General features: G+C 38.2%; 1 protein-coding gene across 2 annotated transcripts; it reads left to right on the plus strand.

The window, feature by feature from the left end:
- Positions 1-30,460: 30,460 nt before the first annotated feature.
- Positions 30,461-49,322, plus strand: LOC149843453 (uncharacterized). 2 transcript variants are annotated; one of them, XM_089999817.1, is made up of 6 exons: positions 30,461-31,611; positions 42,071-42,731; positions 46,601-47,097; positions 47,227-48,137; positions 48,436-48,519; positions 48,791-49,322. In XM_089999817.1, exons 1-6 carry the CDS (start codon positions 30,894-30,896, stop codon positions 49,277-49,279), a joined length of 3,360 nt encoding a protein of 1,119 aa, XP_089855943.1. In that variant the 5' UTR covers positions 30,461-30,893; the 3' UTR covers positions 49,280-49,322. The 2 variants fall into 2 exon arrangements, with proteins under 2 accessions (XP_089855943.1, XP_089855942.1); XM_089999816.1 differs by having other exon boundaries at positions 46,601-48,137.
- The last annotated feature ends 22,767 nt before the right edge of the window (positions 49,323-72,089 follow it).

Consider the following 72,089-nt stretch of genomic DNA (forward strand, 5'->3'; position numbering starts at 1 on the left):
CCTCACTTTGTTGGACGGGTGGGGGTAAAGAAGTTAGTCCAAGACCATAAAATTAGGTTAGCCACTTGGAACATAGGGTCTTTAACTGGTAAATTGGTAGAGTTAGTAGATGTTATGTGTAGGAGAAAGATTGATATTTTATGTCTTAAAGAGACCAAATGGGTAGGTGAGAAAGCTAAAGTGATAGAACCTTGGGGATATAAGATTTGGTATACAGGAATAAATAGGAATAGGAATGGAGTAGGGATTGTTATGAGTCGTCAGTTTATAGATAATGTAGTTGAGGTCCGTAGGAAGGGTGATAGAATTTTACTTATTAAATTAGTATTAGGTACGGATATTATTAATATTATTAGTGTTTATGCACCTCAAGTAGGTTTAGATGATTCCATTAAGCATCAATTTTGGGAAGATTTAGATGGAGTAGTACAAGAGACATCTTATGGAGAAAAGCTTTTCATCGGCGGTGACCTTAATGGACATGTAGGCATTAGTAGGGATGGATTTGAGAATATCCATGGAGGCTATGGTATAGGAGAAAGAAATGAAAGTGGAGAAAGGATTTTAGATTTTTGTTTGTCCTATGATATGATCTTAGCAAACACTTGGTTTAGGAAGAGGGAGTCTCACCTAGTAACATTTAAAAGTGGGGTTAATACGAGTCAAATAGATTTTTTCCTACTTAGAAAGAGAGATAGGGGTTGTTGCATCGATTGTAAGGTTATACCAGGAGAAAGTGTAGCTACACAACATAGAGTCTTAATTTTAGATCTTAGAATTAGACAATGCCGCAAAAGGGATAGACATAGGATAGATCCTAGAATTAAGTGGTGGGCACTGAAAGGAGCTAAACAAGGAATGTTTGTAGAGCAGGTAGTTAAGGAAGTTGATTGGTGTCTCGAGGAGGATTCAGAATCAATGTGGAATAAGATAGCGGGTGGTATGAGAAAAGTAGCTAAGGAGGTATTGGGTGAATCTAAAGGCGGTGCACCACTAGGTAAGGATACATCATGGTGGAACGAGGATGTCAAATTAGCTATTAAGGTTAAAAGAGAGTGTTATAGAAATCTAAGTAAGAGTCGTGATAATGAGAATTTGGAGAAGTATATGATAGCAAAGAAGGAAGCTAAAAAAGTTGTTCGAAACGCGAGGGCTAAGGTATATAAGGAGGTTTATGACAAGTTGGATACCAAAGAAGGCGAGAAGGATATTTATAGGCTTGCAAAGATGAGAGATAGGAAATCGAAGGATTTGGGTATGGTTAGATGTATCAAAGATGAAACGCAAAGGGTTTTAGTCAAAGATGAGGAGATTAAGGAGAGATGGAAAGATTATTTTGATAAGCTATTTAATGATAGTCATGCTCAAGATCTTGGAGACTTCTCCATTCCTTTTCATGAGATAAATCGTGACTTCATGCGCAAGATTCAAAAGAAAAAAATTGCAGAGGCTTTGAAGAAAATGAAATCAAGAAGGGCAGTTGGCCCAGATGGTATACCTATCGAGGCTTGGAAATGCTTGGGAGAGAAAGGTTTAGAATGGTTGACAAATCTTTTTAACTTGATTTGGCGAACAAATAAGATGCCTAATGAGTGGAGGAAGAGTACTTTGGTGCCTTTATATAAGAATAAGGGTGATATACAAGATTGCACAAACTATCGTGGTATAAAACTCATGAGTCATACTATGAAACTTTGGGAGAGGGTGATTGAGTCTAGGTTGAGGAAGGTTGTCATGATATCGGAGAATCAATTTGGTTTTATGCCTGGAAGATCAACTATGGAAGCTATACATCTTCTTAGACAACTTATTGAAAGATATAGAGAGATGAACAAAGATTTGCATATGGTTTTTATTGATTTAGAGAAGGCATACGATAGAGTACCTAGGGACGCTCTATGGTGGACAATGATGAAGAAAGGTGTTTCTCTCAAGTACATTAGTATAATTAAAGCTATGTATGAAGGAGCAGTAACCAATGTCCGCACTTGTGGAGGGGTGACAACCAATTTTCCGATAACGGTTGGGTTACATCAAGGATCTGCTTTAAGCCCTTTCCTATTTGCGATAGTGATGGATGAACTTACGAGATCAATTCAAGAAAATGTACCGTGGTGTATGTTGTTTGCTGATGATATTGTTTTGATTGATGAGTCTAGAGCTGGGGTTAATGCTAAGTTAGAATTATGGAGACAGACATTGGAAGCTAGAGGTTTTAAGTTGAGTAAGAGTAAGACTGAATATATGGAATGTCGGTTTAGTAAGCAACGAAGTAGTGATGGGAGTGTAGTAAAGCTTGGTGAGCAAGATATACCGGTGAATGATTATTTCAAATATTTGGGATCCATCATTCAAAAGTATGGAGAAATTGATGGAGATGTAAATCATAGGATAAAGGTTGGATGGATGAAATGGAAAAGTGCTACTGGAGTGTTGTGCGATCGTAGAATGCCATTGCGGTTGAAGGGAAAGTTTTATAGGACGACTATTAGACCCGCTTTACTATATGGTACGGAATGTTGGGCTGCCAAGAGACATCATATTCAAAAAATGAGTGTAGCTGAGATGCGGATGCTTAGATGGATGTGTGGAAATACAATAAAAGATAAGATTCGGAACGAAGAGATACGTAAGAAGGTAGGTGTTGCACCCATTGAAAATAAGATGCGAGAGAATCGTTTACGGTGGTTTGGACATATTCGGCGAAGGCCTAATGATGCTCCAGTTAGAAGGTTGGAGAAATGGGAAAATATATTAGTTAAAAGAGGTCGGGGTAGGCCTAGGAAGACTTGGATGGAGATGATAGGAAAGGATATGAATGCTTTGAACCTCACCGAGGACATGGCGTTGGATAGAAATGATTGGAGGAAAATGATTCATGTGGAAGACCCAAAATGAATTTCTTTTTGGTTCATATCGCTGACCCCAATTGTTTTGGGATGAAGGCGTAGTTGTTGTTGTTGTTGTAATGAAACATTATTTGTTACTTAGATTTAATTAACACTTAGCTATTAACCAGATTTAATTAACATGTAATGGTTAAGCACATTTTAATTGGCATATGGTTGTGCAATTAATAAATTTAGCAATATAACGACATTTAAGAAATTAATTAACCTATTTGTAAGGGCTTGGATACCCAACGTGGATCAATTGGATTTGGATCCCATGTTGGACACAAGTTGGGGTCGATTTTCTTAGGAGAACCCTATATAGAAGACTATAAGCGGGGGACATGGTAGTGACCAAGTGGACCAAGAAGGGGTGGAATATGCCAAGAATATTCCCTCCACTACCCCCCTTGGTCGACCTCCCCTCTTTCCTCCTTGAGTCTTCTAGATGGTTATAGAAGATTCTTTCTTCCACTAGCCTCTCTCTCTCTCTCCACGAGTTTTGGAGGGAGGCCCTCCCTCCTCCCAAGTTTCATCCCTAACTTGGTTCTTGCTAGGAAGCCTTCACCCTCCCTCATCTCCATTGCTCACCCCTCCCTCAAGCCTCTCTCCATCTCTCTATCACGGTAGTGGAGCATTCACCCACATGAATTTTGGAAGGAGGAAACACCCTTGCTCACCTTGGTTTTTGGAAGAGGATCTCTATTCTCTTGGATTTTGAGAATCCTCCCTAGGGTTTTTGGGGGATTCAACTTCAAAAAAAAAGGTAGGGGACACCATAACCTGGCAATAGTTGTAGAAGTTAGAGCATGCTTGTTGATTTTTAGTATGCATGCTTGTTGATTTTTAGTATGATGATATGCATGCTTATGATTTTATAAAATCTAAAATTTATTACATGCATGCTTATGATTTTATAAAATCTAGAATGATGATATGCATGCTTATGATTTTATAAAATTTAGATTGATGATATGCATGTTTATGTTTTTATAAAATCTAAAATGATGATATGCATGCTTATGTTTTTATTAAAGCAAGAATGATTATATGCATGCTTATGATTTTATAAAATCTGAAATGATGATATGCATGCTTATGATTTTATAAAATCGGGAATTAATTATATGCATGCTTAAGATTTTATAAAATCTGGAATGATGATATGCATGCTTATGATTTTATAAACTTATATGCAAGATTATGATTTTATAAAATTGAGCATTGATTATATGCATGCTTAAGATTTTACAAATCTGAAATTGATTATATGCGTGCTTACGATTTTATAAAATCTGGAATGATTATATGCACGCTTATGATTTTACAAGTCATGTGGCCTAATCCAAGTTCATTACTCCAAACCATAACTTTGAGATTGTCAAAGCCTTGAGTATCCACACTATCATATGGTACTCATCTAGGGAGCTACAAAACAAATGACAATTTGACATACAATATTCCATTAATTCTCTTTGAAAATGGTAAATGAGGCAGTCTGATTCAGTATTTAAGCTATGTTTGGGAATCGGGAGTTTATGGATTTGGAAAAGGGAAAACCATCAATTTTTGGAATGAGCAGCTACGAAATCGAGAAGGTGGTAGCTACCAATTATGGGTTTGAGTGCAAAGAAGAGGCCATCTCACCACCTTTCTCGTTTCTGTAAACCACCTTCTCAACATCATTCTCCCAAAAGGCCCAAAGAAACACCACCCAGACAGTTTTACCAAATCCAAACCGCTATCTTCAACTCCCATTTCAGCTACCAAAGAAAGCCTTGATGTCAAAATTTTGGGGTGAACAAGCGGGAAAAGAAGAAGAAGAAGATACTTATATGATTACTTATTTTTGCAAAGATAATATTAGAGTTCAAACTCCATGTTTCTATGATTACACTCATTTCTCTTAACCTTTCAAGCGCTTCCTTTTCTCCTACTCTAGTCTTCCTCATCATCTTAAGGCTGGAATTTCTCGTTAAGGAAACACTTAGAAGCCTTCCAATTAAAATAGGCAATAAAAATATTTAAAAAAATGTGTTTAGTAAAAGATGAAGAGGCATCAAAATGGACTAAAATGTAAACCCAATACCCAACAACATTTGTGACATAAAATGGCCTAACCATCACGCTATGTTGGGGTCCAACATCCAAATAAACACAGTTCTCTTTGGCAAAATTTTCATCAGAAGGATAAAAAAATTCCTCCAAAATCTAGGCATAAACACACTCTTTTCTCTTTAGTGTGAAAACACGCATCTTTACTCAATGAATGAATACTTCTAAACCCTTCTAAAATTTGCACACAACAACGTTGTAAAATGCAAATTGCAAACGGGGTCCGAAAGAAAGACAAATGACCAACTTATTTGGCGAATGTAACATCAATAAAAAACCCAGAAACTCTCTCTCTCAAGAAAAATACAACAGCCAAGAAGATCATTTAGTCCATTGGGCATCCTTTACGCGAAAAGAGTGAGGTATAGGTCAAATGCATCCCAGTAGCAAAATGAAGCAAAAAAATAAAACAAGATGCAAAATAAAATCCTTCAAAAGCCTCAGAAGGAACACTGTGCAGTTCGGAAAGACAAAGAGATCACACACGAAATCCAAACAGGCATCAAAATGAAGCCCAAACAAAACACAGAACGACCATGATACCTTTTGAATTCCTAATTGACCCCTTATATTTACAGAAAAAAAAACCGAGAACTAACGGAGAAAAAGATCCGATGCTCCAGTTTTCGCAAAGAACGAAGAAACGCATACTCGACCCCCCTAATGGTGTAAATCATCAAAGGCAACAAAAAGATGTCCTAGGTGAAACAGAAAAAAAAGGCGTGTATAAGTCGAAATCAAAGGAAAAACCTTCAGAAGACTCGCTTGAGAAGATGATCAAGCTCTGAAATGCAGAAAGAAGCGTCCTTGTGCTAAAGCGGCTCTGCACATTTGCGGACTCGTCCTAGTTTGCTTCCTCCGATCTTAGAAAGAAGAAAAAATAGAGGAAATGTGATTAAATCCGACTGATCAGGCATATGAGCAAAACGAGCCCGGCTCGGGTCGTAAATGAGTCGAGCTTGTACTAGATTTGAGGCTCGGATCGTGCAAACTAGCCGAGCTTGATCAGACTACTGAGCTCCATAAGCTCGGTACGCCCAATAAAGCTCGGCCTGTTTTAGGGGCATTTCAAATCCGCTCAGCCTCAACTCGACCTGCCCCTTTTCCCCTTCTTGAGCCCCCATCCTTCTTTACCCCATCTCAACTCTCGAGTCCTCGACGCTCGATCTTGACCTTCTCCTGGAGCCCTCTCTCTCTCTCTCACACACACACACCGGAAAACAGGATATTTTTCGGCCGATGTGTTGCAATTTTCGATGATAAGATGTTGGAGTCGATCTCGGCCATTTAGGTGTTGATGCACTGTTGGTTCACCCCATCGTCCTCCTCAACCTGATCGCTTGGTGGAGAAGAGGAGCTGGTGGGCAAAGTCAGTGAGGATTGGTCAGAGGGTGGAGGAATCTGTCAAGGACTCTGAAGGGGACAAGGTGGACGCGAAGGCTGACAACTTCATCAACCGACCCTCTTTCGATCCGTCAAAGCTTTTGTGTCATAGTCGCACATCACCTGACCCTCTCTCGATCACTTCTACAAATGTGGTAGATTTCGCAGTGGTGGTGGCAACGACAACAACGGTGGCTACGGCAAGAGGGTTGGTCGTGGAAGTTATGGCGGTGGAGGTGGTTGTTGCAATGATGGTGGAAGCGCTCCAGGCCCTTTCTGAACTGCGGGCCTGGGCTGCTGCTCTTCAGGTTAGCAGCAACTCATCTCTCTTTGCTTGTTGAGTCTGGACCGCGCACGGGTCTGTTCGGTTTGTTGTGCTCATAAGTGTGAAATACTGACCCGGACTTGGCTTGAGCTTGGCATGGTTAAGGCTCGGCTAGGTTCAAGCTCGAGGCAAGCTAGAACCAAGCTTGTACATTTGATTTTTTTGGCAAGCCGAGCTTGTACATACTAAGCCCAGCTCGAGTCTGGCCCATGCGCATCCCTACTCACGGAAACTCTTGTACTGCGAGAGAGCGGTGAGTAAGTGTGGCGGTTCGGGGTAAGGACGCAAGTGGGTCGGAGCTCCAACCAGGTTCCAAACTTGAGGTTCAAATTTTCTGATAATAGCTCTCGAGGGAATTGACGATACTAACGGAAACTCTGTTAGGTACTATGTCAACAATATTGTCAGTGTTTTAAAACCCTCATGGAAAACCAGGTCAAAATTGTCATGATTTCTTGAAAGGCCAATATAATATTGAAAAGTGATATTTTTTCTAAACAATGTTTTGTTTTATCTATGAATTGTAGGATTTTAAATTCATAGAAAATTAAAAGAATCGTAATAAATGTTTTCGCTAAATTGTTGAAATCAAAACTGAAACATAACTTGATGCGGAAGCGTACCTGAATCAATAAGTGTTCTGGTAGATGATTGACGAGCATGATCTTCCAAAACCGATATACGTGGTCATATTTCTTTGTCTAAACCTTATGAGAGGGACTGCTTTCTCTTGATGGATATATGGGAAGCCTCAAAGAGAGGGCCATTATATAAGGTTCGAGGATCGTAACCTAATCTGTTTTCAATTAGGAGCCTATCTCGAATTCAGCCCATTACAGAATTTTAGACAGAACAAGTCTATTCACGTAGTGTATCATACCATATGAGACATCATATGGCCCAACTAGATTAGATCATATAAACCGAGCATGAACCTAAGATAATCTATAATGTGTGGTTCAACGTATGTAAGCTTACACAATTTTTATAATAATCTCTCATTTAGGCTACATACGTAACCTTATAATCACACATTATAACCTTATGAGCTCAAAAATAGTGTTTTACTAATTGATGTCTCTATCAATCCGATCTATTGATCATGTAAACATAGAACCAAAGTGGTCTTTATTACAAATAACATAATTGGGCTCATCAATGATCAGATATATTGACATAACCAAATGGCATGGATCAATATACATGTGAAGCATGAAAATTACATGCAATGTGATCAAATATGTCTATTTTCAACTAGTCTTTCTTTAGACTTTAGTGAGATCACAACAAAATGAGTACAAAATAAAAACTGAAACTTTAACTTTATATTGAAGAACTTTATTATATCATAGAACGTCTAAATACAAACTCCCACTAAACCAGCATATCATAAATTGATAAGACACCCATTCGACTAGTATGCTCATGAAAGACCTTGGGTGGTAAGCCTTTAGTAAGCGGATACACAATCATGGAGTTTGTGTCAATATGTTGTATCGATATCTGATCATTCTGCATTATTTCTTTAACAACAAGTAACTTAATGTCAATATGCTTTGACTTCGATGAGTTCCTGTTATTATTGAAATATGGCACTGCTGAATTAATGTCACAAAAATAACTTTATCGGTTTCTTAATATTATTCATAATTCACAACCATGTGATAAAATTACGCAGTCATATCCTATGGTTGGATACCTCATAACAAACTACGAATTATGTTGTCATTATAGAATAAGCAATGAGTGTCTGCTTGGCACTCCTCCAAGAAATAGATCCCCCAGCCAACATAAAAACATAATCTGACGTGGATCTGCGACTATCTTTGTAATATCCCATATTTTCACACTTAGTTATTTTGAGTTTTTTCAAAACTTTGCTAAGTATAAAAGAAAAATCCATAGATTCTTGATTCTAGGCTGATGCTTTTGAGTATGGGCTTGGCTCAGGTCTCATCGACAAGGCCTAAACGAGCCACTTAAAATGTGAGAAAAAAATTTATTTTCAACCTTTAAATTCAAGCAAATTTAAACAAAATTTAGGTTGTTTTCGGACAAATTTCAGAAGCAAAATTCGAGTTATATATCGTTAGATGAGTCTCAAAATTCTGAGCGTAACAATATTTTACTTTTTTAAATTCGGACTACGGATGACCCGAAAATCATATTTTTTTAAAAAAAGGACCGCCTCGACGGGCCAAGTTCGGATTTAGATCAAACTAGATCCAATGCAGATAATGCAAATTAATATGGATCTGGACTCTATTCAAGGTTCATATTAATCTAGAATTGATATAGCCCAGTGTGAAAATGTCTACTGAAAATGTCTATAAAGAGACAATACGTATACAAGAACAAATACTTTACAAAAGATGCGCACGAAGGCACTCACACAATACTTGAACAACTACGCACAAATGCACAAAAATAGCAAACATGCACTAAGGCATGTGATTCAATAAAAAAAAAAAGAATGCATAAGACTCTCAAGCTTGTCAAATTACAAAGGGAGAACACCCCTATTTATACAAGCAAAAGGGATCACATGGGGGGCTCCAAAAGGAGTCATTGGGGAGCCCCCAATGGTCACATTTGTGACCGTTGGGAGCCCCCAACGACTCTATTGGGAGGCCCCCAAATTGATACGACACTTAAAAAAAAGGAAATAAAAATAGAAAAAAATAAAAAGAATAGAAAATAAAATAAAGAAGAAATTACAAGCAATATTCCAAGTGGAATATGCGTAAAGAGTGAAATTATAGAAATACCCTTTTGGATAATATGGATATATATATATACTTACAATGTTGGTTTGCAATTACATTTTAACACCTCCCCTCAAACTTACGGTGCGATAACTGAAAGTTTGCCAAGAAGGAAGTGAAATCTAAGCAAGCAAAGAGCCTTAGTGAAGAAGTCTGCCAGTTTATACTCAGACGTCACGTACGGGAGATCAATGACCTTCTTCAAGTATTCTTTCCTCACATAGTGGCAGTCCATTTCTATATGCTTTGTTCGCTTATGAAAAGTGTGATTCTTGGCAATATAAATTGCATTGTTATTGTCGCAGCATAACTTGGTTGGTTCTTTAATAAAAACTCCCGTATTTTCTAAAAGACACTGAATCCATATAATTTCAATGATGCTGGATGTCATGGCTCTATATTCTGCTTGAGTGGAGGATAGAGAAACCTTCTGTTGCTTTTTACATCACCAAGAAATCAGAGACTCTCCTAAGAAGATACAAAAACCAGTGGTGGAGTGACGATTATTAGGGTCACCTCCCCAATCTGAGTCAATATAAGCAATTAACTTTAATTCAGAAGAAGAAGACAAAAATACTCCCTTATTTACAGATCCCTTTAAATATCTGATGCTGCGAAGCACAACACTCATGTGAACGATTGTGGGAGCATGCTGGAATTGACTGGCAATGTGAATTGCATGAGACAAATTAGGCTTAGTGATGCTAAGGTACATCAACGAGCCTACCAATTGTCGGTAATGAGTAGGATCGATAGGAAGGATCCTGTCATCGATTTTCATTTTTTAGCCAACTATTTCAAGAGTTTCGCAAACTTTGTCATTGAAAATTCCTGACATGTCAATAATCTCACAGACAAGTTTAGATTGAGATAAAAAAATAACCACGTTGAGAATAAGAAACCTCAATTCCAAGAAAGTATGTTAGAAAACCTAAATTTGACATCTCAAATTTCGAAGTCAAGACAGACTTAATACCCTTGACTTCTTGCACATCATCACCTATAATTAACATATCATCAACATATAGAGCAATAATATCACAATCCCTGCATCAGATTTTCTAGTAAATAATGCAGTATCAGTATAACAAGAAGAAAATCTATTTTGTACCATTACACTGTTAAATCTATCATACCAGGCTTTGGGAGCCTGTTTCAAACCATAGAGGGTTTTTCGAAGGCGAAGAACTTTATCTTTAGGAATCTTCATACCTGGTGGGGCATCTAACAATCACCATTTAAAAAAGCATTTTTCACATCCATTTGAAAAATATTCCAGTTTTTTATAGACACAATAGTAATAAGACATCTAATTGTAATCATTCAAGCTATAGGAGCAAAAGTTTCTTCATAATCAATATGATATTCTTGGCCATACCCTTTTGCGACTAAGCGAGCTTTGTATCTCTCTAGAGATTCATCGCTCTTAGTCTTAACCTTAAATACCCAATGACAACCTATAGTTTTCTTTCCAATAGGTAGAGTTTGGAATTTCCATGTCTCAACTTTCCTAAGAGCATTGAGTTCATTTTGCATAGCTTCTTGCCATTCTATACATTTTTTTAGCTTCTTTAAAATTTCTTGGTTCAAAGTAAGAATGAATAGCACTAAGACAAGCCCTATATCTGGGTGAAAATGAATCAAAAGAGACAAATCGAGTTGGAAATCTCCTATTTCTTTCAGATCTTCTGTGATCAGGAGTGAGAATAGACTCACTATATTGATCAATAGCACTTCTGAATGTATCTCGATTTCTACAAGAATAGGTTATTGGGTCTCTTGAAATTCTGCCTTCTTGGATATTAGGTGAGTTAAGATCATCAATATCTACTCCATTTTTCCCATCATGATTTTATGATACTTCATCATCACTAGACATGTCATCATTATTAAATAATAAGTCAAATAAGAAATATATATATATATATATATATATTTAATATATACACATAGAGATACATATACATACATATATAGTATATATGTATATGTATCTCTCTCTCTCTCTCTCTCTCTCTATATATATATATATATATACTTACAATGTTGGTTTGCAATTACATTTTAACACACAGGACCCAATTTGATTTTGGATATGGATTTGGATCTTGAATTCAAATCTAGATTCAAAACTCATGCCCAACAAAAATTCATCTTTAAATTCACTTTTAATATTTAAATTGAGGTTATTTAGAGTTGAAAAGACTCCTAGAGGGATAGAGTAGCCTTTGAAAGTTTATAGATATTTAATTATTTAATTTTGAATTTCAATTTTTGGTTATTAGTTGGGACTCTTTAGGAGAGTCCTTATATAGGTGTATTAGGCTTAAGAAGGTTTGAGAAAGTTTAATAGAATTATGAAAGAAGTTTTAAAAAGTCATCTTTAGAGTTTTAGAAAAAATTGAAAAGCTAGTAAAGTGAGAGTCCCAAAAGGGAAAGTCCTCTCTCTAGCCCACATTAGAAGAGGCTGGAAGGATAAGGGCTTATTCCTCTATAAAAAAGTAGAAGGAAAGAGAAAGAGGGAAAAATAGAGGAAGAGAGGAAAAAAGGAAGGAGGAAGAACAAGCTTGGATATCTATTCATCTTCAACTGTCTGGTGTTTTCTACCCATCCATCCTTAGCTTCTTTTCGATCTACGGTTAAGGTATGGGTTTTTCTCTTGTTTCGAATGAAAAAAAGAACATGAATTTGTATTCCATGCAAGATTTTAGTGAAAATCCATGAGAATAAAGTAAATTTGAATATTTACTCTAAGATCCATGGTTGAAATTAATGTATTTTTACCCTTTCAAAATTTATTTTGGATCATAAAGAAATATGTATGTATAAATAAATAAAAAAGTATATATATATATATATATATATATATATATATATATATATATATATATATATCACCGATTTAGGGTGCTAATGTTTTAAAAAGAAAGCATGTATTGTGATTTGTGTATTGATAGAACAATTTCGGTGCAAGTTATTTTCTTGTTAAACCAAAAATTGTGTTCTTGATTTGTATTAAACAGTGTATTAAGTTGTATGTTTATCCTCTTTTGAGGTCCATGTAAAAAACTGAATGCAAAGACCTGTATAAGCATGTTTGAGATATGAAGTTATAAATGCATGCATACGTGATTTTAGGTTGGCATACACATGCGTATTTAACCTATATTTTTGTTGTGTTTGGTGGTGGGACTGGCTCGGCTGAGCAGACCCATCCTGTCGGCTGGTAAGTGTAGCAAACCTTGTCATGCCCAGTTCTTGTATTTCTTACAAAGAAAAAAAAGAGATAGTTAAAAAGGGAAAAAATAGAAGAGTTTATTGGCTTGCAGGTTGCAGCTGGGCTGCCTGGCAGCCCAGTCCAGTAGAGTTTGACTGGGCCGGTCTCGGCCTTGCCAGACCCAGCCAGTCGACTGGGCTAGAGCAGGCCTAACAGCTCCTACCAAGCCCATGTTATGGTCTTTACAAAAAAAATATTTTGAAACAAAAATAAAAAAATAAAATATTTTTGGGTCATTGGATGGGTTGGCAAGCCCAGCAGAATCGAGTTCTGCCAAGTCCTGCCAGACCCAGCAGGACCGAGCCCGGCTGGCCAAGTTTGCCAGGCCTGCTTGGCAGGTCATTGCATGTTAAAAAAAGATGTAACTATTTTATTAAAAAAGGTTTTTGGTATGGTCTGGTCAGCAGACCAGTCGAGCTTGGTTCGACTGGTCAGGCCTGACCACACGCTGACAGGCCCGTTAGGGCGAGCTGAACTGAGTTCAACTGGCCTGGTCTACCAGGCCTGTCGAGCCTGCTAGGCCCAGTTTTTTTGAAAAAAAAAATTGTTAAAAAAATAAAAGTGAATGTTATTCTTAATTATCATTACATGCCTAGATTTTTTACTAGATACATGCAGATTTAATACATGATGATTTCTCTTAGTTTATGCATATTGCTTATGCCTAATTGAGCTTGAATGAAAACTCAGATTTGCATGTTCATTCTCTTTCTTAGATTCAAGTAAAATTCTTAATGCAAAAAAAAAAGAAAATATGTTTACACATGCATATTTCAATGAAGATTTGTATAAGCATGTACATTAATTTATAGATCTGTGCATACCTGAATGCAAGCTTACTCATACCTAAGCATAAAATGACACATGCAAGCATATTTGAGTGTGAATATGCATATGAATGCATACTTGAAATATGAACTAGTGCATGCATGCAAAACTAAGTGAAATCATGTATATAGATGCATACTAGAAAGATGAAATTTGCATATACATGCAACTTGAATATGAATACGCAAATGCATGCATAATCGAAAATAAGTATGTGTATTTTTGCATATTCAAAATATGTTTTACTTACGCCTTTACTGGACTGACTGGCAACTCAACTGGTCTCCGCTAGGTTGGCCAAGCCCCAATCAACCTACTGATAGCTGGGCAACAGGCCCTAACAGAGCCAAGTCAATTGGGTTGGCTAGGCAAGGAAACTGACCCAGCTAACTGAATCAGCAAAGTGAGTTCAGCAGGCCCAGACCCAACCGACTGGGTTGGCTGAGTTGTGTGCTTTAAAAAAAAAAGATAAATATTTTAATAAAAAGTTTTCAAACCCAACACATATGTTTGGGCCAGCTGGCAGCCCAGCCGAACCCAGTTTTGGCTGGCCTGCCAGGCCCCGATGATCTTGCACAGCGGGCACTTGTCGACTGGGCATGGTATTCAAAAAAAAAATTTATATATATGGTCATGGTTTTTTAATAGAATCTTTGCATTGTTTGAGTGAAAACACTCAGATTTCAAAGATGGCTATATGCTAAGTTTATGCATAAATGAGGGTTAACTTAGAATATGTAAATTTTTAGTTTATGCTTACTCTATGTGCTTATGTGAATCTGGAATAAAAATTCAGTTGTGCATGTTAATTTTCAGAATTGTTTTCTTGTATTAAACTAGCCTTATGCATGCTAAAGAATAAAATTGTTCACATGCTTAAACTTAATATATTATGATGGATTAAGGTAATGTTGCAAGGTTGCTTTCATGTGCATGTGCATACATAAAATTGATATGTTTTGGCATGTGCATCATGGCATGAGTATTCACTTGTTTACTTTGAGAAAGTTCATGAATTGAAGCATGTAATTGGCATGATTATGTGAACACATGCATATAAGTATTGTTGTTTATGCACATCTCTAAATTAGCATATATGATTGTGCATCAAAAAGCATGTGAAAAGAATGCATAAGTGGCATGTTCTTTATTATTTTTGCATATGGATGCATCAATGATAAAAAATGGATCATCGTGGGTCGTGTGAGCCTTGAGCATGTGTTGCTCCTTGTTTAATTGTTTATGCATGGCAAAAATCAAACTTGTTATTATTGTTCTAGTTGCACTTTTCTATATTACCATGGGTTATGGTCCCGTAAATAGTTTCTCATATTGATGTGTGAACCTATGTTATTAATTCTACATGTTGAATTGCAAATTAAAGAAAATAAATTAATAACAAGATAAAAGAAAAGAAAAAAATAGTATAATCTACATTTCATCAATATCTCTTCTATAGTATGGGAATCCTGTATATTGCAGTTTTGGAGAACCGTGAGGATATTAAGACTTTGTGTGCATTTTTGTGCCCCTGAACCTGATATGAAGGTTTATCTTCCGAACACAGTTTTAGGTAGATTCTGCCACTTTGCCTGAAGGTGGTGTGTAGACACAACTGTTGTTTTGGTATACCAAGAAAAGTGACATTAGTGAATGTTGATTTTCATAATGTCCCGACATTAGATGTCGATTTCTAATATTCCGATGGATGGTGTTGATTTCTGATATCGGTCGATGACTGAGTGTAGAACCTAGTAATAAAATACAAATTATGCGTTAAGCAATAACTGGAGAACCACTTGACCTCAAAAAATTTTACCTGTTTTGATTGTTCGCGGGCAGCAGTAATAAAAAGAGGAACTAAAGTTTGTGTGCATTTAATAGGGACATGCATATAAAAGAAAACTCTCATAAAGGATAATAATTTATTCATGCATGTGTACTGAAATCATGCATATTTCTGTTATGCATTAGATCATCATATTTAATTGTTTTCTTACTTGTGCTAAATTAATGGTTGCATGATATTTTTTCTCTACTACATGATATATGTTTCTTATTGCTTAATCGATGTTCCCTATTGATAATAATTGTTCTCACTTGTTTAACAATTGTTCCGTATTGCTTAAATGATTATTTGCATTGTGAATTTGTCATAATTGCATACATTTAAAATGTTGCATGATTCTTATTTGTGTTCTTTTTGCTTATTTGTTTCATTAGAGGGATCTGTACACATGATCTTTGATTCTGACACCCCTACTTTGGTGTTTTTACAGTCTCTGAGGCCCAGTGAATGATCATTCCAAGAAGCTGTAAGGAAGGGTCCACAAATATCTGTATGGATTAGTTTTAAGACGTATGTTCTCCTTTCGACACCTAATTTTTTTGTGTATGTTTGTTTCTCTTTTATACACTCAATACAAACCTGAAAGTCCGTATAATATAGAGAATAAAAAATCTCACTCGACAAAAGCCTTTCAATTCTTTGTTTAGAAATATGACCTAAGCATTTATGTCATAATAAAGCGAAATTCTCATTTGTTAATTTTCGTTTTGTACCACAAGAACTTAAATGCAAGGTTTCATTAAATGAGGTAACAATATCAAGCAAATAAAGGTTATCAACCATAGATAAAGAATCAGTCATAATAAGATTTCAATCAAAAAACAATTTAAATTTATTATTTCTAAATAAACAAGAATAACCATATTTGTTTAAAATGAAAATAGAAACCAAATTTTGCCTAAAAGACGACATAATAAATATTTTTTTCAAATCTAAATAATTTTTAGTTTTTAAAAATAACCTAAAGGTCCCTATTGCCTCAACTTCAACTATTTTGCCATCACCCACATAGATGAATCTTTCAGCATCAATTGGCGTTCACCAACTTAAGCAACCCTGTATAGACACACTTATGTGAGTGGTAGCACCAGAATCAATCCACCAAGTGTATTCAGGCATAGAAGTTAAATTAACTTCAGAACAAACCAAAGTAAATAGTGTATATTTCTTCTCACGCGAGACATGATACTTAGTACAATCCTTCTTCATGTGACCCTTCCCTTTACAAAAGAAACAACTAGACTTTAGGTCCTGATGTTTTTCTATTTCTTCTACGTTTGAGGGTCAACTGCAACTTTCTTAGTCCTTTTCTTTTTCTTAAACTGTCCTTAGAGGATATTGCCAAATGGGCACTTTCAGTCTTCTCTTGCTTCATCCTATCATCTTCTTGAACACAGTATAAAATGAGCTCATTAAAAGTCCATTTCTCCTTTTGAAAGTTATAACTGACCTAAACTTATTGTATTGTGCAGAAAGGGATATCAAAACCAAGTGCAAGAGTAAGTCCTCGAACAACTCTAACTTAAGTGCCTTTAGTTTCGAAGCAAGATGGAACATTTCCATAATGTACTCCCTAATGTTCCCTTTTCCTTTATACCTCATAGAAATAAGACTCGAAAGAAGAGTACTTGTTTCAGCCTTCTCATTTCTAGTAAAGCATTTTTCTATTACTTTAAAGAACCTCTTGACATTTACCTCTTCGGACATAGTACCTCTGAAGGATTTAGGAATTGCACATTTCATGATCATGAGACTCATGCGATTGGATCGATCTCACTGCTCAGAGTTTCTTTTATCCTTAGTAGAACTCGAATCTGTAAGAGCATGTGGTTGATCATCTCGAAATGCAAGATCTAAATCCATACATCCAAGAACAATTATAATGTTCTTTTTCTAATTTTTGAAATTAGAACTACTCAAAACATGGATGAAATTAATGTTTACAGATATCGTAGAAGCAGAAGTATTAACTTAATCAAGAACAAACAAGCTCATAATTAATATACATTTTTATATGCATCAACATAAAATAACATATTTAAATTGTGGTGAACCTCATCACAAGATACACAGCACAACATTGGCATTTAGTCTTTGGATAAAAATGTCAACTTGTAAGTAGTACTCTCAAAACAATAATCAAACATGGATAATTAATCATGTCAAACAATGAGACTTTCTTTGAACCGACTCGTTATTCACATGAAAAACTGTATAACTGTTCTATATTTATTACTGAAAGTATATATTTGGGTTCGGCTAAATACTAATCTTCCTTTGGGCCGATCTCTATTCGCATGAACCACAAACATATAAACATCACAATATTTAAAAATGAACAAATCTACACAACAAAGGTTACTTTGGCAACTTATTGATTCAACTAATTCAATTTAGAATATTGAACCTGAAATTCCAAATAATACCAATGTTCAAATATGTCAATACATGCATATGAAAATAAAGTAAGCACAATCATATACATTAGCCAAAAAATAACCAAAAAATGGCCCACCAAAGCGACCCATAATGCACGCCTAATAGCCTCATAAAATGCTTATTTTTTTTATAAGGCATAGTGCACGGGTCTAGCCAATTGGGCCTGGCCGGACCCACCTGCGGATCCCAAAGTTTGTCTCTCCCGGATCGGGTGAGACCCAGCAACCTGAAAAAATCAGGTGTGGTCTCAAATCAGTCTGTCCCAAATAGGGTCAGACCCGATAATCTGAAACCAGATGCATGCCTGCTTAGTGGATCGGGTCTTGACCAGGCCCGATCCACATAATGTCCGTGTCTGACTCGATTCAGCCCCTCAACCGAATGGGGCTGAACCGGGTCAACAAGCCTCAACCACAAAGACACACATGTCGATTCGGTCCCTGGTCGGACACTGAACTGACTGGTGTGCAGATGGAGTCTAAACCCGATAAGACACATGATCAAACTGGTCCTATGCTTAGAGGTTGTAACGGCTTAAGCCCAACAGTTGAACCAGCTCTGAAACACCGAACCAGTCTTGGACTCGGTCGAATGGATGCCGAACCGACCTCTAGTTTGGTAAAAAAAAAAAAAATCAGAACCAGGCCTAAAACTGAGCTGGTTCAATCCCTCTACTGTCCCGGCCTGGCCACAACGAAAGGCCCAACACAGTCTGGTGCCCCCCGGAAGGCCAGAAAACCGGCCTAGCTTTCTCTGATGGCCAAAACAGTTTGATGCCTCCCGTGAGGACCGACTGAGTCCACCACCACCTGAAAGGCCAGAAAACCGGTCTAGCGCTCTCTGGTGGCCGAAATGGCCTCATGCCTCCTGTGAGGGTTGTTCTCAGTCTGACACTCCTTTGGAAGGCCGAGCATCGCCCATCACCATCCGTGACAGCCGAATATGGATCAACACCATCCATTGGTAACCAACTCCGGCTCAATGCCTACTGCTGGTCGAACTCAGCATGGTTCAAAGGTGGTGGCTGAAACCCTTCCCTGATGACCATACAGTGTTTGGGATGACCAGATGCCTAGACCCCCGGTGTCGAGGACCAATCGACGTCAGATAACAGTCAATGGCCATCCGCCAAAAGAGAAACAACGAGAAGGGATGAAATGGCCCTTCCCCTTCAGTTCGACGACCATCAAGTGCAGACCAGGCGTCGCTGGCATAAAACCACCCGACGATGGTGGCTGGATTAAACCAGATGCCCACCACACCGTCGCTAGATGCAACCAGCCCCAGATAGTCACCAACGATGGTTCAGATGAACCAGATGCCTTCGACCACCGTCGGTTTTCGACTGGCTTGCCACAACCTTCTTTCTGGTGAAAAAAAAGGTGTCTGCAACCCCATGCCGTTCGACTAAGCCAAGGTGAATCAGGGAAGGGCCGAACTGCCCTTCCGTCTCATCAGTGGCCTAACGAAGGACCCGTTGGCCCTTCTTGCCTGGCAAACAGAATGGGGAAAACCCTTTGCCGCATAGTGGCCATCTGACGATCATGATGGATCATCGCCAAAAGAAACAGAAAAGAATACAAAATCTATAAAATCATTTTTTTTCAACAATTCAACAGGAACAATAACTTGATCTGATATCAATTGTAGGATTTTAAATCCACCAAAAACTAAAAGGATCATCATACATGTTTTCTCTAAATCGTTGAAATCAAAATTGAAACATAACTATATTGTTCGACCAGCTCGAAAGCAGGATTTTGTTGTTCGACCAGCTCGAAAGCAGGATTTTGTTGTTCGACTAGCTCGAAAGTAGGATTTGATTGTTCGACCACCTCGAAAGTAGGATTTGATTGTTCGACCACCTCGAAAGTAGGATTTTATTGTTCGATCAGCTCGAAAGCAGAATTTTGTGGTTCGACCAGCTCGAAAGCAGAATTTTATTGTTCAACCAGCTCGAAAGTATGATTTGATTGTTCGATGAGCTCGAAAGCAGGATTTTTTGTTCGACCAACTCGAAAGCAGGATTTTATTGTTCGACCAGCTCGAAAGCAGGATTTGTTTGTTCGACCAGCTCGAAAGCAGGATTTTTTTGTTCGACCAGCTCAAACGTACCTCAATCCATAAGCGCTTCGGTAGATCGTTGATGTGTATGATCTTCTAGAACTTGTATATGTGGCTATATTCTTTTCTCTAAAGTTTATGAGAGAGATTGTTTTTTCTTGATGGATATATGGGGAGCTTCAAAGAGAGGGTCATTATATAAGGTTTGGGAACCATAACCTAATCTATTTTCAATTAGGAGACTGTCTCCAATTCAACCCATTACTAAATTATAGACAGAACAGGTCTCTTCACATAGTGTATCATACCATATGTGTCATCATATGACCCAACCGGATTAGATCATATAAATCGGGCTTAAACTTAAGACAATCTATAATGTGTGGTTCAATGTATGTACGTCCATACGATTTTTCTAACATGAATGTGATGTAAACAACTTTGTAATTTTTTGTATTCTTATTTATATTTTTTATACATTTTATATATTACATGTGTTTTTTTATATTTCAATATATATATAATATTGATATTTTTAAATATTTTTTTGAAAAACCACACATCCTAAAAATGACACAAGATTTCCTCTCGTTCATATTTTACATAAAACTAGAATACAACAGCCAAGAAGAGTGAGGTATAGGTCTTCTACTGAGAAAAAAAAATCATAAACCTAGATTTGCAATGTTGACTGAGGTTTTGCTTGACCTTTTAAAAGGCAAGTCTTTCACGTTTAGTATGTATAGGCTTTTCATCCGACTGTACGATTCAACTGCAAACTTCGCAACGGTTCATGGTGAAGGTAAGATCTCTCTAACAGCCCAAATATGCGTCCTATGCAAGGAAAATTTATTCAAACTTGATTGGTCGGATGATATGCGAACTCTTCTATCCTGCTGGGACCATTTTCAGATTATCCCTCACAGGTGGGTTTGGACATTCTGGATATTCAAATTTTTACCCAAAATGTGGGCAGCAGTACTCGAATATCATATACAATGCAGGACAACCAAGGGCATCATTTGGCTATTGGTGCTGGCCAATTCCCTGAGGACCTAATCCATCCCCAAATACCGATAATGGAAAAGCTTCTCCAAATGGCTCCTGCACCCCACGTGAAGGTCTGGGTCCATTCTAACAACAAGGAATGGATCCAGCGAATGAAGGCAGCTCAAGAGGAGAGATTTTGATTCCCAGGTCATGAAAGAGCGAGGGATATAATCTTAAATAAGCGTATTTTTCAGGTGAGGGGTCAGGGTGTGAAGGTTTGCATACTGATGAAACTCATTAGTAGTGATGGGGATTGTATCATGGAAAGATAAAACTTGTCACGGGTCCAAGAATCAAGTCCTCAACAAAAGACTCCTTCTTGACAATCCAAGTGATACCGGTCCAAGAGGAGGACAATAAATTGTGGACATGCCCAAAACAAGTGATAAATTGTCTCTTCAGCTGAGTTGCACATGATACATCGGCTAGCCATATGAAATCCTCAATTTTTTAAGTGGCTAGTGCAATTGGTATATTTAGCATAACTAGCCAATCAAAAGTCTTGGGCCGAGCTGAAGGTTCAAAACCCCACAAAAACTTGTCTGGAAGGATTGTCATTTGAGGTAAGAACATGGACTAGTAGAATGGGCACAACACAAACACCCCCTCCTTAGAACAATACGAACCCTTCTTTCGAAATTACCAATCTAGATAAAAAAAAAAGCTCCCAAATTCTACACCATTGTTTCCATAATGGTGAGGTCAATCTAGGGTTTGTACCCGGACACCACTCAATGCAATTAGACGATAGTCGATATTTCTGCTTAAGAAAATGAAATACTACATCGTGCATGGAAGTAAGCGCAGACCATCATATTAGGGAGTGAATGCCAAGACCACCACGATCAAGCGGAAGTGTGACTTGTTCCCAAGACACCGAAGCCTGTTTTCTCACTTCCGCCATACCACATCAAAGATAATATCTTAACAGTTTAAGAATCTGCTTCTCAACCTTCCAAGACATTAAAAATACAGACATAAAGAAAGAAAGAACTTGAGAGAGGACATGCTTAATTAAAACAACTCTACCAACCAAAGAAAAGTATTTGGCTTTATACGAGTTAAACCGTGTAGTATTCATCAAAATAACAGAAAAATACATTGATAAAGGCAATACAATTTTTCATTATAACACTAACAACATGACAAATATGTTGGTAACATATACAACATATGCATCTGCGTATAGATCCATCAATCCTCTCTCTCTCTATATATATCTATCGAACATGTAATGTTGCATCATATAATCATGCACGTGTTTTTTCATTTTACCTTCTTTTACTATTTTTTATTTGTTATTCACTACAAGGACGAGGGTCAATAGCAGTGACTTTTCTCATCGCTATTGCCCTATTTATCGCTGCTATAAGTCTATAATGGTGACAAAAAATGGCTGCAAAATTTTTGGCCTTAGCTGATTAATAACAACAACATTTATATGTTGTCGTTAATGTGTGACCGAACACTGGTGAAGAATTTCGTCGGAATTGGGAACACCAATAGCAGTGATATACTCTATAATAATGATATTTTTGTGTCATTGTTATAGACCGTAACAGAGAGAATTAACTTGTCGTTATTGTTGATAACGATGAGAAGTAAGTTGTCGTTATAGGCTATGAAGGCGACAATTAGGTCATCGTTATAGGTTCTAACAATGACATAAGGTTAAGGTCGATAACAATGACAAAGGAATATCCCCGTTATAGGCCTTAAACACGCAAAAATAGTTTTTTTATATTAGTTTTAAATATTTCTTTTTACAATACATTAAACAAAATGACAAATACAATTCAAATATATACTTCAAATATCCTCAAACATACATCCATTCAAATATAAGCATACACTTTAAATATTAATTTAAATATAAACATACACTAGTGTTTATATCCTGAAACATACATCCAAATATAAGCAAACACTTCTACAACCTCCTCAAACATTCATCATCTTCAATCTCCTCAAGCGTACATTCATTCAAATGTAAACATATACTTCAAACATCAATTCAAATATAAATATGCACTGGTGCTTATACATCTTGAAACATACATTCAAATATAAACATACACTTTTCCAACCGCCTCAAGTATTCATCTTCTTCAACCTCCTCAAACATTCAACTTTAAATATACATTAAAATATAAACATACACTTCAAAAAATAAACACACTTCAAAAAATAAACATACATCATTTTCAACCCCTTCCCTTGCATTCTCTCCAAACTTACAACAAACACACTTCAAGAATGAGTATAATCTAACAATTTAAAAAAAAAATGTAAAAAGAAACAATTATGACAATGTTAATGATAATGATAGCAGTACGAGAATTCAATTTGTTAGCTTACATATATTTTAATTACATTACAATTGAAGTCTCGATAATGCTTTCGCCTTTTCCTACACTTTCATAAAAATCTGTAAAAGCATAAAGATAACATTAACAAAACATATTTTCACATTAAAGAGGATATCAACTTCAATTCAATATATATATATATATATATATATATATATATATATATATATATATATATATATATATAATCAGTTTCACACTAACTACATCTCATTATGATAAAAATTAATACAACTTAAACAGAAAAAAAAGATATAAATAGATATGTGTCCTTAAAACATAACATGACATAAAAAACTACTACATGTTCATTCAATACATAGATATCTGGCGATCTTATCTATGAGAAAATAAGAGAAATCTAGGATGAGAGGTTCGCTCTGAGAGAATCTATGAAAGTCTGCATTTGTTCTCTGAGCTTACTAGTTTTTTCTCTCTCTTGCTCCCGTTCTTCTGTCTCGCTCCCGTTATTCTCTTTCGCTCCTATTGAACTCAGTTCTTCCTTTGTTCCTCTGTTAATTATTGGAGCTCTGACTGCATCGGATCTAGCTTAGAAGATAGCTCTGAAACACGAGTTTTTCCTTTGGATGAAATGGCAAATGCACTCATCCCTCTTACATATCTAGACCGCTCTTCGAGGACTTTGGCAAAGACGTCTCTCTGTGACATTGATGAGCCTCGTTATGAAGAACATGTTTCATCACTTTCAATCTTCACACAGTGTAGATTGTTCTGCACGACATTAATATTTGGTTATCAATAACTAATGATAATATACAAAATAGAATAAATGAATGTGGCTTCTGCTTCACTGCTACAAAGGTGTCTTTTGCTTTGCTGCAGATGAATGTCGTGTGATCTAATGGGTATGCGTCTTTTTGTAGAATACATTAGTTGTCAGTTTGTGCCCTTCCATTTCAGCCTGCAAATAACAAATTTAGAATCTATTAAATCAAACATATTTATCACTATATTACTATATAAAAATAAAATAAACTTAGAGAATAAAAAACATACACTTGTATGAAACTTCTAGATATACGAAGATGATCCACTGGTATGTTGGACCGTCTATTTTACTTTATTCACAGAATTTTTCGTTGACATTCATTGTTAATCAAAGAAAGATCAATTAGTTTATAAAAATCTAAAAATTTGAATATTTATTTACTTATGAATATATATCCAATATTTGTCGTCCAATAGTCTTTAGTGAAAAAGTTGCAAATCTTTTTTCACACATCAGAGTAGACTCCCTTGAGAGGATGTTTTGTTGCTTCGTCAGGGTTTTTAAAAACCTCTTATAACGCTTGTAAAAACTTTTTCACACCCTTAAGTATGATAGTTAAAGCTGCTTATCCATGGTAGCATGATGTTTAGCTATATCTTTGTCTAAATCAAATCTGGTCTGCACCAAATTATCAAAATATAGTTAGTGACAAATTTTTTATAGATTAATTTATTTATCAAAATATGTTAGACAATATACTTACATAAACTGCCTCACACAATATCATCTTCTCGTCCTCTAGGGCCTTTATCTATGACTTGTGGGTGATGTTGGTCTGCTCCCTGATGATGCACGAAAGCCTCCTAGAGAATATGGAAGCACCCACGACTCCTTGTGTCTCATATTTGATAGTTACTGAAGTCTTTCGTTGCATGATTTGCTTCTAGTGGGCTACACATTTATTTTTTTCACTTTTGCATTGAGAAGATTTTCCAGTTGCTAATTTATTGTAAAAAACAAATATTAATAGGAATGATAGTAATATATTTTTATTTATACTAAAGAAATATTGGATTAATATTTATTTGAGGTCGTTATGGATAACTCTAGAGTTGCAGTGGCCTGTGGTGTGTGAAGAGTCTCCTCTTCTTCCCTTAAAGTATCACCCACCTGTGATCTAAAGTCGTTCTTGTCTAGGTGTTCACCTTAGTTGGCGGGTGGTGAACTGATCCCTGGTGAGGAAGAACACTCACCTCCTTGTCGTGAATGATATGTCAACATCTGTTAATTTTATGCAAACAATATTTGCTTAGACTACACTGCACTGAATTGAATCATAAAAAATATTTGTTATCATACAAGAACAACATTAAATCAAATGAATAGCAACAACAAGATCATGAAGTTAAGATAACACACAATTATGAAATATAAACAAGGGTCATATACAACCCTGAACTCATTTTTAAGAGAGAAAAAGAACACAAAGGCACTTATATTACACTTTCTTTGTGACCCTAGATGCCTTGTCAACTCTTTAATAGGTAGGTGTTGAATTGCACTTATATCAATTTCTGGGTCTATCCATGAATCCAACCAATTAGGACTTTTTGACAATATTTGTATGTTAAGAATCTAAAAATAAATCAAAAAAACCCACAAATAGATTATGATGATTGACATGCCATCAACTATATCTTTTATTGAACACATTCGAGAGTTTTATCTTATATATACGGGTCAAGTTGGACCACACATTAGGTTTAGAATGCTCGGATAGATCCAAACAATTGTAGGTTACATAACAATTTTTTATTTTTAATTATAGGTTGCATCCAAACAATTGTATGTCACATCCAAACAACCATAATTCAAGAAACAAAAGATAGAAACTCACCCGAGCAAGGAGATCGCAAAGAGAGAGAGAGAGAGAGAGAGAGAGAGAGAGAGAGAGAGAGAGAGTACCCATATTCTTTTCCTATTATTTTTAAGCTTGTGGGTATATTCCCTATGAAACCTTTGAAATGATTCATATCTTTCATACTTGTTAAAAGATGACCTAATATGCATTTTACTTGTTCATATGTTTGACATGTGGAGTATAAGCATCTCCAATGAGACTATTCAAATGTTCCATATAAATTTTAATTATATATATATATATATTATAATTAATAGCAGTAACACTAATGAAATAAAAAACAATTATTATATAATCAATTCATCATGCATTTGCATTAAATGTTGCCTTTTACAGCATGTCATAGGATAGGATGTTGCATCATTTCTAGTAGCCTATGGATAAGAGTAATAGATTGAACAGATCATGATATAATTTTAATGAGAAAAATCATATTATCAATTTCTCATATTCAAAACACCTCATGTCATGCACAATACATATGAAGTATGAGAGAAAAAAGTTGTTGACAACATTAAGGTAAAAGGAAAGTTTTTAACTTTACCATATATCACTCTCTGGCAAAACTCAACCCTAGCCATCTAAAGGTTATTAGAGCATCTCAGGTTGACAATTCATAAGCAAAAACAATTTAAGACATGTAAGAGAACTTTGAGTAAGTAAAAAAAGAGTGTTAAAGGATAAAAAAGCCAATCAAATGAAGTCTTAGGCTTTGTTATTTTTATTTGACTAACAAGAATTACCACTAGACAATTATTACTCTAAACAACCATAAAAATAGTACAATATAGTATATTATTTCAACAAAGAGAGATGTCGACAATGTTTTAATTCTCAAATGTTTGTTAAAGAGATAAGAAGGAACCAAAGAGGATAACCATCTACCATCCCACATGTTCAATAGAACATCTACAAAAAAGTATACATGTAGTTGAAGATGATGCAGTATGTAGGCTATTTTTTTTACATCTAATGGAAAAATCAATAAAAAATAAGCTAGTCAACTGATGTATATACCTATGAAAGAAAGCAAAAGGTTATATAGTTAAAAACTGTGTACCTTGATCTCTTCCTCCTGTGCCTCCAAGAGAGACAAATGTGTACAATTCCCCTTTGTTAAGTAAGATCTACAACCCTGAAAAATAGCAATAATGGTGCATGTGAAGATGACTTGGAATCTGAAGTAACTGGACGAGTAGCTGGTACTGTTAGGCGATATACAACAATTGATACGCACGATTCTATGGGCACTATTCTTCATTTTTATGTTGAAGACATTTATGATTCTAATAGGTAAAGTGGCGATACCTGCAAGTAGTTGCCTATGTGCGCATACATGATTTTGCCATCTACTGATATACCATAATTTGTTTCTACTTACCATCATATTTTAGAAAACAACAATTTTAGCACTTCCCTTTGTTTAAATGCCTGTTTCTTTTATTACTTGTGTTTGAAACATTTCATCAAACAAGTGGAGTACAACCATACTATACATGTAGCCACCATAGCCTTCTACTTAGCATAGCTGCATCCTTGATGGTTGAAAGTTGTTAAAATGAGCAACTTGACCTTTTCCATGCTTCTGCTTGAATGCTATTGTTATTGCCTGCATATAAAACAGCATGACGAGCACACTAACTTCATCTATTGCTGCCATTGCTCGTACTTGGAAACAATGATTCATGATAACCATAAGACATCTACTCAAAGCATACTCTATACCAACTCTGTGACGCCCTAAAAAAATTTCGAAATTTTTGAAATATATATTTTTTAAATATGGGCAAAAAAAATTGAAGTTTTATTGTTATTACTAGGTTTTGGATCCGAGCAGTATTTCTAATACAAACCTTCAAAATTTAAATCATACATGAGAAAAAAGTTCTAATTTAGAATGCATTCATTAAATAAAATACAAAATTATCAATTCAAATATAAATCCTTAGAATCTAAACCATACTTGAAAAAAACAAGATTAAACATGCATTCACTAAATAAAATTTTAAATTAGCAATTAAAATACAAACCCCTTACATCTAAATCATACTTGAAAAAAAAATTAGATTTAGCATGTATTCACTAAATAAATTATAAAATTATAATTAAAATGACAAACCCCTAAAGTCTGAATCATACTTGAAAAAAATAAGATTTAACATGCATTCACTAAATAAAATTTTAAATTAGCAATTAAAATACAAACCCCTTACATCTAAATCATACTTGAAAAAAAAATAGATTTAGCATGTATTCACTAAATAAATTATAAAATTATAATTAAAATGACAAACCCCTAAAGTCTGAATCATACTTGAAAAAAATAAGATTTAACATGCATTCACTAAATAAATTATAAAATTAGTAATTAAATGAAAAATCCCTAAAATCTAAATTATACTTAAAATAAAACCAGATTAAGCATGCATTCACTAAATAAATTATAAATTAACAATTAAAATGCAAAACCCTTTACATTTAAATTATACTTAAAAAAAAACAGATTTAACATGCATTCACTAAATAAATTATAAAATTAGTAATTAAAATGCAAAACCCCTAAAATCTAAATCATACATGATTTTTTTTTGCTTTAGAATGCATCCACTAAATAAAATATAAAATTATTAATTTAAATAAAAAAACCCTAAAATCTAAATCATACTTGAAAAAAACAGATTTAACATGCATTCACTAAATAAATTACAAAAATAGTAACTAAAATGCAAAATCCCTAAAATCAAAATCACACCAAGAAAAAAAAAAGATTAAGCATGCATTGATTAAATAAACTACAAAATTAGCAATTAAAATACAAAACCCCTGACATCTAAATCACACTTTGAAAAAAAAATCAAATTTAGCATGCATTTACTAAATACATTTCTAAATTAATAAGTAAAATATAAAACCTTAAAATCTAAATCAGCAAAAAACCTGAATTAATCACTTATTCACTAAATAAAATTTTAAATTAACAATTAAAACACAAAACACCTAAAATCTAAATCATACTTGAAAAAAATTAGATCTAATATGCATTCACTAAATAAATTATAAAACTAGTAATTAAAAATTAAAACCCCTAAAATCTAAATCATGCTTGAAAAAAAAACGATTAAACATCCATTCACTAAATAGATTTATAATTTAGCAATTAAAATATAAAACCCATAAAATTAAAATTAAAAAAAACATGCATTGGCACAAAGTGACTTGCAGTAGGGCGCTGCACCGAGGGTGGCAAACAGTAAGAGAGAGAGTGAAGAGAGATACAAAGATAAGGAATGCCCCCTTAGGTGGGCCCCACCAGGCCCAACCACCCTAACTGACTTACAACATTGCCTGGTATGCTTCTTGTTTTCTCCTTTTGTGTCATGTTTCAATATTTATTCTTCTTTTGATTTTGCTAGAAAACCCTCCTTTTACCATGAGATAAAATGGGTATATATACTAAAAAAAACAAAATCAGAGGGGTATAAACATGTTTTTTTCTCTTTGGTTAACCATCATCTATCTTAGGTTAATGCAGTTGAGTTGGTATAGGCGGGCGTTTGAGATTTCATTTTAAACTTAACCATGTATTTATACAATTTCAAAGGATGAGTGGTACTTGTGAATATGCAAAATGTTGAGCAGGTATTTGTAATTTGTTTCTGTTTCCAATGTAAAACAGACTAAGTTTGGTTTTCTTGGGCCACATGTGACTCCAAATCATATTCAAATTTGATTTGGTGACTCGTGATTACGATCGTCACATAAATGAGAAAAAAAAGGCAAGAGTCCATCATACAGGTGGGCAATGTGTCGGGTGGCTCGAAGGCCAGCTTTGTGCCTTTAAATTTAGCCCCGGCTCTTTCCAAACCGGGCTTTTCACCCGACCTGGTCAACCTGAATATATATATATATATATATATATAAATATTATGTTTATACACATATATTATATGTATATATATTCGGTCCACCCCGGCTCAATTAGGCCCATGGGTGGGCCGAGGATTTTCCGATGGGCTGGCTTGAATCGAGGTCCATTAATGGGCCAGGCTGTGCCCACCCTAGATTCTCATGGCTCTTTTTTCTCATGTGAGATTCATTCTCTCATTTGCATAAAAGTCTAAATCTCATGAGAGGTTATCGAAAATAATGTGCTTGGGTTTGGTTTGTGTTATTGTAGTCAGACCCTGGTTGTGCATAGGCCAGACTTTCACTTAGAACAGGTACTCTACATTAAAGTCGCTCACCTGGGTCCAAAGCAGGTCCGACCCGTTGACAACTTTTAGTTAAAATTACCTGAAAAACATAAAAACAAAAGAAAGAAAAAAAAAAGAAAAGAAAAGAAAAGAAAAGAAAAAAAGGTCCACCCGTCTCTCCTGAAGAAATTACTGCCTGCTGCATAATCATTGTATGCAGCTGTGCTGCAGACATACGCGTTCCCGAAATTATTATCCTTCCCTACAGGCTCTCGACTACATGAAAGAAAAATCATAAAAGAAGAAAGCGATGAGGGTAATTTGGTAAATAGGACAACGCCACGATCCGCTAAGACCCTCTTCGGTGTTCCATTCTTCCCTCAAAATCTCCTCCGTTTCTTCGCTCCCTTTCCCCACGATCCCTCCGCACCCACCGGAATCCGGCCACCGACGGGAATATTTCCGGCCATCTACACGCCGCCTCACAGAGAGGTTCCCGCGACGGCGTCGGATTCCGTCGGGGTCGCCGTCAGGAATTGTAGCCCGACCCTTCCACCCTTTCCTCCCCGCCACTCCTCTTCTTCGGCCGCCGCCGCCGCTGGGCGATTCTCTTCCAGAGGTTAGGGTTTCTTCTGCATATCCTCTGGCTTCCGGTCTAGCGTCGGATTCCGTCGGGTTTGCGGGCCGTTCTATCATGCCTAAGGGGTCTAGACACAAATCTCACAGGCAGCACAAACACAGCGTGAAGGATTCGAGAGAGTTGGAGTCCGACGGGGAGGACGTGGCCGAAGAAGGAAACCCTACGGACTCTTCTTCGAGGAAGCCTCGGGACGAGAGTTCAAGAGGAGTTAGGGCTGCGAAGGGCTCAGAGTCCCCGGAGTCTGGCGGGAAGAGGAAGATCGCGGCGCCTTCAGCGGCAGATCTCTTTGCACCAGGGAACGAGGAGTTCTCCGGCCAGTACTTCCCGGCGAAGCGCCGGAAGGATAGGTCAGAGCCAGGTGTGTCGGACCGCTGGAACGGTGAGGTGGAGGGCACTGAGGCTAGGGTTGATAGTTTTAGTGCAGATTCAGACTTTCCCGGGAAGGGAGATAAGGGGGCGAAAGTTAGGGCTTCGGCTGATGTGAAGACTAGAAGCAGTCGGAGGTATGAGGGATCGAGTAAAGAGGAAGAGGCTCAGGTGGAAGCTGAAGAAGGGAAGAAGAGCGGCAGCAAGAGTGATTCTTCATCGTCCAAAAGGAAATCAGACAGGGAGTCAGCAAGGAAGGAAACTCATCAATTGAAGGAGGGAAAGGAGAAGGAAGTTGACAGAAAAGAGATGGCTGTCGTCGTGAGCGAAGTAATCAAGAGTCAGAAACCCCAAAGTGGTAGCGCACAAGAAGAAAGGCCACGTAAGCGGGAATCAGAAAATACAGGTAAGGAATCCTGATGGGTTCCTTTTAATTTATGAATCTCTTTAGTATGCTGCCAACAGGGTTAGAATCTAAACTGCATTATACGTTTTTCATTCAGATCACTTTGGGCGGCAGTTGCTATATGTTTCTGTTAAGCAGTCCCACTAGCAATCCTTCCAGGAAAAAAATGAATGCATTTTTACTGGCGTGAACCGTTATTTGTAGGATTAGAAAACACAGAACAACAAGTCTGAGATATTAGTAGACCGTGACAACATAGGGACGAAAAGTTGCCGCCGCTTATGTATTAAATAAATGCAAAATAGAAAAAGAACATTCTAGTTGGTTGTGAGAGAAAGAGTTCTGGAAGTAACTTCCATTTTTAATTGATACAAGTATTAGCTTTAACTCTCGAAGAACAAAATAAAAGGTTCTATATGTCATTAAAAATGCTTTAGGCAGATATACAAGAGCCTCTGCTGTGTTGCAGACTATAATAGACAGAAAAGAAACGGTCATTTATTCCTGATCAAAATTTTATTGATGTTTAAACCAACTTAATTGGCTAGTATCCATAGGATCATTCCTTCACGCAAATGCAATGAGAATGGTAGCTGAATGAATGTAACATATTCCATAAATATTTTGCAACCTCTGGTTCTCCACTAATAAGTTGCTATCCAATGTTTTCCAATGGCTTGGATCTTGTCAAGGTTAAAACACCATTTAATTTCTTTAATTGGGGTACTGACTAAAAAGACTAGGCGTACTAGTCGGTACCCCAATTAAAAAAAAAACACAAATTATGTAAATACATTGCTAAAATTAATAACAAACATGTATACAATATAAAATCAATCAACAATAAACAATAGACAAAACACATGTCGTCGAACACGGTAAAGGCTAAAGCAATTATATTAAATAACCTGCTCAAAAAAATTAAGAATAAATAAACAATTGAATAAACAAACAATACAACTAACAATGTGAATAAACAATATACAAACAGATTATATATGAATTACACACACACACACACACACACACACACACACACACACACACATATATATATATATATATATATATATATATATATATATATATATATATATATATATATAGCATCTCTTTGTGTGCATGTGAAGTGTGAACTATGAAAAAGATAAGAAAACAAATTATATATGAATTATACACACATATATGTATATATGGGAAAAGTGGTAGGTGCTTGAATATTAGGTACATGACACGTACTTGAACATGCTGGCCGTCTATCGCGCGCTTGATGGACGGCCAGTGTAAAAAAAAAATTTAAAGTAAAAAATGAGTTTTTCTGCCCAAACGAGCAATACTGGCAACAAAAACCATCGCTATTGACCTTTAGCGGCGATTTTTGTCGCCGCTGTTGACTTTTAGTAGCGACTTTTGTCGCCGCTATTGCTTGTTTGGAGGAAAAACTCGTTTTTGATGCTGGCCATCCAAGCGTGCGCTAGGCAGCCAACATGTTCAAGTACGTGTCAAGTACCTAATGCTCAAGCACCTATGCACTATATATATATCTGAAAAACATAAACTATAGCAAAAGCAAGAAGACCGAGAGTGAGACATAGGAATAAGAAGAAAAAAACATGAGAGAGCAAGCCGAGAGAGAGGAAGAAGGATAAAACAGGAAAAAGAAGAAAAAAAGGAAAAAAGAAAAGAGAAGAAGGAAAAAACATGAAGAAAAAAAAGAAGAAAAAACAAGAAGAAGAAAAAAGGAAAAAAGATAAGAGAAGAAAAAAACAGGAAGAAGATGAAAAAAAGGAAAAAAAAATGAAGAAGAAAAAAGGAAAAAGGAAAAGAGAAGAAGAAACAAAAGAAAAAAGGGAGGAGAGAGAAGAAGAAGAAAACTGAGAGACGGATGAAAAGAGAAAACCGAGAGAGAAAGAGTGAGAGAGAGAGAGGGGAAGGGCGCAATGCCCTTCCCCTTTTATATATTGGCTTGGTTGACCACTTGGTCAACTAAGTTAAAAAAGTTGGACAATAATAGGTTTAAAGCCTAGGCGGTAAAATAGGGCCTCACCGCCCAAACCCAAAAGCCCAGGTGGTGGGGCTGCACTTAGGCTGCCTAGGCGCCACCTTTGACAACGAAGGGAACAATGCCGGAAGTGGAACAATGAAAACATTTTTATTTTAAAAAGTATAGGAAATGTGTTGCAATTTAAGATTTATTCTTCTATCTATTTAACGTAGGTCAATTGTGGCTTGATATTATAGGAATCACAAGGAATTAATTAGAGTTACCAGAAGCTTCTTATATAGGTGGGAAGCACATTTCTTAGAAATCGCTTTGGAAGCGCAATACTTCTTGCTTACGAAACTTGATGGGAATCTCAATTCTCTTAGGCTTCTCCTATACTCCCCACACACTTCATCCATGATTCATACATGCTTTGTATTCGTCTTCTCACCTTTATTTTCGTGTTTTCTATGTGCTTCCTTTTACACTTCCCACTCACTTCTCATGTGCTTTCTCTAAATTGGTAACCATCATTTTTAGATTTTGACTCATTTAATACTTACATTAAAAGATCATGAAATTTAAGAATAGTCATTTTTTATTTTAGTTTTTATTCACCTTTTATTCAATTCCCATTTCGCTTCCAATTCGATTTTCATATCGCTTCCTTTTCAATTCTCATTTCATTTTCAAATCGAATCTTTGCTTCTCACTTCATATAAATTTTAAAATGCCTCACTTCTCGTATTGTTTCCTGCTTCCGCTTCCTAGTTTAGCAACCTTGGAATTAATTATTGGAAGTAAACACATCTAATTCTCATGTAAAAGATTTGGTGTGCTTCCCATGATAAAGGAACCAAGTTTTGGAAACACTTGGCTTCCAGCTTCTTTAGCTTTTGGAGCGGTTTCTTAGGAAGTGACCTTAAGATAGGTAGAAGCTTTTATAGGCATGGTCTCATTAGTACCCAAGACAGGAGGGGGGAATTAGAAGGAATTGGATGAGTATTGGTGCAAGTTATGTTCCATATATAAGCAGTGTCTGGTGTGGACCATGTGGTAATGATGATGATCCCAGTTTGAATGTTGAAGCACATCTAAAGATGTTCATGATTTTGGTTTGAAGTGGTAGATTTTTCTTATTGTTCCATGTAGCAGTTTACCAGTACTATAACAAAATATGTAATGTAAAAGGAATTTCAGAAGGTGCAACATAGGTGGGAACACTGGCGTAGCTAGGATTCATGTGAGGGGGGGGGGGGGTGCAAACAGGGGTGTAGAAAAAAAAATTGGTGCGATAGTCGGGGTTTCGGGGGCAGCACCCCCGATTTTTTTTTTGAGATAACAAAAATGGCTACAATTATTAATAAAAATCTATTTCATATGGACAAATCAAACTATTTGCTGCAGTCAGGGCTGGGCTAGGACTGGGCTAAAAAAATGGATAAAAATCTATTTCATATGGAATCAGGGCTGGGCTAGGACTGGGCTTTAAAAAAAAATCAACTGTTTCAGGAGGCAGGACTGGGCTACAGCCCAGTCCTGCCCCCCCCAGCTCCGCCTCTGGGTGGGAATATTGCAGTTTCTGAACATTGGCACAGAAGACCATATCATTAGGGTCTTTGTATATATAATATGTTGGCTTCTTGCTTACAGATTAAGATTTGAGTTGCCAATTATTTCCTAATTTATATGTCGTTGTGCCTGTCATATGCCTACTTTGCTGATGCGGTATTCTTATTACACTTTGTACAGTTAAAACTTAAAATGACCCAGTTGTTTTCCAAAAGTGTGCGATGGTGCAGCTGATTGTGCATGTTCTGCACATTCATGCATAATTAACATAATACATGCACACACACACACACACACACACACACTTCGGTCCTCTAAAATATAAATAAAAACTATGGGAAGTAACAGTACATTTTACAATATCATATAATACCCATATGTGTCAGCACCTTGAACCACCTTACATGAACACCAAGAAGTAATAATGACAATATGGGTTTCTGGGCATCTCAAAATACTGATATTACATATTACTCAACCAGTTGCTGGAGTTTTATATTTATTTAAAATTTCTGATTTGCTTACAATTTGATCTCTTGCTTTCTTCTCTTACTCCAGCTCTGGGCTGCTATATCCCAACAGTGTAATTGGATGTGAGTGTGCTTTTTGTTGTATTTACCAGTTTATCCCAAGGTTGCCAAACTAGGAAGCGAAAATGGGAAACGAAACAGGAAGCGAAAGCGAGAAGCAATGCATTTTAAAATGTATAGGAAGCTGGAAGTGAGGAATTAAAAAAAAACAATATAAGAATTGAATGAGAATCGAAATGAAACACAAATAAAAACTAAAATAAAATTGATTATTCTTAAATTTCATGATTTTTTAGTATAAGAATTAAATTTTTAACAAAATCTAAAAATGATGACTCCCAATTTAGAGAAAGCACATGGAAGTGAGTGAAAAGCGTGAGAGGAAACACATAAAAAACATGAAAAGTAAAGTGAAAGAACATATAAGAAGAATAAATGAAGCTTATGGAAAGCGTAGGAGAAACGTTGGAGAATTAAGATTCTCATCAAGTTTCGGAAGCGAGGAGTATCGTGCTTCCAAAGCGAGTTTTTGGGAAGTGAGCTTCCCACGTGTCTAAGTAGCTTCCGGTAACTCTGGTTTATCCTCATTGTATTATATGAGGCTACTTTTATAGGCTGCAGCTAGGGCTGCACAGGAGCTGAACTGAGTGGACCTTATAGCTTGGCTTGATTGAGTTTGGCTTGACAATTGACATGTAATGTTCCAGCCGCTGTTCAAGTTCATAGTTCTCTTTCCTTTTATGAAGCCATGGGTTTTAACTTTTAAGCTTGCGGCCTTATACTTACAAGTCCAGCCTAATATGTGCTAGGCTATGGAGTCCCTGCTTGTGTTGAATGCTTACAGTATTCTTGATATATGCTATACTAAAATTGTCAAGCGGCTCGGGCCTGAGCTTGGCTTGTTGGTAGTCTATTTGATTGTGCTGGGAAACCCAATAAACTGGGATTCCCCTAATAGGTCTAGAGAATGGAACTATGGCACTACCGTAGTTTTAAAACCCAGTGATTCATCACTCGGCTCGTCCATGATTGACTCGTGACTCGGCCCGGTCAACCCAGTGACTCGGCTGGGTCTTGTTAACTTTATATTTTATATAAAATATGTAAATATATGTATATACTATGTATATTTTATAGTATATTACTAATATATTGTATGTAATATGCATTATATGATATTTTTATAATATATTTAATGTATAGTTTTATTAATATATGTATAACCATCTTTTTATGTGTAATATACATTTATTTATATTATATTTCATATAATATATGTATCTGTATACAAAATATATTATATATATATACACATACAACTCAGCTGAGTCATGCTAAAACTCGGCTGAGTCAGCCCATGACTCATCCCAGTTTTGTTCATTTCTGGGTCATTCACTGGTTTGACCCAGTAAATGACCGAGTCAACCGAGTCACTGGGTTGACTTGGCAAGTTTTGAACTATGGGCACTACTGGGCATGAGCCAGACCTTCCAAAGCTAGAGGGTCTTTCTTCTTTTATCCAAATAAGCCAATTTATTTGGGACCTGAAAGTCTATTTTTTTCGTATTGAAAGGACAATGGCTTGTCAATGTGTTTTCATGTTGAGAATTCTTGTAGATGAAGAGATGTCAAAGAGGCTTATCACTCTTAAACAAATCCTCTTACATCTTTATACAAATGCTTGTTGATAAGGACTTTTTGCAGTCCAGAAGTTCAAATTGTTGATCTATCAGTAAAGATTGCTTAGAACTAATAGTACAGTATATAATGTGTCTTTTGTGCTGATACACTATCCAAGCATTGTTAGTATATAATGTGTATTTTGTGCTGATCCAAGAAATCACTCCTGCTACAAAGCTGGAAGAAGCAAGATGTGAAAGATATTGTTGAATAGGTGTTTTTTTTTCCAGATAATAAATTCTGATTCATGGTACGATTTCAGGCTTGACTTGAAAAAGAACTACCAGGAGAAAGATTTCCCATTCCCTAGCTGGAAATTTGTGTGTGCTCTCCTACACATGCACAGAAGATTATGGCTAGTTGGACTTATACTTGGGGATGGACCTAGTTGAACTATGTGTCTCATGCTAGGCCTGAACCTGCACCCAACTGATTCAAATGCAGTTCCTTTGGGGTTGAAGGAACCTTGGACTTCACCCTTTTTCACCCTTAATAGCTGCTGTGCCATGTCTTTAGTGCAACTCTAACCTTCTAAGCAGGCCATGATACGATATTGGCTGTGCTTACTACATGCTGCAGGATTTGCGTTGGTTCCATATTCCGCAGATGATACTTTTCTTTTCGGAGGGTTTAGGTGTGTAACTATGGAAACACAAATTTCCATTGTAACTTGACTATTTTCTATATGAAATTTGGCTCGAGGAAATGTTCCTTGCCATTTTAGTGCATATGTTAACTTATCAGCATCTCATTCATTTATCTTGGATTGCCAATCCAAGAGTGATTATCCTAGCTGGTATTACTGGGATTTGAGTCCTTTTATTCATCAGTTCCATTAATCATAAAAGATCCAGAAAATGTCTTTATCTTTCTGGCATCATTTCTGTTGCTCCCACTGGGTTGACAATATATTTCTTCTTAGTGTTCAAGTGTGTAACGTGAAGTAGATGCTGCTTTAAAATCCTATCTTTGAAGATGTTCACAAATATTGGTGGTGTTGATTGAAAAGGAGCCAAAGCTAGTAGTGAGCGCATCCCAAAAATTGGGCATTTACTTTCTTCATGACTTCCAGGCTTGAAAAGGAATGTGAAGTAAGGGTTTCCCTGTTTCTGATGCTTGGAAAGATATATACGACATTATGATAAACTTTATTTTTTTTACTGTTTTCATTTATTGATCCCATGGATACAATTGTGATGATGGTTAATAAAAGATATTGACAGACAATCTTTATTTGAGCCTTGGTAGAAAAATGTCCGTGTTGGGCCTGCCCTGCTTTGGTTCCACGGTTCCTCTTCAAGGGAGTGCATTCAGTGGAGATGTTCCATAATGTCCTGCCTAGCTGGCTGAAGCATCCCAGGTCATCTGGGAGAATGCTTCCGTTTCTGGTGGATATTGACCCCACAACCACCACCACTAACTCCCTTCCTACTGCTACAGCTGATACTTCTGCTGCTGCTGCTAACATGGTTGGCAATTTCTTTTTTTAATATATACTGGATAACCACATGTCACGTTGGGCTGCATAGCAGCCTGCTGACCTTGTGATTTGGCCAGTCGGAGGTTTGACTTTTACTTCTAAAAGGTAGCTGGAGTGAAAGTCATCATCCCCATCTAAATGGCTTTTCTTGGAGTGGTGGTTGTGCTTTTTTTTTTTAATGTTAAAACTAGAATGAGAGAGCATTTGATGAGTGTTGGTGCTGTAGAAACTTGAAACTTATTCCGAGTAGCTTTTATGTTCCATCTAGATGAATAATGGTATCCATACCATCTCTCTCTCTCTCTCACTCTCTCACACACACACACATACACACTCTTGGCCAGACTTCGGATTGGTTCTATTGGCCTAAGGTTTCAAACAGGGGATGAAGCCTGGCTCCTTGTACCTGGCCCTCTAACAAAAGCAAGTTGCGGGGAGGGGGGGGAGGGTATGCAGGGTACTTAAGCTGCTTGTTCCTAAGTTGGACATGCTTCCATTTCAATGGCACAGGCTGACAGGAAACATAGTAAAAGGGTCAACCAATTTTAAGTCACTTGGGCAACCTTTTGCCAAGTCACTGCACCTTGTTTGTTAGACTCATAGGGTTCAGCAATTTACCCATGTCTAGTCCTATACAATAGATCAAGGTGGACCATAGAACGTGTTGACCCAATCTGTTGACATAATTTCTCCATATGAGCAAATCACATAATACTTGAAGATCTAGCTTCATAAGTTGAAATAAAGGCTTGGCTTGACATAAATCAGCTGAACTGAGTGAAGAACTATGCACTATTTCATTGGAGATGGCTACAAATTGGTGAACCATTTATTTAGAGATTGTGATATATATTTTTAATCTGGTCGTCTGCTTGCTCAACAAACGGCATTATCTTCGCCATCAATGATCTTAACATATTTTGGAAGCTAGCAGGTGGTTGTGCTTTGACTTTTGAAATGTCAGTCTTCATCATCTTGGTAGAACCATAGCATGACATGGAAGAAGACATTGAGACATGTTTGTTACATGAAACAGGAAAAAATGCCCAATGGTGCAATGACCAAGTGGCTGGACATTTCCTGGGTTTCATGAAAGTTGAGCTTTATTTTCTCTTTGGCACTCTTGGTGCTATTGTGCATCTTTTTTCTTTCAAAGCAAAATAATCCTGTTTTGGTAAGAAAAGAATTATCATCAGCTATGGCATTTGATGCACTATCAATTGAGCTATTCTATTATTTCTTAGCTTCTTTGTAGAAGTTTTTGTCAATATTTTGAGCAATGTTGTACGTATCGTACTCTATCATTCGATATGGTACGATACATATCATTACTATTTAGAATATTGATATGAAGTTGTATCGTACGGTATCATATGATATGTGGTGTATCGTACGTTACAGGGTCAACACTCTTAAAAAATGACCAAATCATAATTTTTCAGTTTTGGGTTTTAAAGACCTCGTGAAGGTCGACTCCCTAATTTGTGTAGAAGCCATTAAACAGGTATCCACACACTCTAGGACTCGTGAGAGCGATTTTGGGAGTCGATCCATGCACAAGGGAGAGCGATTTTGCGGTTTGCTAAAGTAAATCTGCATTTCCCTATTTTTTTTTTGCCTTAGGGGGTGCTGACCCCCTATAACCCGCTGTCGTGAAAATTAGAGATTTATATCATGGTAGAAGCCAGGCTCCCCACTTCTCCAACAAAGATGACTTCAGATGATCCGGCATGGCAATGAAACACTCAAGTAATGAGTGGAAACTGATTGAAAATCGAGTACCGCTATTGCCATAATATTTTTGTTTATATAATATGAAAGTATAAGTCTTGTAACATGTTCTTAATTGCAAGATATTTAATATTTTGTATTGTTCTTGTGAGATATCTATGCAGTATTATCTATGATTCTATATTAGTTGATGTTTGATGATGTCTTGTGCAGCTCATAGAGACATGAATGTTTCATATGTGATTTTATGGTTGCATTTTTTGCAATTCATCATTGTTTCATGTGATATGATTTTTTTAGAATTTTTGCTATTTTTTATGATTTTCTTGATTTTTTTAGATTTTTTGATATTTTTTATTAAAAATTTACGATACGATATGATACGGTCTTAATTTGGGCCCGACCGATACGAGTAATGGTACGATACTTACAACCTTGATTTTGAGTATAGCATGATTTGTTGTGGTAAGCTCAAAAACATAAAATCCTGATAAAAAATTGAATAAATTCAGAATATCTTATTTTCAAAATATCATGATTTTAATATGATCGTAGTATTTTTATTACTTTATACTTTTTATACAAATCCATTTTCATTTTTATATTTTTATGTATTTGCCCAATATTTATGAGAAAGCAAAAATTTTTTATCTCCTAAGTTACCCTTGCCAAGAGAAACCTGAGAATGATATTTGTGATGGTGCTTTGCTTCCTTATCCAACTGAATCTTGGCTGTCTGACCCACACTTAAGTCAGTTGGCTCTGGGGTGGTGAGATAAGGTCTGACCAAGGCTGTTGATATGTGCCTTCCACTTTTTCTTTTTTATTTCTTGTGATTATGCTGTTTGTGAGTTGCAATGGTGTATTCAATTGTTCCCGACTTGTATGATGCCCTTATGCAGTTTCTTTGTACAAAGATTATCTGTATTTGAATTCAACTGTCTTGTTTTTCTCCATGTGGTGTGACCTACACATGTTCTTTCTCTTGTTTTGTGCTTTGCACATCTCTTATGTCAGAGTTACCTTTTAGATTTTTCTGTCATCTGTTCAAGGACTTTTTTTATTGCACATCATTTGTTTCTACTGTACTTTTGACATTTTCAACTTATGCTGTTCTCGTAGTTGATAAATGATTTGCTTGAAATTCACAAATTATACTGTTCTCGTTGTTAGTGACTCTTAGAAATTCTCATGAATATTGCATGCTAATGTAGGTGTTGGATTGGTTGGGCATCATAAACTTATGATTGCCACCTCTAGTTTTTTTTTCCTTTTTTTACTTACAGTTATTTGAATATCTTGAGCTGTGTGCGTGTGCATGCAGCTTGTGTTGGGATATTTGACATAGACGTCACTACCCTTGTTTACAAATGGGTTCCTCATATCCTCTAATTTGTAGAATTGTCCTGTTGAATATTTGTAACGATCACTTGTCTTGTTAAGCTACTCTTTACATCCCTGTGATTGTTTGCATGTTTACAGAATGGCAGTTAAAAGATGAGTTACGGAATCCAGAGCTAGAGAAAGAACTTGAAAAAAGGATTAGGAGGAGAGATGGATCTGGGGACAAAGAAAAATGGCAGGAGGATGTTAGAGATAGTGATGGTAGACGCTTGTCTTCTCGTGAGGATCGTGTTAAAAATGGTAGGTATAAAGATGAAAGACACACAAATGCACGATACAGAGATAAGTACCGAGAAGATATTGACAGAGACCATAGATATCGAGATGATAAACATCGAGAGGAGCGCTCTTCACGAGATCATACTGTTGACAGGTCTGATGAGAAGCACTTTAGAGATGAAAGTAGATCGTCAGGAAGCCATCATAAGAAAAACAAGCCTGACAGTGATAGAGATGGTAGTCCTAACATGGACAGAAGCATTAGGTCGAAAGAGAGCCGGGTGAGGCGAAGGTCATCTGATAATAATGAAGATCATAGTGATGCTAAAGGCAGAGCTATCAAGGAACCCAATGCTGACTTGGTGTTCAAAGCTCTGAACAGCAGTCGGCCAGTCAATTTGTCTGAGAAGGGAAGGCCTGACACCCATTATATTCGATCTGACATTGATGCTGGTCTTAGCAAAAGCCAACAGAAGAGTTCCCCAAGCACCAGCAGACGCACATCCAAAGATCAGCACATGTATATGTACATCCCTTTTTGTTTGATTAGCATTTGACAATACTGGATACTGATAATATGTCCTTGTTCCTTTGGTTATTTTTTCTTTTTCCTTTTTCCACCCTTGTTTTCTGTTAGCATGGTAAATGGGCTAATGTTGGATTGTTCTGATTAATTCGATATTGAGCTCCCGTTCTTTTGTTATGGTTATGCTCTAGTGAGTTTGTTTCATCTACAATTCGATTATTAAGCTGACATTTTTACTACATTTTTTGTGCTGTTTCAAGATAGTATTTTATTTGTTGAAGCCCATGATGTTACTTTTTCCCCTAGCCAGACATTTATGGCATTTCTTTTTTGATTGTTATCTTTTTGCTTAATCCATACTTCAACCTTCATTGAAAACGATACAGGATGATGTGGCCCAATTTTCCAGCTAGTGAATATTTGTTAGATCATCTTTGTATCGTTTTCATTGAAGCTGAAGTATGGTTTGCATATGCAATCTAAGGTTCTTTTTCTTTTTTGCTTATATATTTTTGTTGAAATGATAAAAGTAAAACAAGAATATTTGTTAAATAAATGAAATGGGTATAATGGTAGAGCTGTTGAGATTCTTGAGGTGGTCTTCCACACTCAAGTAAACCATGTAACATAGAAGAGTGAAGTGCAGGAAGCCTCGGCCCCTGTAGAATGTGGGTGACTTTATAAACCTTCCTTCCATGGGAAACTTTATAATCCTTCCATTTTCCTTAGTATAATCATGATTTAATCTGCTAGTGTGTTTGTAAACATCATTGAGCTGTTCCTACTGATCTGAACATCTTATTTATTGGATAAGTGTAATTATTCTTTTTAATACACTTGCATTACTAACTTTGCATGAGATGCAATGATCCTATCATTTGAAGTGCTAGATAAAGTGATCTGTGAGCTTGTACACTTTCTGTTTCCTGGTGTTGTAGATTCTTGGCCATTGTGTTGTGATGATGTATTATGGTTGCATTGTCAATAGAATTGATGGCATATATATATATATATATAAGTGAGAGAGATGAAAAAAGTACAGAAAATATAACACATAATACACACACACAATAGGAAATAAACATGCATGTGGAAGCACCTAGCACTAGCATTTTGAAGCACGTTTGTTACTAGACCAGGGTTAATAGCAATAGCTATAAATAATTCTCCTACCTTATGTAAATATTGTATGAACTTGATTGATCATTAAAAATTTCGAACACAAAGCTGCATTACCATTATCAACTAGGTGGACGAGCACCAGACTTGATTGCAGTAAAGCAATATGGATTGGAAGAGATCTGAATTTCTCTGAGCTTGCTAAGGAGGTCACTGTCTGGTTGAATTTTGATTTTGTTTGCCATGGTGAATCATAATACAATTTGCTATTCACTGGAGAAATGGCTTGCAGTGTAGTGGTAGACACATCAAAATGTTCTTAAAGTACCCTCTCCAAGATTATGCATAGCACACAGTTTTTTTATTTGCGGTAGAGTAGGATTCCAATGCAAGTTCTAAGTCTAGAGCAGTGTTGCCAGTCGGGGAAGCGGGAGCTGGAAGCGATTCGGGAAGCAGAAGCGGAAAGCGAGACACTTCCAAAATTTTATGAAGCAAAAAGCGTAGGACGACTCAGAAGCAAACCGAGAATCGTCTCGGAAGTGACCTAGGAAGCGAACCGAAAGCGACCTAGGAAGCGAGGGAGAAGCGAAAAAAGAGAAAAAAGTAAGAAAATAAAAAAAAAACACAAAAAATGAAAAAATAAGGGGAAACGAGGGGAAGCCATGTCTCGCGCTTCCGAAACGCCCCATATGCTATGGCGCTTCCGGTAACCCTGGTCTAGAGAAACAAGCAGGTGATTGAAGTGCAAGGTCAGTCTGCAACATCAGTAGTTTGTTGAGATATATTATGCTTCTTTTCTCAGTAATGAGAATTTTCCAATAACATATAACTATGATTAATAAGTAATTTGAACATTTCTAACTTGCCCTTACGGATGTTGGCTATGTTCATTTAGGGGTCGATAATGGTGACTGAATAGCACACTTGAGTTTGACCCTTGACATGCTTGAATGCTTGATAATCCAGTATATTACTGCTGATGGATAAAATTTGTGCACAAAACTTTGACCCTTGACACTCTTAGTTCTGTATATATCTTCTGGATGTGGAGTTTGTGGTGCTGATTAGGACCGTTTGTGGTAAATAGGAAGTTGTGATGTTGTTAGGTATATGTTTTTGCACTGCTGATGGCATTTGCTAGTAGTCACTTTGGATGGTTTTAGAATTAGCTAGAGATATGGGCACATGTATTAGTGCTAGCCACATTTTTGGAGTAAGTGAATAAATTATGTGTCCACAAATACACACATATGCATGTCTGCGTGCATGCCTGCATCTGTGTGTGCATTAGCTCACACGTTTTTATTTTCATCTTACATCTAACGGTTGAGATCCTATGTTAGTGCCTTGTGTTATTCTGCACCATTAATGGTACAATAAATATCTCATCAGCATGCTTCATATTGCGAACCTACTAGTTATAAATGTTAGTAATTCCTCTTAAAATTTGCTAACTAATAAATGCATAGTTTAAAATTCCAGCAAGCTGGCCTGGTGACCTGTCCAAGTCAAAACTGCTGCCCCCTTATTGGGTCAACCAAGTTGGTTGACCTGGTCTGCACTGCCTTCACATTTCAATTATCAGAGTATTAATTACATATGATTATCATTGTCTGCAAGAATTGTGTGTTTTTTTGGAGAAGAGTTTTTTTGAAGGCAAGAATTGTGTGTTGAGGCAGAGTTTTACTTGTTTTATTGGTCTATGAACTTATTTTCATGTTAACTTTCATTAAGATACAAAACTCTAGGTTTTGATACTGTTATGTTTTATTATTTTAGATACACTGTGATTTATTTTGCAGCGAAAATCTTAATTAGTTTGTCACTAGCACAAGTTCACAACTACGTTATCATTTCATGACAGGTGATTGTGGAATTATAGAGTTTATGGAAGTGATCAGTTGATCAATGTTTGATGTACTAGTTTAGTGATGCAAGAATGTGATGAATCTACTTTTAATAATTCATATCTTTTAATACTTAGATACTAGATTGTTACCTAATTTAAAGTTAATTTGCTTTGATGTCATAGACATTTTCTATCCATTATATACATGTTTTACCTTTTATATATTATATTTCTCATATTTTTATATCTAAGATAAAGGTTAGCAAACCCCAACCAAGTCATTTGGTTGTCCCAGCTGCATCCCTTGCCAACAGTGAACGAGTGATTCACGAGTCGCTGGGTTTTAGACTATGAATAAAATGCATAAGGGTAGAAAACTTGGTTGACTTGTGAGCCTCCACTAAATGCAGTGGACGTCAACCACATGGTAGATCTAGTTTACCTCTATTGGGACGGATTTTTAATGCTCGATTTACCATCCTAAATCCAGCTTATAGTCCGAGCTACTTGTTATCACAGACTCTTCATGAAATGGCTCTTATGCTTATTTAACTGTAGAAACAGGTAAAAGCATAATGAGTTTGTCATGGAACTGTGGTTTGCTTTCTGGATAGGTTTTGAATAACAATTCTCTTTATTTATTGCCCTAAATATCAGCAAAAATATTATTCATTTTTTTATTTGAAAAAGTGTATCAATAACTTATTAATATAGGAGTAGCATTCCAGCCTAGTATGTGTTGAAGTCTGGTGACTCATAGGCTGGAACACCTTATATCATCATTTCTAGTTCACTTATCCTGGACATGCTTGATTGCACCTCTCTTGCAGCAGTTGCAATTTCTGATCACTATCTGTTGTACTGAAGTGTTGGTCTTTTTCTGTTTTACTTCTAGGCATGGTTCAAAGCAAGCAGACTCATCTTACACTGAATCCCCCTCAGTGGGAAAATCCCGGTGGACTGCTTCTCCTGGCCCAAGAGAACCTGTCAATGTTTCTTCTATTGCTGAGAGGGTTTCTGAACCTCAATCTAGAGATAGGGGAAAGCTGAAGCATGTTGGCCATGCAGATGAATCTGCTTTGGGAGATGTTGCTTCACGGTCTGACAATGAGATGGCCACTTTTCTCAGTCCAGTTGGAAGATCTCCAAGATCAGACAATCGAACTTCATCTGTTCTGTTGAGCAATAAATCCCCTTCGCCGGCAACATATGAGCATCGCCATTCAAGTAGTAGTAGCAGGCGCAGTCTTGAGCTAGATGAACCAAGGCATGCACGCAACAGTTCTAAGAATGTTATTCGTTCTCGAGATCTTTTGTCAAATGAAGATCGGGGTCCAGAGTCACCTCTGGATAAACCATCTATGGATTTTCCACATTCTGACACACTTAATGGTGATGGAATTCCCCTGATCTCATCCTTAAATAGAACTTCTAACAATTCTGGCAATTCTTTTAGTCTGCTTCCTCCTCCGCATCCTCTTAGGCATGGTGTTGACTCTCCTTCTGTGTTGGCCTCATCAGAGGAGGACTCAAGATCTCAGGCAGGTGGTAAGTTTAATGGTCGCTACAAAAGGAGCACTGATCTTGGCTCAGGAAGAGGGCAACAAGGAAATGCTTGGAAAGGCGGCATCTCAAGCTGGACTGGACCTGTTGCAAATAACTTCATCCCATTTCAACCACCAGTTGGCCCTGCCCCTGCTGGATTCCACACAATGCTCCCCCAGTTTCAGGCCTCACCAGTTTTTGGTGTCCGACCATCTATGGAATTGAATCATGCTGGTCTTTCTTATCACATGCATGATGGTGACAGATTTTCTGGTCATGTGCGTCCCTTTGGGTGGCGGAATCCCGGAGATGATTCATGTGCACCTCATGTTCCGACTCATCTACATGGATGGGATGCTGGTGGCACTTTTGGAGATGAATCTCACCTCTATGGAAGGCCAGACTGGGATCAAAATAGATATATGGTTGGTAGCCGGGGTTGGGAAATGAATGCTGAAATGTTGAAAGGACAAAATGGTGGCGTGACGAAGGATGTTCCTGCTCAGAAGGAGCTAGAATTTCATGGACGGTTACCAGCTGAGGAATCATCTTGGCCTGGACAAGGTGGTCAGCGACAGCGCCCTGAACGGCAACGACCAGAACGTTTTCCAGCTGAAAGCATAGAAATCAAGCCATCAGAAGATCCCCCTGCAACTAAGGTTTGCTCTGAAGCTCCTGCCAGACCTGTCCGCACAAAGGAACCAGAGCAAAAGATATCAAGGATGAATATTTCTTATTACCTATCTAAGCTTGATATCTCTGGTGATCTTGCTGGTCCAGACTTGTATGAGAAGTGCATGCAGGTGATAGGCCCAAAAGGGGATGCAGCAGGAGGTGGCTCTGCGAGGCCTCAAGGGCCTTTGTTGGAAACACCCATACATCTTGAGGTATTACAAATTCTTTAATTTGTTCATGAAAGAGCAGCAACCTGATCGTAGCTGCGATGGCTGGACTACACAGCATGATTTTTAAGTTTGGTCGCATTAACCTATATGCATCTCATTCAGAGATGAGTTTTTAAAGTGATGAGGAACATGACCTCATCATCTTGGTTTACCCTACGTGGATTCCAAAATAGTTCAAGAATTTTTTTATTTTGATGAAAGTACTGTCTGCTTAATTGTCTTGTTGAGTTATTTAATGCCTTGTAGGCCATTAATCGTTTATGTTCCTTGTGTATGACAGGCTGCTCCTGAAACTGGAAAAGTGTTTAACAAGCATGGCCCGGTAGCCTCATTCTTCCCTGCAACAACTAATGCCCTTTTTGAGGTAAGAGTGTGCGCTTGTTTGTTGTGATACTTTTTTGTTTCTTTTCTTTTATTGATGAATCCCACTTTTCTCACATGGAAAATGAAAATATATTAGGCTATATTGGACCTTGGTGAAAGAATGTTTTTGGTTGGTAATGGAAATTATTTCTGCTGCGCCGTGCGGAAAATTTTCAGTTCTAACCCAATGTGACAGATCTAGTAACAGCCTTCACATAAGGAAAACATAATGGCAATTTTTTTTATCTAGATATTTGTTTCTTTATTTGCAGAGAGCCATGTCGCTGTATAGGAAGCAGAAAGAACAAAGGAAAATCAAGACGACTCCATTTTCAACTGGTGGATTGGAATCAAAGAAGGATTGTCCGTCTTCTGATGCTGATATTCTAGACTCTTGTAATCAACCTGAATGCTGCTCACAGGCTCTCAACCCTCCTAATGGTATTGAGCGAGTAAACAAGTCTCGCTCTTGTGAAGGTGATGATGCTTCTGCCACTGCAATGGAGCAAGGCGAGGCCCATGAAACGGGAATTGCTTTAGATGCTTCTGGCCCAGATAGTCGCAATGCTAAGTGCCAGGACGATCCCTTACCTGATCCTATGGGGGATCTTTGTGCATCTGGTGCAAATGAAAGTTCATCTTCCAGGCACAGCAACCAAGTAGAGATCAATGAGCCAGTTTGTGAGGCTTTGATGTCAGATTTGATTGGATGTAGGGTAAAATTAAGTCGGATACATAATTCTTCCGAAAGTACACATTAAGACAATTTCTAATCCATGTTTTGAAAATGCAATTTTCATCAAATATGATCATGCTTTGTTGTTCGAGTCTTCTGCTTTGTCTGCCAAACTGCTCTCTCTCTCTCTCTACACCCCCACCCCCCGCCTTAGGTAGCAAAATCTATACCATATTGTTAACCAAATTTATTGTGGATACTGATGAGCAGCTGCGCAAGATGCTTTCTTGTGTTTGCACCGCAGGGCGTCTCCTCTCTGCTGGTGGGAAAGTTTGTCTGATGGCATTACTGGTTAGTTATCTCTTCTTATTCCATTTATTTCTTTGGTCTCTTGGATTTTATTCCTTGTGTCTAATTTACAAGTTTGGGATTTGAGGGAGAAGGTTAGGAGGGAAAAGGTAGTGTTGAGGGAGACAGGCAAAGGCCTTGGCTATTTTATTCTCTAAGTTGTCCATTTCATTTATTCATGAAATTATGGTCACAGGTGTTTGAAAAGCCAACCACATAGCTTCAAAACTTATATATATATATATATATATATATATATATATATATATATATATATATATATATAAAATGTATGAAAATGAATACTTACAAAATGGGCATGGTGCCAAATGAAACATGCAATTGGATTTTGAGTGTTTTTTCAAAATTCCAACCGTACAGGTGATTTCTTGGAGCATTTGATTCTGCTGCATGGATATATTTTTATAGTCTTAAAAATCAACCGCCTACAATTGTAATAAATTTTTGAGACTCCAAATACCATTTTTTCTATCTAAAATGCATGATACAAGTGATTTCTAGTAAATCAATCATGCTGAACACATCTATGGGGTCAGAATTAAAAAAAAAACACCAAAAATCTATTAGCATGTCTCCATTTTGCAGGTTTTCATTTTTCATCTATATATAGAGAGAAATGGGTAGGTGTAAAATTGATACGTGTTTTTTTTCCGCAGTTCTGAACCCCTAAATGTGTTGGCATGGTCGATTTAGGAGGCATTCACACCTGGATCATGTGTTTTCGATAAAAAGTGATATTTGGAGCTTAAAAAATTTACAAAGATTTTGGTCCATTGATATGTGGAACCTTATAAAAGCCCACCCATGTGTCGGAATCGAACACTTCAAAAGCCGATTCTTATAAAATCAATTACCCATCATTTCTCACCTACCCATTACTCTCTCTCTCTCTCTTTATATATATATATATATATATATATATATATATATATATATATATATATATATATATAGATAGAGAGAGAGAGAGAGAGAGAGAGAGAGAGAGAGAGAGAGAGAGATGATGGTCCAGTGCTGGATGGTCTAAACCGTCCAAACAAAGTAAGAACTTTTGATGGATTTCAGTGGGACAATCCTCTCTCTCTCTCTCTCAGCCCCACCCATATGCCCGACCTGCACCTTTGTCAATCGACCCTCCCACTGCCTCTCTCGGTCACCTTTGCCTTCCAGTGCCAGCATAGATCCACTAGCATGTCGCTGCCTGGTGATCAGGCGGTGAGCCAGTCGCCAGCATTCTTTTCTTTTTTTTATGCTGCCTCTCTCTTGGTCGGTTCCACTGCTGGTGGGTGGCCATTGGCAGCCTGCTGCTAGGTGGATGGTGGCTGACCACTGCAGCCTGTCGGCTGCATGTTGCATGGCCAGCCACCCTCAAACAAACAACCCAAAGAAAAGCGGGAAGAGTGGGGTGGAACCGACCACAAGAGGCTGGCAAGGAGGGCATAAGGGAGTGGTGGGACAGCTACTAGCCGTTGGGTCATCCAGTGGCTGGCTGGGGGGATGCCGGGGTGGTGGTGTGTAGCACAGAGATGGAAGGCTAAATTGTTGGAGAGAGAGAGAGCAGTTTAAATTGATCTGGACCGTCCCAGTGCTGAACGTTTCCTCTCTCTCTCTCTCTCTCTCTCTCTCTCTCTCTCTCTCTCTATATATATATATATATATATATATATATATATATATATATATATATATATATATATATAGTCACTAGAATATAAGAACTAATGTGCGAACCAAGATTTTCATGGATTTTTTTTCTCTTGAATCTAACCTAGATGTGATCTACATGCTTGGTTTTATAAGAACCGGCTCTTGAATCATCTGATTTTGATGCATAAACTTGATTTTGAAGGTTTTAAAATCAATGACTCATAATCTTCATAAATATTTCAGCAATCAAAAATTACATTTTTTATAAAAAATACATGATCAAATGGTTGATTCTTAGCAAGCTCACCATGCCAAGAACAACCTCATGCCTGGATTTGCAAAAAAAGTGCTGAAAATGCCTATATTTTTAGTTCTCATATTTTAGTGGCTATATATATATATATAAACATTGTTTTATGACGTAGACCAGGGTTAAACCACATCCATGTGGATAAGGCCATAAGCAAATTAAGATTGTCATGTAGGATAGCTCATGTTCCGTTGATTATGCTGTGTTTATGCAAGGGCATAGCATTTACTACCCTCGTGTGTAATGAACCCCTTAGTTGGAACTCATATGAAGAGATTGTTTTGACCAAATCTGACCTCATGAATGTGTTCAGCATTGTAGGAATCAACCCTTGAATTATAGTTCTTTGAAGTAGATTTTTTTTAGGTTTTAAAATTTGATACATTGTAGGCTGTTGATTTTTTAACTCATAAAATCTGACATATGTCCGAAAAACATGATTGAAAGGTCATTTTCTACTAAACTTAATATGTAGATAACATCTGAAGGCTTAGATATGCAAAAAATTGAATAAAAAATATTACAATTTCCCCCCACAAGGGTATCAAACATTGACACGCATCAGCCAATTCAGGTTCCCTGCCAACCAGCCTATTCAGACCCGGTTAAGCTGTAACAAGCTGAATTAGCCCACTACGGCTTGAATTGGGGCTGAATCGTTTCTTACCTTTTTTCGGCTTTGTTGGAAAACGAAAATAAAAGAAAAAACATTATTTTAAATAGACAGTTCAAAATGATTCAATTTGAGCCACTTGGATTCAAAAGCAGATTCTGATTACATTGTCTGGGTTACTATTACAAATGTCATTTTTTAAAATAATTTTTAGATATTTTTTTTCTAATTGGACCTTATGAATGTGATCTATAAGGTTAGTTTAGTAGAGATTGAGCTTTGAATCACATGACATGTAAGCAGGTTTTTAAGAGCTTAAAATTAATGGTCATAATGCAGTAAAATTTTATGGCTTAAAAAATCATACTTTTAAATCGAAATAAAATGATCCAACGTATGCGTTTTGGACAGCCAAGTTTTTCACATTGTTTAATACCTATTTGCCTAAGATCCCTCATGTACAAAGAGATACAAGACCCTTTTGTACGTATTTTCTTTTTCGTATAAGTTCTTGCAGAGATACATGTCACAGGCTTATTTTAGAAGCCACGTGCGGCACCTGGCAACCCAACCAGGTCAGCCTTCCGAGTTCAGAAAGCACGCAAACACCCCTCACAAGGGTGTCCAATCACATCCGAGCATACACAATCTCAAAGAGAGCAGCAAAGAGAGAGAGAGAGATAGCAGCATAGACAAAGAAAACAACTTCCATTCATAAGTTGGAAATTACAAAGGGGGAGAGCAAGAGAGAGAGGGGGGGGGGGGGGGGGAGGGACCCGTTACTTTTCTTGGTTAACGGGGGATCTTAGGCCAAAGGCCATTTATAGTGCACCCCTAGAGGTCCTAAGAGATATTTACATCAGGTAAGGAAGAATCAACATGGCAGGGTGGAACACACTCCCCCGCCCAAACTGGCGCCGTCCTCGGTGCCATCTTTTTTCTGATAGTCTTCGATTGCTTGCTGAAACTGATGAATATTTCGTGGAGTCTCCCAACTGGCATCACTCACTGGTAGACCTTTCCATTTCACCAGATACTTCTTCACTTCTCCAAGATAGTTATGAACATGATCAATGATAAAATCAACTTCCCGTGAAACTGGCACTGTTGTAGAGGGGGCTCGTTGAGGAATAGGAGCCCGTTGAGGCAGACTGCGACTAAGATCTTCTTCATCTTCGTGGAATGGCTTCAGATTGCATACATGAAAGACAGGATGTACCTGAAAGCTGGGAGGGAGGTCTAGTCTATAAGCTAGCTTGCCGATTCTCTGAACAATGGGGAAGGGTCCATCATACTTTCGAATGAGTCCCCGGTGGTGCCCTCGAAATATAGCTGTCCTCTCAGGGTATAATTTGACCAACACTTTCTCCCCAACTTGGAATTCAACGGCCCGTCGTCCCTGATCTGCCCACTTATTCATTCGCTTATCTGCTTTGTGTAGGAATGCCTTTGCTAGTTGTGTCTGATCATGCCAGTTCTTAACAAAATTGTAGGCAAAGGGCGCCTTTCCTCGACCTCGAGCAGCTAAGGAGTGCGGTGTCTGAGGCTGCTGTCCTGTCACAATCTCGAAGGGACTATGCCCTGATGATTCACTCTTTTGAAGATTATAGCAGAACTGAGCTATATCGAGTAGATCCTTCCAATTCTTCTGATTAGCATTCACAAAGTGTCTCAAGTAGTCCTCCAACATCCCGTTAATACGTTCGGTCTGGCCATCAGTTTGGGGATGAAAACTAGTAGAGAAGTGCAATTCGGATCCCAACAACCGAAAGACTTCTCTCCAAAATTTACCTGTGAACCGAGCATCTCGATCACTAATAATGCTCTCTGGAATTCCCCAATACTTCACAACATGCTTCACAAAGAGTTGAGCCGTGTCCTCTGCCGAACAATGATTTGGGCCTGGCGCGAATGTTGCATATTTTGAAAATCTATCAACCACGACAAAGATGATACTGCATCCCTCAACTGTTGGTAAGCTGATAATAAAATCCACCGAGATACTTTTCCAAGGTCGACTCGGCACAGGTAGCGGCTCCAACAATCCTGCTGTCTTCTGATTCATGGCCTTGTCCTGCTGACAAACCAAGCAGGTGCGCACGTACCCATCTATGTCGTCGCGCATCTGCGGCCAGTAGTAAACTCGCTCTATCAAGGCAAAGGTTCTCTCTTGAACTGGGTGACCAGCCCATAGGGAGTCATGGCACTCCTTCAATATTTCTCGTCACAGGGCCCCCCACCGGAGTACATAAACTCGACCCCCAACTATCATCAACAATCTATCTTGTTCCCAAAATCGCCTGGTTTTCCCCTCTTTCACCAGAGAAAGCAGCTGTCGCGCCATGGGATCCTTCCGTAAGCCCTCCCAAATTCTATCAAGGAGGTCACTTCGAGGTCCAGTACTTCTACTAGCATCTTCCAACAAGGCCGCCAGTCCAGCCTTCCTACTCAAGGCATCCACCACTACATTAGTCCTTCCAGGTTTATACTCTAAAACCATGTCAAATTCTGCTAGAAACCATGTCACAGGCTTATTTTGGAAGCCACGTGCGGCACCTGGCAACCCAACCAAGTCAGCCTTCCGAGTTCAGAAAGCACGCAAACACCCCTCACAAGGGTGTCCAATCACATCCGAGCATACACAATCTCAAAGAGAGTAGCAAAGAGAGAGAGATAGCAGCATAGACAAAGAAAACAACTTCCATTCATAAGTTGGAAATTACAAAGGGGGAGAGCGAGAGAGAGGGGGGGGGGGGGGAGGGACCCGTTACTTTTCTTGGTTAACGGGGGATCTTAGGCCAAAGGCCATTTATAGTGCACCCGTAGAGGTCCTAAGAGGTATTTACATCAGGTAAGGAGGATTCAACATGGCAGGGTGGAACATACAAGACCCTTTTGTACATATTTTCTTTTTCCTATAAGTTCTTGCATTCTTACTCTCTTGCTCTCTGCCTTCTTTCTCTTTATGTGATTATATGCGTGTGTGCTAGTCTTACTGTGCATGTACGTCCTTTGAGTGACTGCTTGCACGCATTCACAATGCACTTGAGAGGCCAACCTTTGATGTTGGAGAGCACCAGGATGACTCACAGGGCCCTTCACTTTTAAGCCAATGACAAAGTGGTACTAGAGCCTTGTCGAAGTTGGGAAAGGGACCCAACAGCCAGTGTCGAGCGAGCCGACGACAATCATTGATCATTTCTTCGATTGAACCACCTTTCAAGGAAATTTGCAATCATAAGCAAAAAGAGTCTACTTTAGAGAGTTAGGTTCCTCCCGAAGAAGAGTTCATGGTGGATGACTATGTGGAAACTCTGGTAAATGATGTTGCCTATCTGACAAATATTATGACCAACGTGGAGTTGTTGATTCATGATGCAAACATTGCTTTTTTGACTCTTGATCATGAGATCAAGTCTGCAGTAGAATGAGTGAAAGACTCTGTAGACAATCAGACTATCGAAGAAATGGTCAAGGTCCACAGAAAGAATGACCAACTAGAGAGACGATTAAGAATTGTCTCAGCTGGAGGAAATGTGGCACATGGGACTGGCCTCGTATCAAGTTGTTTGAATCTACAAAGTACATGGGTACTCGCAATTCGAAAGACCTAGAGAACTTTATTTACTTGATAGGGTAATACCTTGATGCTGCCAGAGTCAAGAAGGAAGTCTATAGATTGCAGACCTCAACAATGTACCTTGCAGATGATGCAATGCTGTTGTGGAGATGCCGCCTTGGTGATGTTGGGCATGATCTCGTTGTGGTTAATTCGTGAGATGACCTGAAGCAAGAATTGCACAATCATTTCTTACCAAAGTTGATGTCATTGAAGCGAACTGAGCCAGTTCATCACTATGTTAAGGATTTCACCTCGTTAATATTGGACATCGAGGATATGATCGATAAAGACTGTAAGTACCACTTCATGTATGGACTATACATGGTTTGACTGTTACGGAGCTAAATCGACAAGATCCTCCACATCTCGCTTCAACAATTGTTGCTAAGCGATTAACTAAGATTGATCGATACAACACAACATTTCAAGGTAGATTATTCATAAATGATCATAACAACATGGTGATAACTAGCAGAATTATGGCCAACATGATGGACAAAACAACAACCTGCACATAAATAACAACTACAAAAGGCAAAAATATCATCATAGTGACTGTTATCACTGTCACGATAATCACTGGGCGAATGAGTATCACAACAGGAATCACAATCAAGGAAATACAAAGAACCACTAGCCCATAGATGCGAATGTCGTTCAAGCTGAATAAGGGCATGCTGCTGTAGAAGCGTCGACTATAGGAGTTGTGCATATGATAAACACAATGAAGGTGACACCTACCGTCGAACCACCCGTAAGCAAATAACTGATGTACTTGGAAGTCCTTTTGAATGTGAGACTTACCAACACCTTGGTAGACACAGTTGCCACACACAACTTTGTTTCTCTTGAAGAAGCAAAGCGGTTGAAATTACATTGAGAAAAGGATAGCTAGATGGAAGCGATCAACTCTGAAGCCAAGTCTATATACGGGGTTATCTGTGGTGTGCCAATACACATTCTGATATAGTATGGAAATACCACATTTTCTGTAGCTCCGATGAATGATTTTAAGGTTATCCTTGGAATGGAATTCGTAAGAAGCAACAAGGCGTTGTTGATGCTTCATCTGAACACTGTTCGTTTTGATGATGAAAAACAACTTTGGATGATTGCCACACTGCCTATAGAGAAAATTGAGAGTGTTTAGTGTCCACACTCCAACTGAAGAAAGGTCTGAAGAGGGGGTGGCGCGACCTTCCTTGTGATGATCTAATTAATGGAAGAAGTATGACATGTTGTTGATGTATCATGGGCCTTATTATCTGTATTGAAGGAGTTTAGTGATGTGATGCATATCAAATTGTCGAAGAAGTTACCTTAGCGGTGTGAGGCAAACCACTAGGTTGAGTTGGTTCAGAGTGCACGACCACTTACGATGGTACCGTGCTCATGGCAATTGTTGAGCTAGCAAAATTGTGGGAGCAACTGCATGTCATACTTGAAGATGCGATTATTTAACCATCCAAAGCACCCTTTGGAGCGCCCGTGTTGTTTCAAGCAAAGCGTGATGGGTCGAAGAGCTTGTGTGTTGACTACCGAGCATTGAACAAATTGATGATAAAGAACAAGTATATGCATAGACATGTTTTATAAGCTTGGACAAGCCTGAATCTTCTCGAAGTTAGATTTGGGATCATGTTATTGGTAGGTAAGAATTGATCAGGGAGATGAAACTATGACCATCTCTGTGATACTCTGAGGCATTTGAGTTCCTCGTGATGTCATTTGACTTAATGAACATGTCTGTAACCTTCTGTATCCTAATGAATAATATATTCTAACTGCTCCTTGTTAAGTTCATCGTGGTTTACCTGAACGATACAATTGTGTATGACAACTTGATGGATGAGCATATTCAATACCTTAAGATTGTATTTCAGACTCTAAATGATAACAAGATGTACGTTAAGCAAGAGAAGTGTCTATTCGGCTAGAAATAGGTACACTTCCTTGGCCATGTCATGGGAGGAGGCATGCTGAAGATGGATAACCAAAAGGTTAAGGACATTCAAGAGTATGAGTCGTCTGCTAAGGTTTTTGAGTAATGCTCTTTCTTAGAGCTTGCCAATTACTATAGGTGATTCATTCAAGGATATTCACAGATCGTCATCCCACTCAATGATCTATTGAAGAAAGACAAACCATGGTTATGGATAGATGCTTGTTAAGAGGGCTTCAAAAAGCTGAAGAGTGTCTTGACGAAAGAACCTGTGCTATAGTTGCATGACTACTAGATGCCATTCAAAGTATAAAATGCTGCATCTGACTTCACGATTGGAAGAGTGTTATTACATGGACATCTGATTGCTTTTGAATGTCGAAAGCTGAATGCCATCAAGTGACACTACATAATGCACGAGTGTGAGATGTTGGCTATCGTGTGTGGATACATCATCTTCTTGGGTTACAATTTATTGTGCAGACTGACAATGTTGCAACAAGTTACTTATAAACCTCGAAGGAGCTTAGTCTGAGACAACCCTGTGGGCAAAAGTTTCTAGCAGAATTTGACATCATCCTTGAGTACAAGCCAGACATGACCAATGTCGTTGCTAATACATTGAGTCAGAAGGCGAAACTTGCAGCGCTGCACGAAGGGAAAGACAACACTTGCTAACTAATGAGCAATCTCATCAAACATGTTCGAGAAGGATTAAAGAATGATCTGATAGCTCAACGACTTGTCACTTTATTGAATGAAGGAAAAACCTAGAGTTTTTGGTTGAAAGACGATTTTCTCTGTACCACTTGAGACCGATTATGGAGTACTCTGCAAAGGCACTTGATACAAAAGTGTCACAACACGCGCTGGGTTGGTAACCTAGTGCAATAGAGGACATTGACATTATTGGAACATGCATACTATTGGCCGTAAATGCACAACGATATTGATGGATACATGCACATTTGCTTAATCTGTCAGCAAGACAAGACCATGAACCATTGACCAACTGCATTGTTTGAGCCATTACCCATGCCAAGCTGTTTATGAGAGTGTCACTATAGACTTTATTATCAATTTGCCTACTGCATAGGGGTGTAGCTCAATTCTTGTGGTTATGGACATGTTTTCGAGGTATATTGTCTTCATACCTGCCCCTGTCACTTGCTTAATTGCTGACACTGTGAAGTTGTTCGTGCGACACATGGTTAAGCATTGAGAAATACTAGAGAGCATTGTGAGTGATCATGATACTCACTTTATTGAAAAGTTTTGGCAAGAGGTATTTCGCTTGATGGTGACAAACTTGCACTTCAACACGAGTTTTCATCCCCAGACTTATGGGTAGATCGAGCATATCAATGATATGCTGGAAGAATAACTTTATCACTTTGTTAGTGTCAACCAGATAGATTGAGTGTGATATCATTCAATTATGTTACAATCTCCAGAAGAGTGAGTCGTCCGACTATGGTTCATTTGAAGTTACAATAGGACAAAAACCACAAATTCCTCACTCTTTTGCTGCTTGAGGACTTGAGAAAGCACCTTATGTGTACCAATTTGTTAGAAATTGACAGAACCAAACATAGTTGGCGAAGACGTATCTGAACAAGTCTATGAAGCATGCGAAAAATGGTTGAATGAGAAGCATCGACAGACAAAGTTTCACGTTGGAGAGAAGGTGTTGGTGAAGGTTTTTTTCAAACACACAACTATCTTTTTGGGACACTACTGAGGCCTCATTTACAAATATGATGACCACTTCACCATCACAAGGCGCGTTGGGAACTTGGCTCACAAATTGAACTTGCCAACAAATTTTAAGTGCATCTATTCTTTCACTTGTCCAACATGAAACCATTCCATGAAGACCAGGAGGATCCACAATGGAGCATAACTCAGCATGCACCCATTGCACAATGCACACCTTCAACAACCAACACGAGTAGAGAACCAGAAGTGATCCTCAACCACTCCAACAACTACATCGATGAAGTAAAGAAGTATTTGATGCCGTGAAAATGACTACCAAGAGTGAAACAATTTGCGAGAAAGCATAAACAAAGTTACAGTCGTGCCGTCGTGAGACTCCAAAGAGGTAAGGAGTATTTGATTTATACGTGCGTGTTCGATGTCTTGCTGCACAAACAGGTGCAATGTTGTCGATTTAAGGCTGGACATCACAATAGATGCTGGTAATGGTCGACGTCATGAGGCATGATTGGGCATGGGCCGAAACTTGAATGATGAACCATGGAAGTGCAGCCAACAGCCTCGCCTTTATGGTCGCAGGGATCGCGTGATGTTGTTACAAGTAAGCACGCGATCTGGTGCGTCACTAAAAAAAAACATAAACCCATTATTAAACAGGGGTATTGTCCGACATGAGGAAGCATCACCAACTCATAGACGAGTACCATGCTCGATTGACGTTGAGGATAACTCCAACTTAGGCAGGGAGCATGTTTCGAACCGCCAAGTTTTTCACTTTGTTTACTTGATGTAATACCTCTTCGCCCTCTCTAACTATTGTAATGGCTTTGTCCTAAGATCCCCTATGTACGAAGATATACAAGACCCTTTTGTATTCACTTTCTTTTTGCTATATGTTCTAGCATTCTTGCTGTCTTCATTTTCTATCTTTATGTGATTGTACATGCGCCTGCTTGTGTTATTGCACCCGTGTGCCCTTCGAGTGACTGCTTGTGCGCATTTGCAGTGCACTCAAGAGGTCAGCCTTCAGTGTTGGGGAGCACCGGGGCGAGTCACGGGGGCCTTCACTTTTAAGCCTGTGACAGTCTAATTCCTTAGCCAAAAAAAAAACCATGTTGAACACATCTTTCTAAGTGGTCAGATTGAGTCAATGCAGCTCGAACCTATTATTTCCAGCTTAATAATTTTGTTGATTTAACAACATTGCTTGTGCAGGGGCGAGCCTATTAAGTGACCCGATTCTCAGAGAGGTATTATATATGAGAAGCCATGTGTTTGAAAGAGCATTATTGAGTGCCCAACCCTCATATGACTGTCTTCTAGTCATAGGAGGGGGCATATCTAAATTTTGAATGGCAATGCCATAAATTATGATATCCTCTAGCATGTTCTTTGGTTATTCAGCGTCCTGTGCAAGAAGGATACTAGGGACACATTTTGAAAGTGAAAAAAATTCTCATATAAGAGAACATTGTACCTATGATAAATTTTCTAAAATAAAAAAATTTCACTTGTTTATGTGCATGAGAAAAACTCTCCTGCAGTGGTGAATCCCTCAGGGAGTCACTCTTCCCTCTTGACTGGCATGCTGAGAGGTTTCCTCCATTTTCTCTCCCTCTCCTGCCCCAGTCGGCCCCCTTCGATCTCCCCTCTCCTTCCCTCCCATCAATCCCTCACCACCGATCTTCTCCCGCTTCCTTTCCCTATCCTCTAATCTCGAACCAGGCATCTGACTCTGTCCTGAAATATCGATTCCTACGAGGATGAGGGATCTTGGGATTTCGACGACTTAATGAATGTGATATGATTGAATGAGGCAGAGGGAGAGGGAGAGGGAGAGGGTTCACAACGGGGGCTTTTGAAGGCAGAGATCGGTCGCCTGCAGCAGCATCCATCCTACCCAAACGATTACCATTGCTTCCCTGAGAACGACAGATCGGGAGCTGTGGCCAAGGAGGAGGCGAATGCGATCTCGCTCTCGTCCTGCCTCACGATCCCTCCCAACTTGAGCCCGACGACGTTGCTCGAGTTTCATGTCCTCCTCCTCCTCCAACATTCCGGTAGGGTTCACGCCTCCACTCTGTCCATCACTCTCTCTCACACGAAGGTGAGATGGATTGTGGTGGAAAGATGTAGTGAGATGAACCTCATCATTTTTTTCTTGACAAGGAACATTCCTCCACCTCCCAGAAATATTTTCTATCAAAAAATGTACTTTTTAAAAAAACTCCCTGAAGGTAAAAATATCTCTCATTTGGAAGGGTCAGAAGTATCACTTTTCCTACATCTTTCTCACATTCAAACATGCCCTAAGGATATGTTTGGAAGAGATAAAAACTCTCGTAGGAAAAGAAAATTTTCCTCGGAGAGTTTTTTATATGAGAAGTTTTTCAAAAGAATTTTTTTCACTTGTTTGTGTAGCAGGAGAAAAACAAAGTGAAAAAATGTAAAAAAAATGAGAGAGAGAGGAGGAGGAGGGTGGTGATGAGATGGATGGTGGTGGTGGTGATGGTGAGATTGGTGGTGGGGAATTTTAAAATAAATTTTCTGATGATAGGAAACATTCCTCCACAACCCTAAAAAGTAAAATCTGTTCGGGATGGATGGTCGCCCATAGAGAGCTGCATAAAAAGTAAAATCTATACAATGCATAAAAGGGATGCTTGTGGTAAAATAAAGAGAAAAACATGATTTAACTGAAAAAATCGTTTGCTTGCAGGCGGGATCTAGGTAATTTAAAAAAAGTACAAGCTTTCATTGCCTTTGGGGTAAAATAAGAGTCAAGCTTGCTCCTGCTGAAGCAAGATGACTAAGGGTATGTTGGGTTGCTTCTTTCAAAAAACATGATTCAGAATCACTTTCTAATTTGATTGAGGTTAGAATCTCATGGGGTCTCATGTGATTTCGAATCTCAAGCAAATTAAAAAGTGACTCTCATTTGCAAAAGAAAATGAGATTCACTTTCCTCAGCTTAACTTTTTATGTTCGTCTGCTCGTACAAACCAGATTCACTTTTTCATTCAAATGAGAAAGTAAATCAGAATGATCCAACCGAACGTGTCCTAAGTCTCTGATCATGGAGGTGGTTTTCCTCATTTCTCATGAAAAAAAAGCTAGGGGACATGGAGAGGAGATCAGGTCCAAAGAACCTTGGACAAAAAACTGTCCAAGGCCTCTTGCTTACCATCCATCACGAAGATGAATGGCATCCAAAACCATTAAAAACAATGGTCCCCTTCTAAAAAAAATTTGTGATGCCCTTCAATTTTTTTTGGATGGACAGCATCAACGGTTTACAAATGGACGGTTGAAGTTCCTTCAAAATTTCAAGCATTTGGGAGGCTTGGGCTACCGTTCATCTTTATGAAATGGGAAGCTGGAAACGAATTGGGGAAACACATGAAAAATGCTTAAGAAAAAGAAAATTATTAATAACATAATAAAATTAATTCATGAAACCAAACATGAGACACATGTATCTTACCAATGGAAAACATGCGACACAATGTATCTTACGAAAATGGTGTCAACCGGCCAGATCTAGTTCGATCTCATGTGAGTTCAAACCCGGATCCAACTTTGAGGTGTGGCACCGGATCTGGGTTTGATGGCGTCCACCATAAAAAAATACCTGGGTCAGATAAAGATTACATGAACCACGCTCAGTACATACCTGATAAAATAATAATTTTTATATTTTTATATTGAAAAGTCATGGCCTTTTTATATTCATACCATTTGGATTTGATTTGATTTTTAATCAGACCTTTTTTATTACTAAACCCTGACCTTATAGGGTTTGGTACGGGTCAAGTCTCATGAAAAAATTGAATACAAAGTTTATGACCATGTGAGTCAAAATGTTTTTACCATTTGAGATGTAAAATTTTATGAAAACAAGTTTCTATTTCAAAACTTGAGCAAGTCTCTGATAGGGTGTTGCCTTTGCCTATTCCTGATGTTGGTGAGCCCCATTCTCATGACAAAACTATAAACCCAGACCCACATTCTCAACAAGCAAATGACGGACAACATCAAGCTCTGACTAATATCCAAAACTCCAATCCCATGACCCACAACCAAACCGATGTTCTAATCAGGCACTCTACAAGGCATTGATCTCCACCTAAACATCTCAAAGATTATAAATGCTATACTGTTAACAAATTTTTTGGCTCAATATCAGATAAACTTGATTCCTATTTGCTTCCTATTTAAATCCTATGTTGCTTCTCTCTTTGTTTTCTTTCCGGTTCCAGTTCACTTTTCTTCTCGCTTTCAAGACGATTCTTGGTTTACTTCTAAGTTGTCCGATGCTTTGCTCTTCCTAAAATTTTAAAAGTGCTTCGCTTCCCGCTTCTGCTACTGGCCACTCTAGTTTTTTCTTCTCAAGCAAAAAAATTAAAAGAAAAAAAACGAGAACCCTTTCCACTTAATCATATTTTATTTTTTCTCAACTTTTTGTTTGAAATGGAAAAGCCACTAGACTTAAAAAAATGAGGATACAATGACTAATATGACATTTTGAGTAAGGATATCTTGACTACAAAATCCATACTTTATAATGCAGCAATATTCCAAAGTTGCTAGTTGTTATGGAACTTGGGATATTTGACGGGGACTCCGCGTGGTTGGTACGAGCTGTTAGTGCAGGTCTTCTGTGGTGGGACGTTGCAGGTTCAAACCCCAGTGGTATGTTGCATAATAACTGGTAGGGGTCTGCCTAACCCCAGCTTGCATTTCAACAAAAAATGCATATATATCAAGGACGAGAAAATTAAAGTGAGAGTGACAATTCTCCCAAAAGCTACTTTTCAAAGGTAAAGTCTCATGGTTTGCCGTGTGTCCTCGGCTTTGCTACACCCATTCAAAGCTTCTTGATAGAAGAAGTCTTCTAAGAGACATCAACATGTTACGACCTTGAGGGCATCATCTCTCTCTTAGAGAGCATGTGCTAAGATCTTGTGTTAAGACTTTTGTTGCTTTTGTTGTGTACTAATGTGATTCAAAGCCAAGAACAAGACCAAAAAGGTGAGAGAAAGATCAAACCTTAAGATGAAAAGCTTTGAAGCTAGAGAAAGAAAATGTACTACGACTACCAAAAAGCCACAAAGACTTTTTTCAATGAGACCAAGAGCATTGGTGCCCCTATCTTGACTAGAGAAAAGATTGTTTTTTCTGAGATATTTGAGCAGAACGTGCTTTTGACTTGAAAACACTAAATAATGGGACTAACTGAAGGACTAGACTGACTCACTTACACCTTGCACATCTACTATCACAAGCCTATTTCCTTTGATGGGCCAGTGCGGCGCGACGGTCCTTCCTTACGGCCACAAGCCTATTTGTTAGCTCGCTTGCCAGTCGCGGAAGCTTGTAATCAGAGTGCAAAAGAGCAAGAGAGAATAGAGGGAAAAGAATTGCAATCACAAGAAGCAATCACAACAAGGGTGAACAAAAAAAAGCTTAACCCATTTAATTCATTCACAATTTTTCCCGAGGGCTATTACAGTTCAAGCATACTGGCTGCCCCTTCGGAGTATTGATTCACCTGAACCGGGCAACTTACATCAGATTTAATAAAACAAAATCAGACTCTAAGCACAACTTTACAATGTAAGTTGCAAGGGAACATGCTCCCCCCTTCAAATCATGCGACGTCATCGGCGCCATCTGTTTCATGGTAAGCCCTAACTTTAGTCGGGTAGCTGCGGTTCATTCGGAATGCAGGCTCCCACATTGGTTCTGTTGTTTTCGCCCATTGCACTAGATATTTCTTCTCTTCACCCAAGTAGTTGACCTTGTGATGAAGGATCTTACTGAGGCGATTCTCGGCCCGTTGTGCTGCCAAGGCCCTCTGCATGATGGGAGCGCGTTGTGGCACACCACATTTTGGATCTCCATCATCTGAATGAAACTGCTTGAGGTTGCACACGTGGAACACCGGGTGCACCTTGAATCTGGGAGCAACTCTAGCTTATACGCCAGCTTGTCCACCTTCTTTGTGATGGTGAATGGTCCTTCATACTTTCTAAGCAGTCCGCGGTGCCATCCGCAGAAGATGCCTGTGTGCCCGGGATATAACTTCACTAACACATGGTCCCCAACTTGGAACCCAACAGGCCGACGATGCTTGTCCGCCTACTTCTTCATTCTCTTTGCCGCCTTGTGTGAGAATGCCTTTGTCAACTTATTCTGCTCGTGTTAGTCGCGAACAAACTGATAAACGAAGGATGACCTTCTCTTTTTCTTGTGTGGCAAGAGTGTGCAGAATCAGTGGCTACTGTCCTGCAGCTATCTCAAATGGGCTGTGGCCTGAAGACTCACTCTTCTGCAGATTGTAACAAAATTGTGTCACGTCAAGGCGTTTCACTCAATTTTTCTGATTGGCACTAACAAAATGCCTAAGGTACTGCTCAAGTATCTCATTGATGTGCTCTGTCTGCTCATCTGTTTGCGGATGAAAGCTTGTTGAAAACAACAAATCAGAGCCAAGTAACTGAAATACTTTACACCAGAACTTGCCATAAAGCGAGCATCGCGGTCACTCACAATGCTCTTTGGTATGCCCAGTGCTTCACCACATGCTTTACGAACAACACTGCAGGGCACTTCTTAGAAGCTATGATGAAGGTGACATACTTTGAGAAACGATCCACCACAAACAAAATAGAACTGAGGCCCTCTACCTTTAGCAGACTAACAATGAAATCCATGAAGATGCTATCCCAAGGGCATTCTGAAATTGGTAGAGGCTCAAGAAGACCGACAACTTTCTGGTTTGTCCTCTTATCTTGCTGGCATATGAGGCATGTCTGCACATACCCCTCAACATCGTCCCTCATCTGTGGCCAATAGTAGCTGCACTCAAGGAGTACTAAGGTTCGCTCTTGACTAAAATGGTCGGCCCATAGTGTATCATGACACTCCTTAAGCAGTTCTCGACGGAGGCTTCCCCACCGCGGTACGAAGATGCGTCCCCCTTTTGTCACAAGGAGGCCATCCTGTAGCCAAAATCGCAGAGTCTTCTCTGCCTGTGCCAGAGAAACAAGGTGTTGTGCAGTCGGATCCTGCTGCGTACCCTCATGGATGCGGCTCAACAATATGCCCTTCAAATGCATTTCAAAAGGCTTCGTGCACGCAATTGCCAGTTCAGCCCCGCGGCTCAGAGCGTCTGCCACAACATTGGTCTTTCCACCCTTGTACTCCAAGGCAAAGTCGAATTCAGCCAAAAACATCTGCCACCGAGCTTGTTTAGGCATCAACTTCTTCTATGTCTGAAAATAGCTCGTGGCCATATTGTCTGTCTTGACGATGAACTCGACACCCAAGAGGTAGTGCCGCCAGGTCCTGAGGTAATACACAATGGCGGTCATCTCACGTTTATACACTATGTAACGCCTCTCTGCATCCTTCAGCTTGCGACTCTCATGTGCGATCAGATGGCCATCTTGCATAATAACTCTGCCAATGGCAAAGTCTGAGGCATCCGTGTGGACTTCAAAGGGTCTCGAATGATCGGACAGTCGCAGCACTGGCTCCTTCACTAAGGCTTTCTTCAAGCCATCAAAAGCATCTTGGCATGCTCTTGTCGAGAGTCATACCCGATTCTTCTTTAACAAATCGGTGAGGGGTGCAGTAATGAGAGAATATCCTTTGATGAAACACTAATAGTAGTTCGTCAAACCAAGGAATGATCGCAACTCTAACACTTTACTTGGCGAAACTCATTCCTGGATGACCCTTATCTTTTGCCAGTCTATACACAGCACACCACGCCCCACAACGTGGCCAAGAAAGTTGATCTCCTCTTGCCTGAAGAGACACTTCTCTCGTTTGATACATAGGTCATTCTCCTTTAACACCTGAAACACTGTTCGCAAGTGCCCAACATGTTTCTCCATGTTGTTACTGTAGATCACGATATCATCCAGGTAAACTACCACGAACTTGTCTAAGTAAGGGTAGAAGATCTGGTTAATTAAAGTCATGAACGTGGCTGGAGCATTTGTCAACCTGAATAACATTACTAAGAATTCATAAGCACCATAGCGGGTGACACAAGTTGTCTTCGGCTCATCACCTTCAGCAATCCTCACCTGTCAGTAACCCGATCACAAATCTAGCTTGGAAAAGATACAGGCACTGCCTAGTTGATCGAACAAGTCCGCTATTAGTGGCAATATGTACTTGTTCTTCACCGTGACCTTGTTCAAAGCACGATAATCCACACGTAACCGTTTGGAGCCATCATGTTTTATCTGAAATAGAACCAGGGTGCCAAATGGAGCTTTTGATGGATGAACGATGCTTGCGTCGAACATCTCATCCAGCTGCCTTCGCAGTTCCTTTAGCTCAGCTGACCCCATGCGGTATGAAACCATTGCAGGAGGCTTTGCTCTCGGGGTCAATTCAATCTTGTGATCGACCTCACGTCTTTGTGGAAGACGTTTTGGTAATTTCGGAGGCATCGCCCCCCAAAACTGCTCCAACAATGGGGCTAGGGTCGGCGACACTGCTGCTTCTACCTCCCCTTCTTCTGTGCGCACAACAACTAAGAATGTTTGTTCCCCATGCTTGACACCCTTCTTCAGTTGCATCGCCGATAACACTGAATACTTGCCTTTCTGTGTAAGGCATTGTATCGTATGAGACAAGTTTGTCCCCATAATCATCAACGTGTTAAAATTTGGCAGCATCATAACATTTTGGCTCCACAAAAACTCCATACCCAAAATCATCTTGAAATCGTCCAGGGACACCACAAAGAAGTTGACTTTGCTGGCCCAACTCCCCACTTGGATAACCACATCTTTTTCTTCACCAAGGATGGACTTGGCCTCAGAGTTTACCGTTTTGATGGTCCTTTGCTTTGGCCTGGGCTTCAAGCCCAACTGCTCTGCCTCTTCCCGCAAGATAAAGTTGTGTGTGGCCCTAGAGTCTACCATAGCTGAAGTAGACTTTTCTTTCGTAATGACTTCGAGATACATCTGTTCTTTGCTAACCTGCCTGTTCTCAACTGCGCAACTTCTAGCTGCATTGATCCACCACATGACTCCCATCAGTGGTTGCATAGCCTCATTGCCACTACATTCAATATCACTGCATTCTTCCTGTGTTGCATTGGCTTGCCCGCCGTCCTTCACGAGATGCTTGGGGCATTGCCTGGCGATGTGCCTATCGCCACAAAACCAACATGTCACAACCGCACCCTTGTTGCTGTTGTTATACTTTGGGTAGTTCTGTTTCTTGTCAGATTGATGGTGTGTCGACACCTCACCTATGTCATCGCATCGCTCATCCTTCTTACCTTCGCGGTTAGGCTTCTTCCCGACTTTGGTTGATGAGCTGAAAGACTTGCTCTGAGTGTCAACTAAGCTCTCGGTCGCCACATATGTATCTTCCAAAATATGAGGGTTGCTTCTTTCCACTTTAGACTGTGCCCATGACTGAAGTCCCACAATAAACCAGTTGAGCTTGTCGTCTTCTGGCATATTAGGCACCTCCAGCATGAGCATCTGAAACATTTTGGCATAATCTTGCAATAAACCAGTATGTTTAAGCTCACATATCCTCCAATACGCCTACCTCTGCGCATTTCTTGGCATGAAGTAGTTACGAAACTCTATTTTGAAGTCATCAAAGGTGTCTATCACACATTGACCCCTCTTCATGTCACTGCGCTTCCGCCTCCACCAAGCGATAGCATCCCCATCCAGTAACGTTGCTGCAACCTTGATCCTAAGATCTTCAAGTGTCACATTTTGAATATCCAAGTGGTCGTCTACTTGGAACAAAAAGTTCTCAATGGCCTTGCTGTCTCGGGAACCATTAAACTTTGCTGGTCTTGGCACATCAATCCTTGATGGCCTCTCACCATTTCTCCCATTTAGGGTCACTGACCGCTGCAATATGCGATTTTTCAACTTAAGTTTTCCTACTTTAGTCTGCAAGTCAGTCACTGTTGTCATCAATGAAGTGATCTGCCCCATCTGTAAATTTACCTGCTTTTGCAGGCTCGCCACCATATCATTCAGTCCACCGGATGATTCAACTGCGCGTGAAATCGCTTCCTTATGCGAAGTTACATCTTCCACCAGCTTGTTGACAGTTGTAGCCATCTCCTCTTGGCTCCGAGGTGAACCCATCTCCTCACCTTCGACAATTGTCTTACCTTTGGTGTTGCGTAGGTTTTGATAAGGCGTCACGATGTCTTGCTCACAAATCGCAGCTTGTCGATGTGTTTGTCGACACTGACTCTGGAGTCCCTTCCTCAGCACGAGAACGGGTTCTGATACCACTTGCCACAGGCCTATTTCTTTCAATGGGCTAGCGTGGCGCGACAGTTTTTCCTTACCGCCGCAAGCCTACTTGTTAGCTCGCTTGCCAGTCGCGGAAGCTTGTAATCAGAGTGCAAAAGAACAAGAGAAAATAGAAGGAAAAGAATTGCAATCACAAGAAGCAATCACAACGAGGGTAAACAAAAGAAAGCTCAACGCATTTAATTCATTCATAATTTTGCCCGAGGGCTATTACAGTTCAAGCATATGGGCTGCCCCTTTGAGGTATTGATTCACTCGAACCGATCAACGTACATCAGACTCAACAAAAGCAAAACAAACTTTAAGCACAACTTTACAATGTAAGTCGCAAGGGAACATCTACACCCATCTAATATAAACAATGTTTAGGTTTTTTAAGATCAATGACACAATGAAACAAAATATCATGACTTGAAAAAACACATTTTTGGAATCTAATAAACATGTTTCAAGTTTTTTTTAAGAAAATAAAATTATACTAAAAAAAATATCTAAATTAATACATGCTCTAATGATTCTCACTCATCCCATTGGTAAAGAGCCAACAAGATGTGACTACTACCACTTTTCTTATATATATATATATATATATATATATATATATATATATATATATATATATATATATATATATATATATATATATATATAAAAGTAATCCTCCGGCGCTCAGGGAGTACCTACTCCTGCATACTAGAAATCATGGTTGTAGGTTGTATCTTCTCAATTAAACCTTTTGGATGTACTTAACTTTTTACCGGACAATATAGATATGATCTGTAAACATTATTTAGTAGAAAACAAGTTTTGAATCATGTGATTATAGCATACATGTATGTTTTTTAAGACCTTTAAAAATCAACTGCTCATAATGTATCAAAATTTCATAACTTAAAAAACATGATCCAAAGCTTGATTCTTATCAAATAAAATATGTTGAGTACTTCCATAAGGTTTGATTGAGAAGATACAACATACAACCATGACTCCTAGAATGTAATAGTAGTACTCTCATAACATCGCAATATATATATATATATATATATATATATATATATATATATATATATATATATATATATATATATATAGAGAGAGAGAGAGAGAGAGAGAGAGAGTTGTACGTCTGTGTGCTAAACTCGAGCTAAAGCGCTGACCGTCTATCGCACACGTTGTTGGACGCAAATGCAAAAATCATGTTTTTTTTAAAAGGTCTGGTACTTTTAGTGCGCGTATTTTTTGAAAAAGGTCGATGCACTAAAAGCGGCAGTAAAGATTAGGTGTCATGAAGTTGAACAAGACTTAATTTGGTCCAATTTTCTTTGCTTCAGGTTGACTTTACCTAAGGTTAGGGCCCACCAAACATAATTTGGCTGGGCCCTGGGCTTAATTCAACTCGGTCCTCGTAAGACTATCACTTTTAGAGTTGCCTGATAATAAATTAATATTGACAAAACACACACACACATATGTATATATATATATATATCGATCACAAAAAGTTCAACGTTACATCGGATAAGTGCACATTATTCAGAAAAATGACCTTTAGCGACTCTCTTGGGGGCAATGGGTAAGCCTACAAAGTTTTAAACCGCTGGGACCTTAAGTACGGCAGGTAAAGCCAGCACGGTTAAGTCTTTGATCCAGGAGTGGTTTCTCCGTGTAAATATAAAAAAAAAAATGGATAAAGCTGATTGTAATTCGATTTGGTTTGATTCTGTAATCAGCTCAATGTGAAGTTCAAGCAAGGGCAAGCTGCATATAGAAAAAATGTCCATAGTTCATAAGAAAGGTATCAAGTAATAATGGGTAAATAAAGTGGTCGCTAGGCATGACTTTAGATACACGCAGTCGAGAATTCAAAATTTTCACTGCATTGTTGTTTGAGAAGGAAAAGAAAAAAAGATCATGCAAACAAGTTCAAGAGTTTAATTTTTAATCCTCATGCCTCTCAAAAGAAAAAGAAAAAAAGAATCATCATGCTCATAGCAAGTTGCATTGGGTTAAGCTCAGTACACAAAAATTGAACTTTACCGAGCAAAAAGAAGCCAAACTTTTAGCAATTTTAGCTCGTACAGCTTCTTTACCCCTTGAGGCGATTTTTTAGAGATTAGTTCTATAATTTTTATCATAAACTCCTTATTGTGGACTCCATGTAAAATTCGTAAACATCCTCTTTTGTATTATGTATCTTAATTAATAAAGAAGAAGGCTCAGTACAGTCGTTGACGTAGATAATTCTTACAGAACCACATAAAATCTTTGTTTATGTGTATTTTTTTTTTTTGTTTTCGTGCTTATTTCTTCCATCCATCAGTAGGTCCAAGCGTTGTTTCCCTAACAAGTTG

The sequence above is a fragment of the Nuphar pumila genome, chromosome 3 (genome assembly GCF_984573655.1).
Source record: "Nuphar pumila chromosome 3, dmNupPumi1.hap1.1, whole genome shotgun sequence".
Classification (NCBI taxonomy): domain Eukaryota; kingdom Viridiplantae; phylum Streptophyta; class Magnoliopsida; order Nymphaeales; family Nymphaeaceae; genus Nuphar; species Nuphar pumila.

Coding starts and splice junctions, on each gene's coding strand:
- LOC149843453 (XM_089999816.1), top strand. CDS start 30,894: ATGCCTAAGGGGTCTAGACACAAATCTCACAGGCAGCACAAACACAGC. Junction 31,612..42,070: donor GCGGGAATCAGAAAATACAG/GTAAGGAATCCT, acceptor GCATGTTTACAG/AATGGCAGTTAAAAGATGAG. Junction 42,732..46,600: donor ACATCCAAAGATCAGCACAT/GTATATGTACAT, acceptor TTTTACTTCTAG/GCATGGTTCAAAGCAAGCAG.